The sequence below is a fragment of the Capricornis sumatraensis genome, chromosome 5 (genome assembly GCF_032405125.1).
Source record: "Capricornis sumatraensis isolate serow.1 chromosome 5, serow.2, whole genome shotgun sequence".
Taxonomy (NCBI): Eukaryota; Metazoa; Chordata; class Mammalia; order Artiodactyla; family Bovidae; genus Capricornis; species Capricornis sumatraensis.
Genome location: NC_091073.1, coordinates 88,555,309 through 88,627,397, shown reverse-complemented (window position 1 = coordinate 88,627,397; position 72,089 = coordinate 88,555,309).

Below are 72,089 nucleotides of genomic sequence, written 5' to 3'. Positions count from 1 at the left end.
CTCAACATTTCTAATAGTTATTAAATGAAACTCATTTGTGAGCAGGTGTGGATCAAGATATTTAATGTTTTTTATGTGTTTTATGCATAACTTTTTAGGAAGTGAAGTGAAGTGAAAGTCTCTCAGTCGTATCTGACTCTGTGATCCCATGAACTACCAGACTCCGCTCTCCATGGGATTATCCAGGCAAAAGCACTGGAGCAGTTAGCCATTTCCTTCTCCAGGGGATACTCCAGACCCAGGTATCAAACCTGGGTTTCCTGCATTGCAGGCAGATTCTTTACCATCTGAGCCACACAGGAAGCCAATCTTTTTATGACTAAATACATATATTTATATGTATGAAGGGATTCATTCTTGCTTTTGAGAAGTTGTCATTTTAATGTAGCTTTATTTCATTGGGTGGGATTTGGAATTAAAAGTACCAGGCATAATTAGATATCATTGTACACATCTTTTGGGCTTCCCTGGTAGATCGGTCAGTAAAGAATCTGCCTGCAATGCAGGAGATACCAGTTCAATTCCTGTGTTGGGAAGATCTGCTGGAGAAGGAATAGGCTACCCACTCCAGTATTCTTGGGCTTCACTGGTGGCTCAGACAGTAAAGAATCCACCTGCAATTAAAGAGACCTAATTTTGATCCCTGGGGTAGGGAGAGCTTCTGAAGGAGGACATGCAACCCACTCCAGTATTCTTGCTTGGAAAATTCCCATGAATAAGAGGAGCCTGGTGGGTAACAGTCAATGGGTTGCAAAGAGTCAGATATGACTGAGCGACTAAGCACAACACAGCACAGCACATGCGCATCTTTTATTGAAAATTCCAAGGAATTTATCTAAGGTAACAAAGTTGTTAAGAAAGAAAAACTATCTCAATTTTATCAGCTTGATAAATGAACAAAAAGGGCTTAGAATCACACACACTAAGGGTCTGAATCAGAGTTTTATGCTTTCTTCAACACTAGACTCTAAGTTAAATGTCTAAATTAATATATTTAATTAACAACATAATTTCTAAAACATTAATAATTACAAATGCTTGACATTGCTTTTAAAATTATTAAATCAGTGCAGTTCAGTTCAGTTCAGTCGCTCCGTTGTGTCTGAATCTTTGCAGCCCCATGAATTGCAGCATTCCAAGCCTCCTTGTCCATCACCAACTCCCAGAGTTCACTCAGATTCATGTCCATTGAGTCAGTGATGCCATCCAGCCATCTCATCCTGTCGTCCCCTTCTTCTCTTGCCCCCAATCCCTCCCAGCATCAAAGTCTTTTCCAATGAGTTAACTCTTTGTATGAGGTGTCCAAAGTACTGGACTTTCAGCTTTAGCATCATTCCTTCCAAAGAAATCCCAAGACTGATCTCCTTCAGAATGGATTGGTTGGATCTCCTTGCAGTCCAAGGGACTCTCAAGAGTCTTTGCCAACACCACAGTCCAAAAGCATCAATTATTCGGCACTCAGCTTTCTTCACAGTCCAACTCTCACATCCATACATGACCACAGGAAAAACCATAGCCTTGACTAGATGGACCTTAGTTGGCAAAGTAATGTCTCTGCTTTTGAATATGTTATCTAGGTTGGTCATAACTTTCCTTCCAAGAAGTAAGCATCTTTTAATTTCATGGCTGCAGTCACCATCTGCAGTGATTTTGGAGGCCCCCCAAATAAAGTCTGACACTGTTTCCACTGTTTCCCCATCTATTTCCCATGAAGAGATGGGACAGGATGCCTGGTGGTGTCATCTGCATTTCTGAGGTTATTGATATTTCTCCCAGCAGTCTTGATTCCAGTTTGTGTTTCTTCCAGTCCAGCATTTCTCATGATGTACTCTGCATATAAGTTAAATAAGCAGAGTGACAATATACAGCCTTGATGTACTTCTTTTCCTATTTGGAACCAGTCTATTGTTCCATGTCCAGTTCTAACTGTTGCTTCCTGACCTGCATACAGATTTCCCAAGAGGCAGGTCAGGTGGTCTGGTATTCCCATCTCTCTCTCAGATTTTTCCACAGTTTCTTGTGATCCACACAGTCAAAGGCTTTGGCATAGTCAATAAAGCAGAAATAGACGTTTTTCTGGAACTCCCTTGCATTTTCCATGATCCAGCGGATGTTGGCAATTTGATCTCTGGTTCTTCTGGCTTTTCTAAAACCAGCTTGAACATCAGGGAGTTCACGATTCACGTATTGCTGAAGCCTGGCTTGGAGAATTTTGAGCATTACTTTACTAGCATGTGAGATGAGTGCAATTGTGTGGTAGTTTGAGCATTCTTTGGCATTGCCTTTCTTTGGGATTGGAATGAAAACTGACTTTTCCCAGTCCTGTGGCCACTGCTGAGTTTTCCAAATTTGCTGGCATATTGAGTGCATCACTTTTGCAGCATCATCTTTCAGGATTTGAAATAGCTCAACTGGAATTCCATCACCTCCACTAGCTTTGTTCATAGTGATATTTCCCTAAGGCCCACTTGACTTCACATTATAAGATGTCTGGCTCTAGATGAGTGTTCACATCATCGTGATTATCTGGGTCACGAAGATCTTTTTTGTATAGTTCTTCTGTGTATTCTTCCCACCTCTTCTTAATCTTCTGCTTCTGTTAGGTCCATACCATTTCTGTCCTTTATCGAGCCCATCTTTGCATGAAATGTTCCCTTGGTATCTCTAATTTTCTTGAAGAGATCTCTAGTCTTTCTCATTCTGTTCTTTTCCTCTATTTCTTTGCACTGATTGCTGAAGAAGGCTTTCTTATCTCTTCTTGCTATTCTTTGCAACTCTGCATTCAGATGCTTATATCTTTCCTTTTCTCCTTTGCTTTTCGCTTCTCTTCTTTAATGCCCAAATTCTACTTAGAGATGAAAAATACAAATGATTCCATGCATCCAAAATACAATTTAGGACTGTATGCTTGCTAAGCTTTGAATATCATCTTGGAAATTATTTATGAATATGCACTTAGATACTTTGATCAATAAGCTACTAAAAGGTGCTGTGTATTAAAAAAAATCTTGTCTAATATGTAGGTCTAAATCAAATCTGTGTCATTAAGGTTTATATTTAATTTGGGGGTTTAGGTTTAACTTATAGTCCTAAACAGACTCCTTCATTTTTCAGTAAATGTATCTTTAGTTCTTGGTATCTGCCAAAGATATACTAGATAAATTGGAGGGGAATGGGAGGAGGAGGAGACAAACTGAAGAAAGTAGAGAGTAGAGGTTTGGTAAATGTAGAAGGGATCAGAGGAGAGAAAGAAGGAAAATAACATAGAGAAAATAATTAACAGAGATTTAAGATGGCCAGGTAAAACACTACATCATAGAAATGAGAAGAAGAAAAGAGAATGGACTGGCTGGAAAGTCTGTTAGGACTCTAAGGAAACTTTTATTTTTGGTACTTGTCAAACTTTAGCAAATTTTGTTTCTTCTGGCATCATTAACTGTAGCTTTATTTGTTTTTGTTGTTGTTGAATACGTGTTCAATCATGTCTGACTCTTTGTGGCCCCATGGATGGTAGCCTGCCAGGCTACACTGTCCATGGGATTTTTGAGGCAAGAATACTGTAGAGGGTTGCCATTTACTCCTTCAGGGTGTCTTCTGACCCAGTGATCAAACTTGTGTCATTTCTTGTGTCTCCTGCATTGCAGGCAAATTGTTTAGTTGCTAAACCATCTTGGAAGCTATTAAGGAGATAATGGTTTAAATAATATATCACAGAAAGTATAGTAGTAAATGGAAGAAACACCCTGGAGTTGTGTTGAGGCTGTAGTTTTCAAATAATGGTAAACAAAAAAGAAAAGTACTGTGAATAACTGAGTTGTAAGAACTGTCCTTACAGTAAATAGGTAAAGTCAGAATTTTAAATATATAAATTTCTTACTTCAGTGGTGTATTAATTTCAGTGTCAATAAAAAAAAATAAGTCAAAATGTGAGGTCTTGGGACTTAGTTCAGTTCAGTTCAGTTCAGTCACTCAGTCGTGTCTGACTCTTTGCGACCCCATGAATCGCAGCACGCCAGGCCTCTCTGTCCATCACCATCTCCCGGAGTTCACTCAGATTCACGTCCATTGAGTCCATGATACCATCCAGCCATCTCATCCTCTGTCGTCCCCTTCTCCTCCTACCCCCAATCCCTCCCAGCATCAGAGTCTTTTCCAATGAGTCAACTCTTTGCATGAGGTGGCCAAAGTACTGGAGCTTCAGCTTTAGCATCATTCCTTCCAAAGAAATCCCAGGGTTGATCGCCTTCAGAATGGACTGGTTGGATCTCCTTGCAGTCCAAGGTAAGAGGGCAATAATTTGACTTCAGAGCTTAGGTTATTGAAATGAATCACTTATAAGGATTCTGAATACATGCAAGTTAATTACAGTAAAGTATTTAGAAGAGAATAGGAAGACTATAAGCCAGTGGCAAAGACATCAATAAATGAAAACGAATTGATAGGAGTGGCCTGAAGAATAAACATTAGCATAACAGAATAAATAGGACTTACATTTCAGACGTTGGTGTCAATTTAAAAATGGAAGAATTACCAGCTTCCATGTCAGATAGAAAGCAAGACTGCATCCAAGACTAACTTGGTGAATGTACTGAAAGATACAAAAATGTCGTTAACCTAAGAATAGACTTCTAAAGAGGACATAATAGATGAATGAAAATGAAGAAATCATGATATTCTTTAAAAAAATGTAGATAGCAACAAAATATTAATTCTAGTAAGAAAGAAGCAGAGCCATCAAGAATGTAAGATACTGACATTAGTGAAAGCTAGGAGGAAATTTCTGACTTCAAAGATTTTCTGAATTTTAGAGAAGTTCTAATGTGCTAGAAATATGAATGCCGAGACAAATGCATATTTGTTGGTGACAAAATGATAGTTTGTTAACTTTTTGAATCTGACTATGGATAGAGGGAAGTTTATTATACTATACTAGAAACTACTGCAAAAAGAGAGAAAACAGAATAAATTCTTTCAATGTCTATATGAAACATATATTATACTAATACATACTAAAATTTTATTTACTTTGATTTCTAGTAATGATGTAGTCATTTATTTGTACTAATTTACTGACATAAAAACCATTGAACAATGTGGACAAATATTAAACTGAAACTACTCAAAAGCACTATAGCATCACCCAAAGCAGAGAGAAAGGAAATATGCATCTACTCTTAAATAGAACTGAAACACTTTGTACCTGTTGGCCCCTCCCAATTTGCACAGGACTCTCAGGACTGAAACCTTCATCCTTCAAAGAAAAATATTCAAAATTAACCAGAGTTGTAAAGTAAATTTTAAATTATAAATTTTGGAAAGACCTAAAGAATATCAACACAACCAAGGAGAAATTAAGTATTTCTGTGGTAGGGTACATTAAAAATCTTCACAAACAAAGGCAAATTAGATTTGATTATATTTTGAAAGATCTGCCTATAAAAGACACCATGAAAAAGTTAGTAGGATAGTAACTTACTGGGAAAGAGCATACTCCAAAATATATATTTTAAGGAGAAATTATATCTTCTAAAATTCAATATAAATAGATATAAAAACTAATTAAAATTGAGAAAACTACTTCATACTTGAAAATACACTTTAGAAGGGAAGATATACCAATGATCAATAAGCACATGAAAATCATGATATCAGGGAGTAAAAAGTGTATTCACAATGTAGTATCATTACATAGATACTGAAATGGCTAAAATAAAAATATGAAAACACTAACAACACTTGTTCCAAGTGAGGATCCACCAATGGCAAAATATAAAATGTCTATTATCAGAATCATGGATAAATAAGTAGCAATAAATTCACATAATAGAATATATCACAATTTTATAGCTAGATATCAATAAAAGAGAATGAGCTATTCACACATAACATGGATATATCTCATAGACATCTTACTTAAAAAAAGGAAAACACAGTAGAATATATACTTTTGATTCAATTTATGTGATGCTCTATAACACCAAAAGTAATGCATTACAACTAAAACAATGAATTTTCAGGGTATGTTGGTGGTTGAATAAAAAGTGACAGATGATAAATTTGGGGTTGAACTAAATATTTCATACCAAGATAGGGGTATGTGTTTCATAATTATATAAATTTGTCAAAATTTATAGATAAGAGTCAGGTATTTAGGGATGTATACAGATAAATTCAAAGTAATAATATGTGGTGTGGAGGTACAGAATACAAAGAATGGAAGAATGGTGATAATTGTTAAATCTGTACTTATCCATACAGACAATATTATTATAATATCCTCTAAATGGTAAAAGTTAAACTTTTCAGAAACAAAAGTAAAAAATATATAATCATTGATATAGTGAGTAGATTTATATTGCATTTCAAATTGTTAGGAAGAGAGTGAGTTAAGCAATATGTTATTACAGATTTTGTTTACCTTGGACAAAATAATTTTGAAAAATTGCTAGTATTTTAAGTCATCAATGACTTTAAAGACTCATCTCCATGAGTATAACATTGATTCATTATTATTATTTTTAATCCCCCAAAATTCTTTAGTTCAGTTCAGTCACTTAGTCACATCCAACTCTTTGCAACCTCATGAACTGCAGCATGCCAGGCTTCCCTGTCCATCAGCAACCCCCGGAGCTTACTCAAACTCATGTTCATCAAGTCAGTTATGCCACCCAACCATCTCATCCTCTGTCATCCCTTTCTCCTTCTGCCTTCAATCTTTCTGAGCATCAGGATCTTTTCCAATTAGTCAGTTCTTCATATTAGGTGGCAAAGTATTGGAGTTTCAGCGTTAGCATCAGTCCTTCCAATGAATATTCAAGACTGATTTCCTTTAGGATGGACTGGTTGGATCTCCTTGCAGTCCAACAGACTTTCAAGAGTCTTCTACAATGCCACAGTTTAAAAGCAACGTTTGAGTGTCTTCTGCAAAGGTATGGGTCAGCAGTGGCCTGCTGCAGGGGCAGGCGCTCTGGATGCAACAGACCTGGGTATGGTATGGCATAAGCTCTCTTGGAGGAGGTCACCATTAACCCCACCAAAACTTACACATGACTGGGGAAACAAGCTTTTGGAGGGCACAAACAAAACCTTGTGTGCACCAGGATCCAGGAAAAAGGAGCAGTGACTCTACAAGAGACTGACCCAGACTTGCCTGTGAGTGTCCAGGAGTCTCTGATGGAGGCGTGGGTCAATGGTGGCCTGCTGCAGGGCCGGGGGCACTGAGTGGGGCAGTATGTGCATGGCACCTTTTGAAGGAGGTCGCCATTATCTTCATTACCTCCACCAGAATTTGGCCTCAGGTCAAACAACAGGGAGGGAACAGAGGCCCTGCCCATCAACAGAAAAGTGGATTAAAGATTTACTGAGCATGGTCCCCCCACCTCTTATCCTTTTCCATCAGAGGGCAGACAGAATGAAAACCAAAATCACAGAAAACTAACAAAACTGATCACATGGACCACAGTCTTGTCTAACTCAATGAACCTATGACCTGTGCCAGGTAGGGCCACCCAAGATGGACGGGTCATAGTGAAGAGTCCTGACAAAACATGGTCCACTGGAGAAGAGGATGCAAACCATTTCAGTATTTTTGCCTTGAGAACCCCATGAACAGCTTGAAAAATTCTTAGCAAATCAAAAGAGAAGGATTGATATTTCTGTTGACTGTGCTTTCCATGAATGAAACAAATACTCTTAGAAGATAATTAAATAAAGAACAAGTAGAAAATAAACAAAAATCTACCCTTCAAAAAACAATTCTAATTTTTCTTATTGTATTATGAAAATTGACCATTATTTTAAAAGCATGTACAATCTAATCAGAAAAATTGACCATTATTTGAAAATTTGGGGATTGGATCACAACAAAAAGAACATCTATCACATACCCAATTGGTGATATGTATTCATCTGGATTTTTTTTAAATTATATGAACCATATTTATTTATTTTTAAATGCATAAGAAAATGATGGTAATTATTCTTATAAGAACTACATACTCATATGATCAATTGATTTTTGACAGAGACACTGACAATTTTAAGTCAGGAAAAGATAATCTTTTTAATAAATTGTGTTAGAACCACTGAGTACATTATGAAAAAATAATAAACCTCAGTGTTTACATCGCTATCACACTTTGCATAAAACTGACTTGAAGTGGATCACAGATCTAAGTATAAAATCCTATAATATTTCTAGAAGCAAGTATAGGAAAAAAATTGAAGCAATTGGTAATTGAAATTTTTTTCTTAGGTTAAAAAACTATAACCAAAAAACAAACAAAATGTTTAATAAAACTAACTACATAAATTAGAGTTTATTCAGTTATAGACACTGTTTAGAATATGAACATGTAGGCCATCTGCTTGGAGAAATTATTCACAAGTGTATATAGCTTATGTGAAAACACAATTGAAAATTAGAAACTTAAAAACCATTAAAAATATGCAGAATGCTTGAAAAGACACTAAGAAATGTAAATATACAAATAGTCAATAAGTCTATGAAAATATCTTCCAATATAGTTCCAAATTCAGCTTTCAAATGTAAAGTGCTTACAGGCTGTCACTCCCATCCTTACAATAAATCTGGAGAGACAGCTGAATTCAGAAAGTCATAGTTGAGATCTGCTCACCTGAAGCAAAAGCCAGTAAAGCAATAAACTAAATGGTAAATTTGATGAATTACCAGAGGCAGAGCGTCAATTGTTTGAGGGTGAGAAACTCATAGGGGGCTTCTTTAGGGAAGCACAATGTCAGGAACCACAGGAGGATCTCACATTGAAAAACAAAACAAACCAAAAAAACTTTTGTTTCTGTCATAGGGAGAGGAAAATGAACCCCATTTAAATAAGCTCAGAGTGTTCTCCATAATAGGGGTTCCTCAGCAGTGAAAAAGACTTTGCCAGGGCCTTAACATAAAATAAAACAGAATTTATTCATACTGGAAATGAAGACACAAAATTGTTTCACTCTATAGATTGTATGACCCTCTATGTAAAACATATGAAAGATTACATACATAAAACTCTCTTGCCACTAATAACTGGTTACAGCAAAATCTCAGGATACATGATTGATATATTAAAGAAATCAATTACTATCCTAAATACTAGCAGTAAAAAATTAGAATTAGAACTTAGAAACAAAATATTCCTTAGAATAACACCAAAAATTACTTAAGTATTACTTTACTAACATATATGCAGGATCTGTTTATAGAAAAGTAGAAATGCTGCTCTAAGAAATTTTTAAAGGACAGATTAATTGGAAATATATTTCCTACTCATTGAATAGAAGGTTCAATATTGATAAAGTAAAGGTCACTCAGTCGTGTCCGACTCTTTGTGACCCCATGGACCATGGAATTCTCCAGGCCAGAATACAGGAGTGAGTAGTCTATCCCTTCTCCAGGAGATCTTCCCAATCCAGGAACTGAACTAGGATCTTCTGAAGGCAGATTCTTTACCAACTGAGCTATCAGGGAACCCTTAGTCCAAGTACTAAGCAGACCCAACCCTGCTTAGCTTCTGAGATCAGGTGAAATTGGGCATCTTCAGGGTGGTATAACCACAGAGAGGCCATATTATATATTGATAAGCTGGTCAATTATTCTTAATTTTACCTATAGATTCAACACAACCCTGATGAAAATCCTAGCAAGCTACCTTTTGGGTGTTGAAGAACTGATTCTAAATCTGTATGGAAAGGCAGAAGACTCAGAATAGCCAACATAATACTGAGGAAGAGGAAAAAAATTGGAAAGCAGACTTTCCAGCTTCAAGATTTACTTTAAATCTACAATAATGAAGGCCACATGTCATTAGCAAAAATATAGACATATACCTGTATGTTTCCCCAGGTGGTGCTAGAGGTAAAGAACATGTGTGCCAATACAGAAGAAATGAGACATGGGTTTCATCCCAGGGTGGGGAAGATCGCCTAGAGGAGGAAATGGCAACCCACTCTAGTATTCTTGCTGTCCAGAATCTCATGGACAGAGGTGACTGGTGGGCTACAGCTCATGGGGGCGCAGAGTCAGACACAACTGAAGTGACACAGCACAGCAGATATCTCAGTGCAACAGAATGCTGAGCCCAGAAATAGACCCATACAAATATAGTCAAATCATCTTTGGCAAAAGAGCAAGGGCTATTTAATGAAGAAAGGGTATTTTTTTTAATAAGCAAAGATAGAATAATTGGACATTTAAATGCAAAAATAAATCTAAATACAGATCTTCCTCGCTGTTGTTGTTCAGGCGCTCAGTCGTGCCTGACTCTTTGCGACCCCATGGAATGCAGCACACCAGGCCTCCCTGTCCTCAGGGTTCTGTTTGGAAAGGCAAAAGATCCTCCTTACATCTTTCATAAAAAGTAACTGAAAATGAATCATCTAAAAATAATGTTAGCGTGATTAAACAACTAGCAAAGAGCAAAAAAAAAAAAAAATCTATGTGACTTTGGGTTTGGTGATAAGGTTTTAGATACAATAGCAAAAACATGACCCATGGAAAAAAGAATTGATAAATTAGGCTTCTAAAATTTTAGCAATCTACTGTGTGGAAGAAACATTTAAGAAAATTAAAAGACAAGCTGCAGAGTAGGAGAAACTATTTGTAAAATATATAACTGATAAAGGAATTATATACAAAATGTAGAAATAATGCTTAAAACTCAACAATGAGAAAACAACTCAATTAAAATGGGAAAAAGATCTGAACAGGCATCTCATAAAAGAAGATTAGTGAAAGTGAAACTGAAGTCGCTTAGTCATGTTGGACTCTTTGGGACCCCATGGACTATAGCCTACCAGGCTCCTCCATCCATGGAATTTTCCAAGCGAGAATAATGGAGTGGGTTACCATTTCCTTCTCCAGAAGATTAAAAAACAACAAATAATCATATGAGATACATCTATATTTATATATCTATAAATGGGTTGATATATCACATATATTCTTTCCTTTAGCAGAAAGGGCCTAACAGACATGACACTCCAGTGGCAATGAGCACATCTCGTGTCCAGATCTGGATTTCTAATGTTATTTTCTAACAAAAAGGCTCTTTGCAGATATGGCTTATTTTAAGTATAGGAAAGGGATGGTATAAGATGAGCCTGGTGCATTTGTAATGTTAAAACGTGGGCTCTAACAAACAAAAGCTTCTTTGAAATTTATAATGGCCCTAAACTTGGAAGGATGGGCATGGCTATTAATTAGGATAAATTGTGTTATATTCATAAAAAGGAACCCTACTCAGAAACCCTACAAAAGAAACAAAGTATTGGTATAAGTAACCAGATAAAAGAATGCTACAAACTTTTGCAGATTGAAATAACAAAACAGGATTGGAATGTATGTTCTCAGTTCAGTTCAGTTCAGTCGCTCAGTCGTGTCCGACTCTTTGCGACCCCATGAATCGCGGCACGCCAGGCCTCCCTGTCCATCACCACTCCCAGAATTCACTCAGACTCATGTCCATCGAGTCGGTGATGCCATCCAGCCATCTCATCCTCTGTCATCCCCTTCTCCTCCTGCCTCCAATCCCTCCCAGCATCAGAGTCTTTTCCAGTGAGTCAACTCTTTGCATGTATGTTCCATGTGCCTCTATTTACTTGAAAGTTTAGAAATGGCAAAACGATTCTGTAATAATAGAAATAAGGTCTTTGGTTGCCTGAGGTTGGTTTTGGATAGGTATAGAGTAGTGACTTAACAGATCAAAGGAACTTTTTTGAGGAAGTAAAAATATCCTTATATTGATTGAGGTGGTAATTATATGCATGTGTACATTTGTCTAAGTCATTGACTTATCCACTTAAAAATGTGTGAGTTTTAAGAAAATCATTTCTCAATAAAGCTCATTTTAAAAATTCAAGGAGTGGACTGGTTCCAAATAGGAAAATATCAAGACTGTATATTGTCACCCTGCTTATTAACTTATATGCAGAGTACATCATGAGAAATGCTGGACTGGAGGAAGCACCAGCTGGAATCAAGACTGATGGGAGAAATATCAATAACCTCAGATATGCAGATGACACCACCCTATGGCAGAAAGTGAAGAGGAACTAAAAAGCCTCTTGATGAAAGTGAAAGAGGAGAGTGAAAAAGTTGGCTTAAAGCTCAACATTCAGAAAACTAAGATCATGGCATCTGATCTCATCACTGCATGGGAAATAGATGGAGAAACAGAGGAAACAGTGTCAGACTTTATTTTTGCTCCAAAATCACTGCAGATGGTGATTGCAGCTATGAAGTTAAAAGACGCTTACTCCTTGGAAGGAAAGTTATGACCAACCTAGATAGCATATTCAAAAGCACAGACATTGCTTTGCCAACAAAGGTCCATCTAGTCAAGGCTATGGTTTTTCCAGTTAGTCATGTATGGATGTGAGAGTCGGACTATAAAGAAAGCTGAGAGCTGAAGAATTGATGTTTTTGAAGTGTGGTGTTAGAGAAGACCCTTGAGAGTCCCTTGGACTGCAAGGAGATTCAACCAGTCCATTCTAAAGGAGATCAGTCCTGGGTGTTCTTTGGAAGGACTGATGTTAAAGCTGAAACTCCAATGCTTTGGCCACCTCATGGGAAGAGTTGACTCATTGGAAAAGATTCTGATGCTGGGAGGGATTGGGGGCAGGAGGAGAAGGGGATGACAGAAGATGAGATGGCTGGATGGCATCACCGACTCGATGGACATGAGTTTGGATGAACTCTGGGAGTTGGTGATGGACAGGGAGGCCTGGCGTGCTGCAATTCATGGAGTCACAAAAAGTCGAAAACGACTGAGTGCCTGAACTGAACTGAACTGAACTGGTGTGTAAAAAACGAATCACTTGAATTTCGTGAATTTTGACATCTTTATTACTTTCATCCTACAACTTTAATAGAACAGTTGCTTTTTTCAGACTACAATGATATACTGATATTCTTTCAAGTTTATCCAAGTAGTCATTTATCATCTTTTGCATATCAAATATTTTATAGCATATATATATACTTATTCATATATATACATATATTTATATTTATATATTTAAGTGTCACATAGAAGAATGAAAAGAGATACTAAAGTCTCCATTTGATGTATTATACACATGAAAGTACCACAGGATGAGAGATTATATAAATAATCATTAAATTTTTTTCTTGATAAAAGCAATGCATCTGGTTCTAAAAACAGCTGCAAAAATAGACTTGCATTAAATTTCTTTCTAGGTTCCAAAATGACTGCAGATGGTGATTGCAGCCATGAAATTAAAAGATGCTTACTCCTTGGAAAGAAAGTTATGACCAACCTAGACAGCATATTCAAAAGCAGACACATTACTTTGCCAACAAAGGTCTGTCCAGTCAAGGCTATGGTTTTTCCAGTGGTCATGTATGGATGTGAGAGTTGGACTATAATGAAAGCTGAGCACCAAAGAATTGATGCCTTTGAACTATGGTGTTGGAGAAGACTCTTGAGAGTCCCTTGGACTGCAAGGAGATCCAACCAGTCCATCCTAAAGGAGATCAGTCATGGTTGTTCATTGGAAGGACTGATGTTGAAGCTGAAATTCCAATTCTTTGGCCACCCAGTGCAAAGAGCTGACTCATTGGAAAAGACTCTGATGCTGGGAAAGATTGAGGGAAGGGGGAGAAGGGGAGGATAGAGGATGAGATGGTTGGATGGCATCACCGACTCAGTGGACATGAGTTTGGGTGAACTCCGGGACTTGCTGATGGACAGGGAGGCCTGGCGTGCTGCGGTTCATGGGGTCGCAAAGAGTCGGACACAACTGAGTGACTGAACTGAACTGAAATTTCTTTCTAATTGTCCCTCTGCAACCCTGACTTGAGCTTAGTCTCTTAATAAAATAAATGTCTACTGAAAATCTATAATTGATTATCCTAATCTGTTTCTCCTGAAATCAAAACCCTGTTTTAAGAGCCTAGAACATTGGAGTTTCAAGATTATATATATGATTTCCTTACCATTTAGGTCACCACAGCAGAAACTAACTATACTCCAATAAAAAATAATTTTTAAAATGATATCTGTAAAAACATTAGAGCTATGAGCATCAACTTTCAAGTTTATTTTATTCTTTAAAAAAAATTTAAAATTCACCAAACTGATATATTTTAATAGCAAATCTTCTTATATTACCTAGTATTTATTATATGACAAAAATATATGTAACAAACGTGTGGCAGAAGTGAGAATTAAAGATGGCACCTAAGATTTTATTTTTGAATTTCCATTGAATAGTTGGGAACTCAGTAAGATAAGCTTTAAGAAGCAGGAAAGGTTTAGGAAAGAAGGTTGGAGCTTTTGTATACACCAAATTGATATTATTTGATTTTGTGGAAATTGTGTGGTCCTGGAAGGTTGAGAATATTCTTGAGGTCACTTAATTATTCACTGAAAATTGGTGGTGGGGGGTTAAAATTATTTGTTTGCTGCCTTTTTTGCTCTGTTCTCAAAAGAACACATGCACTCACAATCAGAACTACAAATAATCGCCAGAAATCCTGATTCATAACTTTTAGAGTGAAGTTCAAACATGTAATTTTCAAAGAGAATAGAAAAATTGTAGGCAATTTTAGTGTGTTAATCAGGTTTAGAATGACCACATGCTGCTGCTGCTGCTAAGTCACTTTAGTCGTGTCTGACTCTGTGTGACCCCATAGATGGCAGCTCACCAGGCTCCCCCGTCCCTGGGATTCTCCAGGCAAGAACACTGGAGTGGGTTGCCATTTCCTTCTCCAGTGCATGAAAGTGAAAAGTGAATAGTACTATGCAAAATTATCCGACATACAGGTTTCTAAATATCTCTTAAAATAAATGTATTTAATACTCAACTTTATTTTCATTCTGTATGAAAACTTGGATTTTGGCTCCTTTTTTCCATTTAAATAACATCCTCAAATGATTTAAAGGCTACTGTAAAATCAGAAATATGATTCTCCCATGTTATCAAACCACATTCAATTTTCTCAGTCTCACTAGTATACAAATAGAAAAATATGCCTTTCTTAAAGGAGAATGAAATGCAAAATCTGGTTTATAATACTCCTTTCATAGTGCTCTGAAAATGAAAGGGAAAGAATATTAGCAAAAAGCAGAAACCATCTTGCAGAAATAATAGAGAAATATAACATTTGACTTTGAAAATGAAAAATTCTGGTGATAAAAAGAAATCCATTGAGAATCTGATTTTTTTAATCAAAAATCTTCTGGTTGCAAGAAAACAACTTCAATTAAATTGGCTCATATAGAAAGAGAAAGATGAGATAATCTAGGTTTTAGGAATGAATATAGCCAAGTCTTGCATTATCCAAACAGAAGTAGAAACTAATGTAAATTTCCTGTCTCACAAAGGTCCAAGGCTGGGTAATTAAGCTCAATCTTTCTCCTGCTTCTTTCCAAATCCATCTGCTATCCATTTCTTTCTTGCCTGTTCGTACTAGCTTTTTCAATTTCCTCATCTTGTGAATAGTTCACTGTGAATGTCCAGCTCCCATTTAACATTACAGGTTTAGTTCTACCATGCACTGCCACATATGGCCCCACAACTTAAATTAAAATTTTGGGAAAAACAGTGGAAGGAGGAGAGTTTTAGAGGGAGAGAGAGAGAGAGAGAGTGAGTGTGTGTGTGTGTGTGTGTGTGTGTGTGTGACACACACAGAGACAGAAATAAAATGGAAAAGGAGAGAAAGAAGGGGAGGGGAAAGGGAAAGGAGAGGAGGAGGGGAGGGGGAAGTAGGGGAATGGTAGGAAGTGAATGTGGAAGAGTCAGAGTAACAAGAGTGTCAGAAAGATTGATTCCTGCCCAGATAGTGGTATTTAGTTTTGTTGATGATGGCAGAGTCAATCATATTCTCCAAAGGGAAAATAGGAATATACTAACTAAAATTGCCTCTTCCAGAAGCTGAGAGCAGAAAGAGAGCTAACCATAAAGGCTGGTGTGGCATATAACTGACTTAAAATAATTAGAACACTGTGCACTGCTTTTAAGTATTCAAGTATTTCATCTATTCTTGCTTTTATATCTCTCTAGATCTCTACCTTTGCCTTTATGGTATTTTTAGACTGATTTATTATAGGTGTTCTTGACTTTCTCTTCTTTCAAGCGTTCATTGTCATATTTCTGCAACACATAAATTTTACTCATAATCCTAGAACTAAACAACTATCTAGAAACATGAGATTGGAGCACCAACCCCATGTTTGAGAATATGGAGAGTTTGCCTACTTGCATTTCTAGATGGGAGAACATCACATCCACAAACATCAGAGTTTCCACTTTGATATCTTTTTCATCAAATAATTTAAGTGTGAACAACTGTGTCAATTCCTTTTAAAACTTTGGACTTATAAAAATAGATAAGTTAGACTTATACAGATGTGCCAGGGAAGACCAGACAGAGTATCAAAATGGAGAGATCATTTGATATCAAACAAAATCAAATATCAAGGAAAGCAAATTCTTTTGGAAATAGAGTCTTCAACAGAAATAAAAAAGGAAATAGATTGTTGTTGTTGTTCAGAAGTTCAATCGTGTCTGACTTTTTGTGACCCCATGGACTGCAGCACACCAGTCTTCCCTGTCCTTCACTATTTCCTGAAATTTGCTCAAACTCAAGTCCATTGAGTTAGTGATGCCATCCAACCATCTCATCGTCTGTCATCTTCTTCTCCTCCTGCCCTCAATCTTTCCCACCATCAGGATCTTTTCCAATGAGTTGGCTTTTTGCATCAGGTGGCTGAAATATTGGAACTTCAGCTTCACTAACAGTCCTTCTAATGAATATTCAAGATTGATTTCTTTAGGGTTGACTGGTTTGATCTCCTTGCTGTCCAAGGGACTCTCAAGAGTCTTTTCCACCACTACAATTGTAAAGTTCAATTCTTCATCACTCAGACTTCCTTATGGTTCAATTTTCATCCATACATGATGATTGGAAAAATCATGGCTTTGACTTGATGGACATTTGCCAGCCAAGTGATGTCTCTTCTTTTTAATATACTGTCTAGGTTTGCCATAGCTTTTCTTCCAAGGAGTAAGCATCTTTTAATTTCATAGCTGCAGTACTGTCCACCTTGATTTTGGAACACAAGAAAATAAAGTCTGCCACTGTTTCCATTGATTCCCCATCTATTTGCCATGAAGTGATGGTTACAGATACCATGATCTCAGTTTTTTTTTTGAATTCTGAGTTTTAAGTCAGCTTTTTCACTCTCCTCTTTCACTTCCACCAAGAGGCTGTTTAGTTTCTCTTTTCTTTCTGCTGCTAGGATAATATCATCTGCATATCTGAGGTTGTTGATATTTCTCCCAGCAATTTTGATTCCAGCTTGACCTTCATCCAGCCAAGTATTTTGTATGATGTACTCTGCATATAAGTTAAATAAACAAGATGACAAATGTACAGCCTTGACATACTCCTTTCCCAATTTGGAGTCAGCCCATTGTCCCATGTCCAGTTCTAACTGTTACTTCTTGACCTGCATACAGATTTCTCAGGAGGCAGGTCAAGTGGTCTCATATTCCCATCTCTTTATGAATTTTCCACAGTATTTTGCAATCCACACAGTCAAAGAATTTGCCATAATCAATAAAGCAGACGTAGATGTTTTTCTGGAACTCTCTTCCTTTTTTGATGATCCGGTGGATGTTGGCAATTCTGGTTCCTCTGCCTTTTCCAAATCCAGCTTGAAGATCTGGAAGTTCATGGTTCATGTACTATTGAAGCCTCTCTTGGAGAATTTTGAGTATTACTTTGTTAGTGTGTGAGGTAAGTGTAATTGTGCAGTAGTTTGAATATTCTTTGGTAATGCCCTGCTTTAGGATTGGAATGAAAATTGATCTTTTCCAGTCCTGTTGCCACTGCTGAGTTTTCCAAGTTGCTGGCATAATGAGTGCAGCATTTCAACAACATCATCTTTTAGGATTTGAAATAGCTCAGTTGGAATTCCATCATCTCCACTAGCTTTGGCCCTAGTAATGCTTCCTAAAACCCACTTGACTTCACACCCTAGGATGTCTGGCTCTAAGTGAGTGGTCATACACACCATTGTGGTAATCTGGGTCATTAAGAATATGTGTAGTTCTTTGTGTAGTTTTTGTGTAGTTCTTTGTGTATTCTTGCCACCTCTTCTTCATATCTTCTACTTCTATTAGGTCCACACCATTTCTCTCCTTTTTTTTTTTTTTTTTTTGTGCCCATATTTGCATGAAATATTCCCTTGGTATCTCTAATTTTCTTGAAGAGATCTCTAGTCTTTCTCATTCTATTATTTTCCTCTATTTCTTTGCATTGTTCACGTAAGAAGGCTTTTTTATCTCTCCTTGCTCTTCTCTGGAATGCTGCATTCAGTTGGGTATGTCCTCCTTTTCTCCTTTGCCTTTCACTTCCTTTCTCAGCTATTTGTAAGGCCTCCTCAGAGAACCATTTTGACCTCTTGTATTTCTTGGGGATGGTTTTGTTCATCATCTTCTGTGCAATGTTATGAACCTCTGTCCATAGTTCTTCAGGCACTTTGTCTATCAGATTTGAATTCTTGAATCTATTTGTCACTTTCACTGTATAAGTGTGAGTATTTTGACTTTGGTCATACCTGAATGGTCTAGTGGTTTTTCCTACTTTCTTCAATTTAAGTCTGAATTTTGCAATAAGGAGTTCATGATCTGATCCACAGTCAGCTCAAGGTCTTTTTTTCTGCTGACTTTATATAGCTTCTCCAACTTCTATTTGAAAGAAGGTAATCAATCTGATTTCAGTATTGACCATCTGGTAATGTGCATGTATAGAGTTGTCTCTTGTGTTTTGGCAGAGGGTGTTTGCTATGACCAGTGTGCTCTCTTGGCAAAACTCTGTTTCGCTTTGCCCTGCTTCACTTTGTACTCCAAGGCCAAACTTGCTGTTACTCCTGGTACCTCTTGACTTCCTAATTTCACTTTCCCACAGTCCCCTCTGATGAAAAGGACATGTATTTTTGGTGTTAGTTCTAGAAGGTCTTGTAGGTCATCTTAGAACCACTCATCTTAAGTTTCTTCAGCATTAGTGTTTGTCTCATAGACTTGCATTATTGTGATGCTGAATGGTTTCCCTTGGAAATGAATGGAGATCATTCTATCATTTTGAGTGGACTTTAGCATTTACCAGATCTGCCTAAAATATTTAGAGCAGATTTGTGGAGGATGTGTTAAGTTATTTAAGTAGCTAAATAAAAGCTCCAAATGGTCCATTTCATGGCCCATTTCTAGTTTTCTCTCTCCTTTTGCCTCCATGTTTATGTATATTATCATCTGAAGCCTACTAAAGTTTTCTGTGGTGATACCTAAAGAGTGGACCATTGTCTGTGAAAGAACAGAGATGAAGTTTATGATATTTACCTGCAAAAAGGACACAGATTTCTGTATTTATCAATGTGGGCTCTCATAACAAAATACTATAGACCAGGTGGCTTAAAGAAATGAAATATATTTTCTCACAGTTCTGGATGTTAGATTATGCATATTAAGGCTCAATCAAATCAGTTTTTGGTATCTCTTTCTCTGGTTTCCCCCAACCACTTTCTAGCTATGTCCTCACCTGACATTCCCTCTGTGTGTGTGGGTGGAGAGACAGAAAATGAGCCAGTGTCTCTTCATATTAGGACACTAATGTTTATGATTCCACTTAATGTTTATTAATTCCTAAGGGCCCTCATCTCAAAAAGAAATTTTGTGTTCCATATGATCTTGAAATGGAAATGTAAAGAGAATCTTAAGAGAAACATTCAACTTTGCTCTTTGAACTTCTCTGTGTTTTTGAATATGGTTAAATTTAGCTTACATATTTTAAATAAAATTAAAAGACAAATAGATTGCTGAGATTTTCTATAAGAACTTACTGTAGAACTTACTTTCAAATTCAAGTTTTAAAGGAAGATGCATTTTAACTTAATTTTACCTACTGTATAGCAAAATATCTAAGTCAAAAATGGGCAGGTGGGGTACAATTGAAAATATTAGAAATATGATATGAAATAAGAGATAAAACAGGTCATATAAAACACCTACATAATACTGTGAGACATATGCCACCCTATTACTAGCTATTCTGCCCTTCATTCTGTCTTTCATTCTTACTTTCCTTGGGCTCTCCTAGGTCTGATAACTAACCCTGAATCTATGGTTTTCCATTGATACACTTCTCAAAGACAAATGGCTAGGAGAATAGCAGGCACTGTGTTTTAGAATAGGTCAAAATAGGTTAGTTAAGGACAAATTACTATAAAATATTAACCAGCAGTCTTAACGATTATTTTTCCTACCTCCTCAATAATCCTTATACTATAAACCAACAATAATAAATATAACTGGGATTTAGCAGATTAGGAAATGGTGAAAATTTTATTTTTTTGAATGGCCAGTACTTTAAAACCTCTGGAGACCATTAGTGGCATAATTAAACACTATATTGTGCTCATGTTCAGTCTTGTCTGAGTCTTTGTGACCCTTTGGACTGTAGCCTACCATGCTGCTCTTTTCATGGGATTTTTCATGGAAGAATACTGGAATGGTTTGCCACTTTCTCCTCCAGGGAGTATTCTGGACCCAGGGATTGAACCCATGTCTTCTTCACTGCAGGTGGATTCTTTACAAAATGAGCTATCAGGAAAGCCCTCAAACACTAAATAAAGAAATAGAAATCACAGGCAAATTTTGACCAGGCCCAGAAAAACTTAGGAAATCTGATTACTACAATGATATGAAATATAATGGGATTAGAAGAATGAATAAGAAAGAATTTCATATATTTAAACCTATATGAAAAGCACTTAAGTGACTAAGTGCATTTTATATAAATATGACACATATAAAAGAACAATATAATGGTTATTATAGGATACATATCTTTTATGAATAAAGGGAACATTATGAAATTTCAAAGCAAAATTAATATCATTTTGTTAAAAAAAAAAACACACCTTTTTAAGGTGAGTGTGTTTAATTTATAAAATGCTGTTAAAATGCATAACAGAAGAATCACTTTGTCTGAGGATATCCTCCTGAGACAGTAACTTTTCAGAATAATGTGAGGGATTTATAGGAATTTGACAAACAAAGGGAGAGAGGCGAGAGATCTTAAATTCTGGAAGACACTTAACACTAAAACGTTCACAGAAACCCAATGTAACTGGGAAGTGTATGGAAAAGTGAGTTTGGATGATGAAGAAATAGATAATTAGAGGTCAAATTGGAACTTTAATTTTATTTTAAAACAGAGAATTGTTTAAAAGGTATATGTTTAAGATCTTCAATATCTGTCTGCTTAGGGAAGATGGCATTAGAATGGGGCAAGACTACAAATATGGAGACTAAATAGGAAGTTATAAAATTGATCTATACTTAACCATACTGCTTAGTACCAGCTTCTCCCTCACCAGCTCTTACTGATGTAACCTCTTAACTATCTCTTTAACATGTTCATTTATACCACATTAGAGCTTCACAGGTGGCTCAGTGGTAAAGAATCCACCTGCCAATGCAGGAGAAGAAGGAGATGCAGGTTCAGTCCCTGGGTGGGGAAGATCCCCTAGAGAAGGAAATGGCAACCTCTAGGATTTCTTGCTTGGAAAATTCCATGGACAAGGAGCCTAATGGGCTATAGTCCATGTAGTTGCAAAGAGTCAGCCACGACTGAGTGACAGTGCACGTGTATACCATGTTAATCCAAGGTACTTGGTATCTCATCTGAACTAACATTCCCTGACATGTTTCCCAACTTCCAATCTTGCCAATCACTAATGCATTCTTTGTACTTGCAGCTAAAGGGCTCTTTTTTGAACAAACATAGATGAATTCCTATTTTCATCTTTCATCCTTCCTGTCTTTAACGTAGCCTATTGGAACATGCGGAGGAGGCAATGGCACCCCATTCCAGTACTCTTGCCTGGAAAACCCCATGGACGGAGGAGCCTGGTAGGCTGCAGTCCATGGGGTCGCTAAGAGTTGGACACAACCGAACGACTTCACTTTCACTTTTCACTTTCATGCATTGGAGAAGGAAATGGCAACCCACTCCAGTACTCTTGCCTGGAAAATCCCAGGGACGGCGGAGCCTGATGGGCTGCTGTCTATGGGGTCGCACAGAGTCGGACACGACTGAAGTGACTTAGCAGCATTGGAACACGAAGGATCTGCCCCCACCCCCTTTTTTTAACTGCTTTCATCTCACACTGCTCTACACCTTCTTTTCTAGGTACATCCCATTTTTTTTTTTGCCATTTCTCAATAACATAATGCTATTTTTTAGCTCAGGGTCTTTCAACATATAATTTTTTTTTTTCTTTTTTGGCCTGTAATACTTCCATACCTCTCTTATCTTCTTGCTAGTTAATTCTTACTTTGTCTTCATACAGATTTGATAATTGTGAAATATTAATGATTGTTTCTGTGTTTGAGAATAAAATCCCCTGATTCAATATTCTACTAAAAATAATTATGTTTTTTCATTTGATTATAAAAAAATAACAAAAAGGAAGATATCATATATTTCTTCCTTTCTTCAATATTCCCCTAGAATACAGGTAAGTGTTCAATAAGCCTTTATTGAATTAATGTATTAAGGTGTGAATGAACAGATGAATGGATGGATTAACACATTTCTCCAGTAAAAATCAGTTGCTTGGAGCCAATGCACCACAAATGTGATTGCTTGGTTTCAGTTAGTGTTTTCCTTTTGCTAGTTCATCTAACAGATAATCATGCTGCTACTGCTAAGTCGCCTCAGTTGTGTCTGACTCTGTGTGACCCCACTGATGTCAGCCCACTAGGTTCCTCTGTCCCTGGGATTCTCTAAGCAAAAATACTGGAGTGGGTTGCCATTTCCTGTTCCAATGCATGAAAGTGAAAAGTGAAAGTGAAGTCACTCAGTCGTGTCTGACTCTTAGTGACCCCATGGACTGCAGCCTACCAGGCTCCTCCATCCATGGGATTTTCCAGGCAAGAGTACTGGAGTGGGGTGCCATTGCCTTCTCCGAGTCAATCATAAGGTAGTTCATATTAATATACCTACAAAGTCTAGGTCTGGACATGTAAGTAACAAATATATCACATAAATTGACATAATAGCTTTTTCATTCTAGTTGTATGTGCAGTTCTGTTAAGAACAACAAAGAATAACAATATTTTATTGAACACCACTATGTCAAGTGCTTAGTGCTTTATACTGCCCAATAAAAATCTCAACATATTTCAAATACACATGTCCTTAAAAATTTGGGTTATTAAAAATCTGTAAAGAGTAAAGCACTATTATCTTCCTTAGTTGCTTTTTGGGTTTAGTTGACTATTATAGTTTCTGTGCAAGTGTATCATTCCTATATGTAGGTGAATTATCTCTGCCAGACATAGGGTCAGGGCTTCCCTGGTGGCTTAGAGGTTAAATGTCTGCCTCCAATGCTGGAGACCCGGGTTCGATCCCTGGGTTGGGAAGATCCCTTGGAGAAGGAAATGGTAACCCACTCCAGTATTCTTGCCTGAAGAATCCCATGGACAGAGAAACCTGGTAGGCTACAGTCCATGGGGTCGCAAAGAGTCGGACACGACTGAGCGACTTCACACACTCGCACACACCCAATCATTATCAAGGCTCAGTTGTGATGGCTGAAAAATATTTTGTGAGTTTATCTGAAGGGAAGACAAAAATTGTTTTCTTTAAAAATGAATGGGACCTAACTTATTTCCTGAACCTAGAACTTTCCAAGTTATCCTGACTACCACAATAGTGACATAAATTTTGGGATGTGGGGAATGAGACATTGTCAGTAACGATCTGAAAACACTGTTTGGAGATATAGCATCAGGAGGAATTTAGTTGGCTGAAACTGGGCACATGAAACAAAAATTTTGGATCTGAAAGCATAGGTTGAATATTGCATTAAAATCAAACAATGAGGGGAAGTAAAGCCAGAAAATAGAGTGAACTGTAAATTAGATGAGCAGCAGTAAAATTACTGGTTAGTTTAGGTACAAGGAGGAACTAATTCTGATGCTGCAGTCCATCCATTTTCTCTGACATCTCTCTTTTGTATTGATCATTGTGAGCCAAGGAGCAAAGGAGAAATATCTATTAGGGTACAACATGTCTCTAAATGACATAGAATGCCTCTTCCAATTGAGAGAAATTGATAATTAGTTTTCAGGCTTATCATTGAACAGGAATTAGTTTCTACATTTTTAATCACCTCAAACTTTTTAAATTATTTAAATCGTTCTTATTAAAAGGTAGATATGATTTTATTATATATTATATGTCCTAGATATTTTTAGGTCTCATCAGAGCAGCTTCAGAGAACACTCATTAGACAAAAATTTAAGAGTAGGAAAAGAAAATTGAGGGTATAAATCATATTCAAGTTCATGAAGACAATTTAAAACAGGATCAAATGACATTGGCAATTAATCAGTTTAGCAAATTACTTTAGATAAATTGAAATAATATGATTTAGTAATGAGGCAGTTGTACACAAGCACAATAGCCTTTGTTCTTCCCTGTATATTGTGCCCTTTCCTTTTATGTTCACGTTTACAGCTATATTAAATGATTTTCTGGTGTGAATAATTCAATGTTGATTATCTGTTCTTGTATACAGCAGTATAGATTAGAGTGAAGTAGAATTAAATACGTTAAATAATTCAAGGTTTAAAAAGAGGAAAAAAGGAAGATTATCATTATCAGAGTTCTGAATTTTTTTCTTATTTGAATACTAAGACAAGAGAAAATGAGATCCAAAGAAAATATTCACTTTTAGTTATTTTTAAGGACTGCATATATATATTCAGTCATATATATGTATATATGCAGTCATATATATAATGACTGCCTTGTAAAAATTGTTAATGACCTAGAAATGTGGTTCTTTCTTTTAAGAAAATAATATGCATCTTCTATTTTGAGACAACATAGATTACTTTCTTATAAAATATGTAGAGATTTTCCATCTCCATGACCCATGTGCCAGTATACCTGTGCACTTCTAGAACATGGTACCTGTCTCACATTTACAGGTTGGCAGCTACCCTTCTATAGATTACTTTTTCCTGATACTCCCTATGATAGTTTTATGTCAAGTAGACTGGGCCATGGGATGCCCAGATATATGGTCAAATATTATTCTGGGTATGTCTGGAAAAATGGTACTGGATGAGATTAACATTTAAATTAGTAGACTGAGCAAAGCATACTCACTAATGCGGGTGGGTCTCATTCAATCAATTGAAGGCCTGAGTAGAAGTAAAAGACTAACCCTCCCATGAGTAGGTCAGAACTCCTGACTGGATGTTTACAGTTGGGATATTATGTTATTTTCTGTCTTCTGCCTCAAACTGAAACACCTCTTCTTCCTGAGTTCAGAGCTACCAGCCTTCAGACTGGAACTACAGCATCAGTTCTGCTCGATCTACAGTTTATCTGGTTTAGAATCTCATGACTTGACAGTGTCCGTACAGTACACTACAAGAACTATAGTTTATTTTTCCATTCATCTACTGAAGCACATCTTGGTTGCTTCCAATATGACAATTATGAATAAAGCTGCTATAAACATCTCTGCACAGATTTTTTTGTGTGGATATAAGTTTGTATAAATACCACATTTGTATAAATACCACAGCAGATAATTACTAGATCATATGATAAGAATCTATATAATTTTGGAAGAAACTGTCAAATATTTTTTCCACAGTGGCTGTATAATTTTGCATTCTCACCGTTAATAAATCAGAGTTCCTGTTCCTGCTTGCTAACATTTGGTGCTGGCAGTTTTTGGAATACTGCACTCCACTTGGAAGCCGTTATTTGTGAAGAAGTCCAATAGAAAGTGTGTGTCTGCATGTGTGTGTGTGTGTTTCTACTAACTGTTAGGCTTTAAGTCTTTTCACATTGAGTACTCCGTATATTTCATTTACAAGCATCCCTTTAATCATGAGAACTAGGGATATTACATGTCAATTTACAACATATGCTGTTTCATTGAATCTTTTCTGCTTATATGTAGTTACATACAGTTACTCTCTAGTATTATCATAATAGAATGCTAACATGTAGATTTTTGTGGTACTTACATTATAAAATCCCTTTTTTTCCTTTTTGCTGCAAATTGAAACAAATGCTAGAAAGCATGTTGTTATTGTTCAGTCACTAAATTGTGTCCGACTTTTTGAGATCTCATAGACTGCAACATGCCAGGCTCTCCTGTCCATCACTATCTCCCTGAATTTGCTCAGATTCATGTCCATTGGGTCAGTGATGCTTTCACTTTCTAATAATGGAACACCTCTGAATCTTACATCTTTGTTTCATGGATGTGCCATAGAAGATATTTATCTGCCATGGGAAGCACAGAACTTTTCTTCCTCATGGCAACACTCAAAATATCTAGCACAATTATTTAGAGATATAGGTATAGGTTTATAAATGGACAGTTTTAGAAGTTCCAATATAAAGTAGAAAAATGAATTTAATCATGGAAAAAGATGATGCAATATGTTTCATCTATAATTCTAAAAAACAAAATCAAAGTAACAAAAACAACAAAAATAACCATGCATATCTTGGAAAGGCTGGAGACTGTATGGTAAAGGTCAAAACTTCCAGACTTATTTTCCATGCTGAATTCAATCTAGCTCTGATGACTACCACTAATCAATGTCAATGCCCCCCAAATAACTATTGATTACTTTCTGAACCTAATGCCCAGCTGGTGCATTTGTAGTCTTACCAAGGTTAATAAATTTGCTCAGTGAAAAATGTATGATGTGTATTCCTTCATGCTATATTAATTTTTTAGTATTTTGTGTATTATTTTCACATTAAATAATTATTTTATATCATTGAAATTCATCCATATCACATCATTTTAAACATACATTGAGTATTTTTATAAATTATATAATATTGCTCAGACTCCCCTAATTATGCTTTTTGCCAGAGGTGAGGGCAGTACTGGCATGGAGTACTATCAACAAAATCAGCATTGTCTTTTCCCATGACTCCAGTTAACATTAGACAGTCCTCTCCCTACATGGCTACCACCTCTTTCTATAATCCCTCTGGTTCAAGGGAGAGAGTAATGTTTCACAGTTGCTAATCTCTGGGTTGTCTCATATCCAATTGCTTAGCCTGGTGGGCTACAGTCCACAGAGTTGCAAAGAGTCGAACATGACTGAGCAACTTCACTTTCACATTCACTTCAGTAATTTACTTACTCTCAGAGTTAAATTCTTTGTACTTTACAACATAACAGAGGTATTGTTTCCCAGACTATACCAGTAATATTTACTGAGAACTAATTACTATAGAGTATAGTAACTCAAGTTTATAGCAGCAACTCTCTTTGAAAAGGTATATTAATAAGGTGGTAGTTTTACGTTAACATTATGATAAGACTACTAGTTTAATTAACCTCAATCATCAGCAATAAAAGATGCTCTACCTCAATGATTCCCTAATCCATCTTTGAATTTGTGGTGTTTGGAGAAGGAAATGGCAACCCACTCCAGTATTCTTGCCTGGAGAATCCCATGGACAGAGGAGCCTTGTGGGCTACAGTCCATGGGGTCGCAAGAGTTGGACATGACTGAGTGACTTTGACTGACTAGGCATTTCTCTGACCTTGAACCTGTTTTCCCAAAAACTGTATCCTAACCTTTAATCAACAGCTCCAGGACTTCTCTGATGGCATAGTGGTAAAGAATCCACCTGCCATGCAGGAGACTCAGGAGACACTGGTTTGATCCTTCGGTCAGGAAGATCCCCTGGAACAGGAAATGGAAACCCATTCCAGTATTCTTGTCTGGAAAATTCCATGGACAGAGGAACCTGGTGGGCTACAGTCCACAGGGTTGCAAAGAACCAGACACAACTGAGGAATTGAGCACACACATGCACACACACACACACACACACACACACACACACATTCCTAAGTTTATTTCCTTTAAGAATATTGTCATAATTCTGGATTTGATTATAGTTCTGATGCCTGGTATTTAAATTCTGAAGACTTACATGTCCCACTCAGTTTGATGGTCAGAATATTATCATACCATTCTATTTTATTTAGGTAGTTGCATTTTAGTTATCATTTATTTCTGGTTTAATATCTGGATATAATATGTTTTCATTTACTCCTTCCTAGATTATTGTTACCCTGATTGTGCATCACTGGCTGTACGTCTTCCATAGATCAACCTGCACCAAAACCCAGACATCTACCTAGATATCCATTCTTGGTCTCAGGTCAGGATAATCTGGCTGTGCATATACATATATATATATGTGTATATATCTATACATATGTATATGTGTATATATATATATATACACACACAATAGAATACAATAGCATGATTTCACTAGACATATTTTCTTCAACTTGTTGATAAAACATAAAAGACTCAGATTCTGCCTTAAAAGTTTCTCCATGTTTTATTCAGAAAATTCTAGTGGATGAGGTCTTAATGAATTGAGTTTGATTCTTATGAAGAATGTTCTTAAAATTAATGCTGTCATTCAGATAAGTGATGAAGAAAACATTTTTGACAATCTAAAATATAAGTAGTTTCAGGTGGCATTGATAATTTGTTTTAATTTTAGTTTCCTATATGACTCAAAATTTATATTTGGTTGCTTTTCTATTGCAGAGCAAACAGTGTGCTTATTTATTAAACATTTATTAAGTATTTACATGTGACAAACACTATTCTGACAGAATGTAATATTATACCATTCTCATGTAATATGAAGATATATGTTTGTAACGTAATAGAGCAATATGATTGGAGCATATATAGGATATCACAGGAAAACTATATTTTTCTTAGTCAACTGGCCTAAATTCTGCTTTGACACTGACATAGGATAGTTTCAGTTTCTTTGTATAGCATTAAAGCGAGCACTATTTAATATTCTCATATCACTTCCTGTGAGTTTGTTTACAGTTCCTTTGCAATCAACAATTTGATTGTCCTCTATTCCCTGAATATGCCCTAACATTTACCATCTTTTTATAAACTATGTGTCTTCTTTTTGAGAAAAATCTTCATTTTGTATTCAAATTCTATCATATGAGATCTAATCCCTGTTTTGTTTTATGAAAATTCCCCAATTTACTCTTGTTTATGACTGAACTCAGAGTATTTATCCTCTCTCTCATTTTTTCTTATTTGTGTCTCTCCAACACTTTCTATATTAATCTACTACAATATATAAAATATCATGTTATGATCTTCTGTGATAAACTCTAGACTCTTCTGTACAGCTTCTATAATAACCTATAAACTACTGTAACTGTGAGGTGCTCCAGGACAAGAAGTATGTCAAGGCCTATTATAGTTCTAAGCACACAGTAGAAAATAAGTGCATGTTTTATTTAATAGAACTGTATTGTTCACTGGATACTATGTTTTATTGTAAATTCTTTAATGTTTATGTCTTACCTCTGTTATTTTAGAAGAATATAAATCCCAGAAGGAAGAAACTACATCAAATAGAAATTCCATAGTATAACATGTCAATCTAGAAGAGATTTCTTAATATTGTTATAATTTTCTCAATACAAATTTGGAAAAAGAAGTGTGAATCATGAGGAAATTTAAAATATTTATATTTGTAATACATAATTTTGATAAAAATAGAATATACTTTGCAGTAATTAGGGATTAATTCCTTCATTTGCTTTTGAACTAGTAAACCTTGCTTCAGAAATACATCTATTCATCAAACATTAATAAATGTTTATTATGCATCATACACAGTTGTGAACCAAATTTATAAAAATAGAGGAGCACTAAAAATGAAGCTATTCACTTCAGTTCAGTTCAGTTCAGTTCAGTTCAGTTCAGTTCAGTCGCTCAATCGTGTCCGACACTTTGCGACCCCATGAATCGCAGCACGCCAGGACTCCCTGTCCGTCACCAACTCCCGGAGTTCACTCAGACTCACGTCCATCGAGTCAGTGATGCCATCCAGCCATCTCATCCTCTGTCGTCCCCTTCTCCTTCTGCCCCCAGTCCCTCCCAGTATCAGAGTCTTTTCCAATGAATCAACTCTTCACATGAAGTGGCCAAAATACTGGAGTTTCAGCTTTAGCATCATTTCTTTCAAAGAAATCCCAGGGCTGATCTTCAGAATGGACTGGTTGGATGTCCTTGCAGTCCAAGGGACTCTCAAGAGTCTTCTCCAACACCGCAGTTCAAGCATATTAATTCTTCAGCGCTCAGCCTTCTTCACAGTCCAACTCTCACATCCATACATGACCACAAGGAAAACCATAGCCTTGACTAGACGGACCTTAGTTGGAGTAATGTCTCTGCTTTTGAATATGCTATCTAGGTTGGTCATAACTTTTCTTCCAAGTAGTAAGTGTCTTTTAATTTCTTGGCTGCAGTCACCATCTGCAATGATGTAGGGAATACCATTGTGTGAGAGACTACAGTAAAGATATCGTAACGTTGGAGAGGATTGGTTCAAAGATTTATTCCCTTGAGGTAGAGACCCTGAGATATATTGTAGAGAATGAGTAGTGACTCCCCATGCAGATGGAAACCATGTGGTGCTATAGAGAAAGCACCTTTGAAGAACTGAAAATTGACCAGAAATGTCAGATCATGGGCGTTAAATGGGAAAATAGTATAATATGTACCAGAGAAAAGAGCTGAAATATTCCATATATGGCTATAAGACTTAAGACATATTAATATCTTCATCTTTGTTCTATGTCTGAAGGTAAGCCACTTAATATTATTGAACAGGAAATACAAATGAATTTATGTACTTCTGATACTCACTGGGGAAAAAAAAATCCAGGGTTGCCAATATGTCTAGGGGAAAATCAACTGTTGGCCTCTCACTCTAGTTCAGATGAGAAATAACAATGGTTTGGATTAAGGTGGAAGAAGAGAGTATTTGACACATGTGAGAAATATTTAAAACTAAGACTTGACAAGGCTTACAGGAGAGGTTTGAAGCAGTCAGTTAAATTCTATGTTAATTACTATAATGCACTGTGAATATAAATGATAGGGTAGTGAAGTCAGAAAAGAGTCAGCTTCAGATTACTGGAGAAATTCCACATTCTATGGTTCAAGGATAAAGAAAATCACTTAGAGAAAAAGAGAAAGAGTATCCAGAAGATGCAAGACAGCAAAAGAGACACAGATGTATAGAACAGTCTTTTGGATTCTGTGGGAGAAGGTGAAGGTGGGATGATTTGAGAGTATAGCATTGAAACATGCATATTATATGTGAAACAGATTGCCAGTCCAGGTTCAATGCATGAGACAGGGTGCTCAGGGCTGGTGCACTGGGATGACCCTGAAGGATGGGATGGGGAGGGAGGTAGGAGAGGAGTTCAGGATGGGAAACACATGTATATCCATGGCTGATTCATGTCAATGTATGGCAAAAACTACTACAATATTATAAAGTAATTAGCCTCCATTTAAAATAAATTAATTAATATTTTTAAAAAACAAGAAAAATAACAAGAGAAAGAGCAATCACCTAAGTCAATGAGAGTATTTTAAAAACAAGAATGAAAGAAATAAAGAAGGAAGAAAATAAGAAAGAATTTAAGAAATTGTTCTTTGGGTACAGCAACATGAAAGTCATTGCTCATCTCACTGTTTTGAAGTGCAAACTGAAAAAATAGATCTATTAATAAAATATTTTCAGAAATTTGAATGTGTTTAAAAAGACAAAATGTAAATCCATAAAAGGGGGATATATAGTTTCAAAAAAAGCAATTTTAAAAGTTATATTTAAATAATAAATGTAATAAATTCAGTTAAACAGAACTAGTAAAATAGACAAGGCAAACATACAGTAACTTAAAAATAACCTCCCAGAGGAATGTGGGAAGATTTAAAGTATAACTGGGTTGATTGGCTTCAGGTAGGGAGATAATCACTTTCTCCACTGAAATATGATTTATAGAGGAGAGAATGGTTGGGTTATAGGTTTGGATAGTGAAAAGTTTATGTAATTTGCACATAATATCTACACTTGTTCTCTATGAGGTGAATGTGAAAGAAATGATAATGATTTGAAGTTGCAAAAATGATGGAAAAAGTTTGAAATAATATTTTAATTCATTAAAATAATAGTTGACAGGAGAAATAAAATAGAACTTTTAGATAACTACATCAAAAAGGAATAGATTCTTACAAATAATAGATGTTTAAGCATAAATATAGCAGTTGAGAGTAATATTCCATTTGAAGTATGACAGGGGGCTTCCCTGGTAGCCCAGACGGTGAAGCATCTGCCTGCAATGTGGGAGACCTGGGTTCGATCCCCGGGTCAGGGAGATCCCCTTGAGAAGGAAACAGCAATCCACTCCAGCACTCTTGCCTGGAAAATTCCATGGATGGAGGAGCCTGGTAGGCTACAGTCCACGGGATCATAAAGAGTCAGACACGACTGAGCTACTTCACTGGTTCACTAGTATGACAGGAAATGAAACTGTAGTACACATTAAGTTTTAAGTCAGTTGTTCAAATAGTATAGAAATGACTGTGTTATTGTCAGAATAATAGTTTGAGACACTAATAATGTAACCACACAGAGATGTGCAGACACCCACACACAGACACATGATTTCTAAAATGTTTTGCCTTTTCCTGATGTGGTCTACATTTTTTGACCAAAACAAAACAAAAACTCTAAACAAAACAATCACTATTCCATGAGAATTGTAAATACCCCTCTTCCTGTCCTTATGTGCCTTGATTAGCCAATTTTGTAGCTCCTCATTCTGTACTGTCAATGCTTCAGTTTAGTGGTTTCTTCAGATTGCCTTTGAAATTTATGAATCATGAACTTCTGCATGCCAGATTTGTGATTTCTTTTATAATACAGTTGCATTAGTAAGTGGCCCAATCAAGTATATGACAAGTAGTAAATAAAATTCCATCCGTAGGTACTCAATAATGTAAGTTGGTTAAAGATAACATTGAGTAGGAATTATTACTTATGAAAATCTGCCTTTCATTAACAGATAAGTTATTTTCTACAAGAAATGCTAAAGGGAGTCTTCAAGGCTGAAATAAAGTCACTAGACAATAACACAAAGGCATATGAAGAAATAAACATCTCTGGGAAGATAAATACAAGAGGAAATACAAAAGTAATTATTATTGCATTTTTGCTTTGTGATTCCACTTCATATTTCCTAATGGATTTAAAACAAAAAGCACAAAAATAATTATAAATATTGTGTGCAGGCTAAGTCACTTCAGTTGTGTCTGACTGTGACTTTATAGAGAATAGCCAGCCAAGCTCCTCTGTGCATATGATTCTTCAGGCAAGAATACTGGAGTGGGTTGCCAGCCTTCCACCAGGGGATCTTCCCAACACAGGGATCGAATCTTCCTCTCTTACAATTCCTGCATTAGCAGGCAGATTTTCTACTACTTGGAGAAGGAAATGGCAACCAATTCCAGTATTCTTTCCTGGAGAATCCCATGGACAGAGGATCTTTGTGGTCTACAGTCCATGGGATCACAGAGTCAGACATGACTGAGCTACTAACACACTATCTACAAACTGGCACCAGCTGGGGAGCCCAAATATATGTTATTGGGCACAAAATGTGATTTATTAATTTGTAATCATAAAATGAGCAGGAAATGGAGCTGTATAGGAGCTGTTTTTGTATGTTATTGAAGTTCAGTTGATATTAACTGAACTAGATTGTCATAAATTTAGGATTTTTCAATGCAGTCTCCATGTTAACCACAAAGAAAATGTATTAAAAATATACAGAGAAGGCAAGGAAAAGGTAACCCAAATAATTCACTACACAAAAAAAAAAACAACAACAACATGAAAGAAGTTGGTAACAGAGGAAGCAAGTGAAAGAAACAGTTGTATCTTACAAAAACAAAGAGAAAATAACAAAATGGCACAAGTAAGCCCTTCATTATTAGAAATTGCTTTAAATTTAGAGGATCAAATTCTCCAATCACAAAGTAAATACTGGGAAAAATTTTTTTAAAATTTTCAATAGCATAAAGTCTACAAGAGATTCAGATAGATTGAAGATGAAATAATGAAAAAATATATTCCATGCATCTTTTTGGAAAAGAGACCTGGGATGACTACAGTAATATCAGGCAAAATAGACTTTATATTAACACTTTTGCAAGAGACAAAAATATATATATTATACTGATAAAAAGGCAATTTAAACAAGAAGATGAGTGTATATATGCACCAAAAAGCAGAGTCTCAAGATACATGAAGAAAATACTGACAAAATTGAATGAAGAAAAGATGATGCAGGGAAAGTTTGAGAGCAGGAGAAGGTGCCAACAAAGAATGAGATGGTTGGGTGGTATCACCAACTCAATGGAAATGAGTTTGAGCAAACTCCAGGAAATATAGAAGGACAGGAGATCTTGCCATAATGCAGTGCATGGGTTCGCAAAGAGCCGGACATGACTTAGCCACTGAAACAATAATAGTAGATGGAGATATCAATACACCACTTTTAATAATGGATAAAGCATTTAGTCAGAAGATCAGAAAGTAGGTATAAGACTTGAACAACACTGTATACCAACTAGACTTCACAGGCATATACAACAACCCACTCCAAGATGGCAAGTACACATTCTTTTTAAGTGCATATAGAACATTCTCTAAGATATATTTAGGCCATACAACAAGCTCCAATAAATTTTCAAAGTTTGAAATCATATTAAGTATCTTTTATAACTACAATGGAATGAACCTAGGCATCATTAATAAGAGTAATGGAAAATCCACTAATATGTGGTGATCAATACAATACAGTATTGATTGACCAAGGGGCCACAGGATATCACAAGTTAAATTAAGAAATACTCAGAGATGAATGAAAAAAAAAAAACAGCACATCATAAATATAAGATTCATAAAAATTAAATCAATAATTTAACTTTATACCTTGAAGAACCAGAGTCAGTTAAACCCAAGCCTATTGGGTTTTATATATATATATATATATATATATATATATATATATATATATATATAGAGAGAGAGAGAGAGAGAGAGAGAGAGAGAGAGAGAAATGACAAAATTAGAGACATAAGAGAAATAAATGCTGAAACTTTGTTTCAAAAAAGATGATTTTCTTCATTGTATTTCCCAGTGTGATGATAAATAGGAGAAAACTTAGAAAACACCTCTGCCTTAATTTTCTAGTGGAATTATGCTTTGCTAACTCATTATAAGCATTGTGTGAATCTCATAGAGCTTTGTGACTGTGTAGAGTTTCTAGTCTTGAAAGTTTGAAATGTGTGTGTATGTTCTCAGTCTTGTCCAACTCTTTGTGACTCCACAGATTGTATAGCCTGCCAAGCTCTTCTGTCCATGGAATACTCCCGGCAAGAATACTAGAGTGGATTGCCATTTCCTTCTCCAGGGGATCTTTCTGACCCAGGGATTGAACCGGAGTCTCCTGTGGCCCCTGCACTTAGGGCATATTCTTTACCACTGAGCCACTAGGGAAACCCTAGGCTTGGAGGTTTGAAACAGAACTCAGATTATTGTGGCTCCTGTCATGCAATATGGAACAATAAAGTATTTTGCATTGCTATAAAATCATAATCATGACCAAATAAAGAGAAAAAAATTCTACTATAAGGAAGAAAAAGGATATTAATAGAGCATTCCAAAGGGGTTGATGATACTATTCCTGACACTCCAAGACAAGAAGCTCTGAAATTGTAGAGTGAGAACATGAACTGATTCATATTGTACTTATTATAGGTGAAATTAAAATATAGTCTAATAGCAAAGTCAAGACCAAATATAGGGAAGAAAAATCTTAGTAAGTTCCCTTTTTGACATTTCATTTTTTATGCACACCCTCTGCCTAAGACTGCTCGGTTTATTCCTGACTACTTAGGTAACAATTTCAAGTTCCTTGAGCTCCTTGCTTTTCACCTAGTATTACTGCTATAGTTGAAGGCTCAGTAACAGAAGAGTTGTGGTCTGAGTGGAGACGCTGTTTTTGTATCTGCTTTTTACCATGAAAGGAATGTGAGTCTGTATATATGATATCAGAGCTGGGAGGCTGGCTGGAGTGGGTGGGAGTGGAGATGGGGTAAATCTAATTTAAGAGGCTGATACAGATGAGATAGAAAGGGATAGCATAAACCATTCTCTGTATGAAGTACCATTACCAATAACATTCTTTGGATAAACCAAGATCCAACAAGAAAAGTGCCAAATAAACATAAATTAAATTAATAATCTCTCACAGAGGTTTTATTTTAATCATCCATGAATATGTATGTTGGTTTAAAGCAGGGACTTTGTACGTGTTTCTGGGAATTTTGAATTATACATATTACTAACAATGAAAGTGCCTAATTTTAACACAGCATCTTACTTTTGTAATTTATGACGTCAGTTAACTCATAATAATTTTTTTTTTTCATATTTAAAGTGAGGATAGCGATTTCTCAGTTCAGTTCAGTTCAGTCATCAGTCGTGCCTGAATCTGCAGCCCCATGGACTGCAGCAGACAAGGCTTCCCTGTCCATCACCAACTCCTGGAGCTTGCTCAAACTCACATCCATTGAGTCAGTGATGCCTGCCATCCAACCTTCTCATCCTCTGTCATTCCCTTCCTCCCTTTGCCTTAAATTTTTCTGAGTATCAGGGTCTTTTCCAATGATTTTTATCCACATCAGATAGCCAAAGTTTTGGAGCTTCAGCTTCAGCATCAGTCCTTCCAAAGAAGGACTTTCTAAACCCTCAATTAAAGGAATTTACTGGTTTGATCTTGCAGTCCAAGGGATTTGCAAGAATCATTTCCAACACCAGAGTTCAGAGGCATCAAATTTTTGGCACACAGCTTTCTTTATAGTCCAACTCTCATATCCATATTTGACTACTGGAAAAACCATAACTTTGACTAGATGGACCTTTGTCGACAAAGTAATGTCTCTGCTTTTTAATATGCTGTCTAGGTTGGTCATAGCTTTTCTTCCAAGGAGCAAGTGCACTTTAATTTCATGGCTGCATCACCATCTGCTGTGATTTTGGAGCCCAAGAAAATAAAGTCTGTCACTCTTTCCCATTGTTTCCCCATCCATTTGCCATGAAGTGATGGGCCCAGATGCCATGATCTTAGTTTTCTGAATGTTGAGTTTTAAGCCAAGTTTTTCACTCTCCTCTTTAACTTTCATCAAGAATCTCTTTAGTTACTCTTTGCTTTCTGCCATAAGTATGTTGTCATCTGCATATCTGAGGTTATTGATAGTTCTCCCTGCAATCTTGATTCCAGCTTGTGCTTCATTCAGCCGGACATTTTGAATGATGCATATAAGTTAAATAAGCAAGGTGACAATATACAGCCATGATTTACTCCTTTCCCAATTTGAAACCAATCAATTGTTCCATGTCCAGTTCTAACTGTTGCTTCTTGAACTGCATTCAGATTTCTCAGGAGGCAGGTAAGGTAGTCTGGAATTCTCATCTGTAAAGAATTTTCCACAGTTTCTTGTGATCTACAGAAAGGCTTTGGCATAATCAATAAAGCAAGTAGATGTTTTCTTCAAACTCTCTTGCTTTTTCTATGATCTAATGGATGTTTACAATTTGATCTCTGGTTCCTCTGCCTTTTCTAAAACCAGCTTGAACTTCTGGAAATTCTTGGTTCACTTACTGTTGAAGCCTGGCGTGGAGAATTTTGAGTATTGCTTTGTTACTGTGGGAGACAAGTGCAATTGTGGGGTAATTTCAGAATTCTTTGGCATTGCCTTTCTTTGGAATTTGAATGAAAACTGACTTTTTCTAGTCCTGTGACCACTGCTGAGTTTTCCAAATTTGTTGGCATATAAAGTGCTGCACTTAAACAGCATCATCTTTTAGGATTTGAAATAACTCAACTGGAATTCCCTCACCTCCACTAGCTTTGTTTGTAGTGATGCTTCCTAAGGTCCACTTGACTTCACATTTCAGGACGTCTTCTGGCTCTAGGTGAGTGATCACACCATCATGGTTATCTGCACCATGAATATCTTTTTTGTATAGTTCTTCTGTGTATTCTTGCCATCTCTTCTTAATATTAAAAGATGATGCTGTGAAAGTGCTGCACTCAATATGTCAGCAAATTTGGAAAACTCAGTAGCCACAGGACTGGAAAAGGTCAGTTTTGATTCCAATCCCAAAGAAAGGCAATGCAAAAGAATGCTCAAACTACTGCACAATTGCACTCATCTCACATGCTAGTAAAGTAATGCTCAAAATTCTCCAAGCCAGGCTTCAGCAATACATGAACTGTAAACTTCCAAATGTTCAAGCTGGTTTTAGAAAGGCAGAGGAACCAGAGGTCAAATTGCCAACATCTGCTGGATCATTGAAAAAAACAAGAGAGTTCATTGAACAAGATCATTGAAAAAAACAGAAAAACATCTATTTCTGCATTATTGACTATGCCAAAGCCTTTGACTGGGTGGATCACAATAAACTGTGGAAAATTCTGAAAGAGATGGGAATACCAGACCACTTAACCTGCCTCTTGAGAAACCTGTATGCCGGTCAGGAAGCAACAGTTAGAAATGGACATGGAACAATAGACTGACTCCAAATAAGAGAAGGAGTACGTCAAGGCTGTATATTGTCACCCTGCTTATTTAACTTCTATGCAGAGTACATCATGAGAAATGCTGGGCTGGAGAAAGCACAAGCTGGATTTAAGATTCCTGGGAGAAATATCAATAACCTCAGATATGCAGATGACACCACCCTTATGGCAGAAAGTGAAGAAGAACTAAAGAGCCTCTTGATAAAAGTGGAATAGGAAAGTGAAAAAGTTGGCTTGAAGCTCAATATTCAGAAAACTAAGACCATGGCATCTGGTCCCATCACTTCATGGCAAATAGATGGGGAAACAGTGGAAACAGTGAGAGCCTTTATTTTGGGGGGCTCCAAAATAACTGCAGATGGTGACTGCACCCATGAGAAGGAAAGTTTTGACCAACCTAGACAGCATATTGAAAAGCAGAGACATTACTTTGCCAACAAGGGTCCATCTAGTCAAGGCTATGGTTTTTCCAGTAGTCATGTATGGATGTGAGAGTTGGACTGTAAAGAAACCTGTGCGTGGAAGAATTAATGCTTTTGAACAGTGGTGTTGGAAAAGACTCTTGAGAGTCCCTTGGACTGGAAGGACTGATGTTGAAGCTTCAACTCCAATACTTTGGTCACCTAATGCAAAGATCTGACTCATTTGAAGAGACCCTGATGTTGGAAAAGATTGAAGGCAAGAGGAGAAGGGGACGACAGAGGATGAGATGGTTAGATGGCATCACTGACTCAATGGAGATGAGTTTGGATAAACTCCGGGATTTGGTGATGGACAGGGCAGCCTGGCATGGTGCAGTGCATGCGGTCACAAAGAGTCGGGCATGACTGATTGACTGAACTGAACTGAACTTAGTATGTTTTGCTTCTGTTAGGTCCATAATGTTTTTATCCTTTAATGTGCTCCTTCATTAAAAAAAAAAAAATTATTAACTTCTTTATTTTAATTGGAGGCTAATAACTTTAGAATATTGTGGTGGTTTTTTTTTGTCATACATCAACATAAATCAGCCACAGGTATACCTATGTCACCCCATCCTGAACCCCTCTCCCACTGCCCTCCTCACCCCATCCTTCTGGGGTGTCCCAGAGCACTGGCTTGAGTGCCCTGATTCATGCATCTAACTTGCACTGTTCATCTTTTCACATATAGTAATATAAATGTTTCAATATTATTCTCTCAAATAATCCCACCCAAGCCTTCTCCCAAAAGTCTGTTCTTTACCTCTGTGTCTCTTTTGCTGTCTTGCATATTGGGTCACCATTACCGTCTTTCTAAATTCCATATATATGCATTAATATACTGTATTGGTGTTTATCCCTTTGACTTACCTAATTTTGTATAATAGGCTCCAGTTTCATCCATCTCATTAGAACTAACTCAAATGCATTTCTTTTTTATAGGTGAATAATAGTTCATTTTGTATATGTGCTACAACTTCCTTATCCATTTGTCTGCCAATGGACCCCTAGATTGCTTCCATGTCCTAGCTATTGTAAACAATCCTGCAGTGAACACTGGGGTAAATCTGTCTCTTTCAGTTCTGGTTTCCTCAGTGTGTATGCCCAGCAGTGGGATTGCTGGGTCATATAGCAGTTCTATTTCCAGTTTTTTTTAAGGAATATCCACAGTGTTCGCCATAGTATATTGTGCCCATCTTTGCATGAAATGTTACCTTGCTATCTCTAATTTTCTTGAAGAGATCTCTAGTCTTTCCCGTTCTATTATTTTCTTCTATTTCTTTGCATTGATTGCTATTGAAAGTAGCAATTTCTACTTTCTCAGATTTTCTAAAGATTAAATGAAATACTTTTATGTGACATCATCTCACAGTGTGTAACATGCATGAAAGTATATAGTGTCTGCATAAAAAATCATAAAACTTCCTTGTTGTGAAACCAAGGCATATCTAAGTTGGTCTCTCCTGTCTTTGTAGAGATAACCTCTTCCCAGCCCATTTCTTTAGCTCAGTGTTTCTGAGTCTTGACAAATATTTCAGATTATATTTACACATAGGCATATGACTTTGATGATATTTTAAGTACTTCACTAGACAGTACATTTGAATTATGACACCATTATAAGCATAATATTTAATCCAGTCCAAATTAATGAAGTGATTCATTTTTATGCCATCATGTTTTTATGCTACCATAACAAATGACATACACCTGTTATTTGTAACATTATAGTTAACATAATATACCTTATAATCGATCTTTAAAAATAAGTTTTCCTGTAGGCTATATCATAGATATATAGTAGATTTTATCATCTTACCAGGCAGTTCCAAACAACTGGTAAGGACTGTCTTGATTTTAGTACGAATGAGGAATGGGAGGTGGCATATTAGCTTATTCAGAAATAGGATTCTAATTGACTACAAATATCCACCGTAGAACAAGAGGGATTGCTGGTAGTTTACACGCCAGGTTTTTTTTACCATTTCTAGATTATTTTGTTTAACTTTATAATATTTTATTGAAATAGGACATTTTATCATACTAATCAGTGTTTATAATCTGTAAAAATACTATCTACTTTTTAGTACATTGCCATATCCAATACATTTCAAAACCTAATGTGCAATAAAATTAATAAATTTTAACTTTTTAAACTAAAAGTAGTCTAAAATTTACTCTAAGAAGCCATATTTCAAACAGAGGAACCTAAGCAGTAAGCAAGCTTTTCATTAAAATGAGCATAAGAAAACCCTTGCCCCAATAAGACATGCAATAGGCATTAATTTGCAGTACTTGTAGCACATAAAGAACTTGATTAATGCATACATAAATGACATTGAGAGAACCTATATTATCTATACATGTGCATGAATAAAACAGTTTTAATTTGAATAAAAAACAATATTTATGATTGAGGCTATTTATCTTCTTAAGGGATAGAGTCAAGAAAATTAATTATGTCCTCACAATGATTAAATATAGAATTTCACCTAAATGACCTCCTTTGCTTACCTTGACAGAAGGATGATCATATATTTGAATAGTTTATTGTATCCATTCTTCACTACTTGTATATCACACAGTAAAGTCTATTATTTCCTAACAAATACATGATATGTAAAGAAATGAAACAAATACCTGCTTTGTTCAATAAAGCATAAAAAAATCAATGCTTTGTAGGTGTGTGGAACATTAAAGGAAGCATTATATAAGAGAATTCAATATTTAAATATAAATTTAAAATAGCTCTTTAAATAATTATTATTTAATTATGTATGCATGGGTATATTTCTTGGTTCTTCATACCATTTCATTGGCCTAAGCCAGTACTATACTATTTTAATTACAATATAGTTTTGTAGTATAATTTGAAATCAAGAAGCATGATGCCTCCAGCTTCATTCTTTCTCAAGATTGCTTTGGCTACTTGGAGTTTTTGTGCTTCCATACAGGGCTTCCCTGTTAGCTCAGGTTGTAAAGAATATCCTTGTAATGCAGGAGACCTGAGTTTGATCCCTGGGTCAGGAAGATTCCCTAGGGAAGGGAATGACTACCGACTCCAGTACTTTTGCATGAAGAATTCCATGGACAAGGCGTGCTTTCATACAAATTTAGAATTTTTTACTATTTCTGTAAAAAATAACATTGGAGTTTTGATAACAATTATTTTTATTCTATAGATGGCATTGAGTGGTACTGTCCACCATTTTAACAATAATAATTCTCCCTGTTATCATGGAGTACATTCCCATTTGTTTGTGTGTGTTCATTTTTTTTTCTTTTTCTTCAAGGTATTGCAGTTTTCACTGTACAAATTTTCGTTTCCTTGGTTATATTAATTTGTAAGTATTTTATTGTTTTTGATGCTATTGTGAATGCAGTGCCTTTTTTTTTCAGATGTCATTGGTAGAGCATAAAAATGCAACTGATTTCTTTATGTTGCTTTTAAATTCTGAAAATTTACTGAATTTGCTAGCTAGCTCCAAAATCATTTTGTTTAGTCTTAGAACTGTCTATACATAAGATCATATAATCTGCAAATAATTAAAGATTTACTCCTTAATTTCCAGTTTAGATCCCTTTTATTTCTTTATCCTGCTTGATAGCTCTTGCTAGAATTTTCAGTACTATATTGAATAAATTTGGTTGGAGTGAGCACTTTTGTCTTGCCCCTGAACTTAGAGGAAAGAAAGGCTTCCAGTCTTCCACTGTTGAGTATGCAGTTAGCTGTAAGCCTGTCATACATGTATGACCTTTATTATTTTGGGGTATTTTGTTGAGGGTTTTTTTCTTTTTTTTTTTTAATGAAAGGGTGCTGTATTTTGTCATATGCCTTTTCTATCTCTATTGAGATGATAATATGAAGTTTTTAATTGACATATAATATTGTATATTGCTGTATAATATTGTATATTTCAAGTGTATGATATAGTGATTAACACCTGAAAGTTTATGCTCCATTTATAGTTATTATAGAAGATTGGCTATATTTTAAAAGGTAATACTCGATTTATGCTACTGGTTTTCCCTGTATCTCAAACGGTAAACTGCCTGCAATACAGGAAACTCAAGTTCGATCCCTGGGTCAGGAAGATCCTCTGGAGAAGGGAATGGCAATTCATTCCAGTATTCTTGCCTGAAGAGTCCCAAGGATAGAGGATCCTACAGTCCATGGGAACTCAAAGAGTTGGACAAGACCTAGGGACTAACACTATACTCCATTTATAGTTATTATAAAATATTAGCGATTCCCAGTTAGCTCAGTGGTAAAGAATCTACCTGTCAATGCAGGAGCTGCAGGAGATACAGGTTCAATCCCTGAATCAGGATGGACCCTTGGAGGAGGAAATGGCAGCCCACTTCAGAATTCTTATTGGGCTAATACCATGAACAGAGAGGCTGGGCAGGCTAAAGTTCATGGGGTTGCAAAGAATCAGATACAACTGAGCATGCACACAAAATATTGGCTATGTTTCTCATGTTCTACAATATATTCTTATAGCTTGTTTTATATCTTGCATTTTATCTTTTACTCCCTTACCCTTATATTGCCCATCACTCCTTCCCTCTCCCTGTTGGTGACCACTAGATTCTTTTGAGTCTTCTGCTTTTTTGTATTCACTAGTTTGTTATATATTTTTCATATTCCACATATAAGTCAGACAGAGAAAGACCAATATGCATGATATCACTTTTATGTGGATCATATGATTTTTATCTTTCATTCTATTAATAGAGTGTATCATGTTTATGAATATATATATACAGATGACCATTACATCTACTACTGTGGGAAGAAATCCCTCAGAAGAAATGGAGTAGCCATCATGGTCAACAAAAGAGTCCGAAATGCAGTACTTGGATGCAATCTCAAAAACAGCAGAATGATCTCTGTTTGTCTCCAAGGCAAACCATTGAATATCACAGTTATCCAAGTCTATGCCCCAACCAGTAATGCTGAAGAAACTGAAGTTGAACGGTTTTATGAAGACCTACAAGATCTTTTAGAACTAACACCAAAAAAAGATGTCCTTTTCAGTATAGGGGACTGGAATGCAAAGGTAGGAAGTCAAGAAACACCTGGAGTAACAGGCAAATTTGGCCTTGGAATGCAGAATGAAGCAAGGCAAAGACTAATAGAGTTTTGCCAAGAAAATGAACCAGTCATAGCAAACACCCTCTTCCAACAACACAAGAGAAGACTCTACACATGGACATCACCAGAAGGTCAACACAGAAATCAGATTGATTTTATTCTTTGCAGCCAAAGATGGAGAAGCTGTATACAGTCACAAAAACAAGACCAGGAGCTGACTATGGCTCAGATCATGAACTCCTTATTGCCAAATTCAGACTTAAATTGAAGAAAGTAGGGAAAACCACTAGACCATTCAGGTATGACCTCAATCAAATCCCTTACGATTATACAGTGGAAGTGAGAAATAGATTTAAGGGCCTAGATCTGATAGATAGAGTGCCTGATGAACTATGGACGGAGGTTCATGACATTGTACAGGAGAAAGGAATCAAAAACATCCCCATGGAAAAGAAATGCAAAAAAGCAAAATGGCTGTCTGGGGAGGCCTTACAAATGGCTGTGAAAAGAAGAGGGGCAAAAAGCAAAGGACAAAAGGAAAGATGTAAGCATCTGAATGCAGAGTTCCAAAGAATAGCAAGAAGAGATAAGAAAGCCTTCTTCAGCAATCAATGCAAAGAAATCGAGGAAAACAACAGAATGGGAAAGACTAGAGATCTCTTCAAGAAAATTAGAGATACTAAGGGAACATTCCATGCAAAGATGGGCTCGAAAAAGGACAGAAATGGTCTGGGCCTAACAGAAGCAGAAGATATTAAGAAGAGGTAGCAAGAATACACGGAAGATCTGTACAAAAAAGATCTTCACGACCCAGATAATCATGATGATGTGATCACTAATCTAGAGCCAGACATCTTGGAATATGAAGTCAAGTGGGCCTTAGAAAGCATCACTACAAACAAAACTAGTGGAGGTGATGGAATTCCAGTTGAGCTGTTTCAAATCCTGAAAGATGATGCTGTGAAAGTACTGCACTCAATATGCCAGCAAATTTGGAAAACTCAGCAGTGGCCACAGGACTGGAAAAGGTCAGTTTTCATTCCAATTCCAAAGAAAGGCAATGCAAAAGAATGCTCAAACTACCGCACAATTGCACTCATCTCACATGCTAGTAAAGTAATACTCAAAATTCTCCAAGCCAGGCTTCAGCAATACATGAAAGGTGAACTCTCTGATGTTAAAACTGGTTTTAGAAAAGGCAGAGGTACCAGAGATCAAATTGCCAACATCTGCTGGATCATGGAAAAAGCAAGAGAGTTCCAGAAAAAACATTTATTTCTGCTTTATTGACTATGCCAAAGCCTTTGACTGTGTGGATCGCAATAAACTGTGGAAAATTCTGAGAAAGATGGGAATACCAGACCACCTAACCTGCCTCTTGAGAAATCTGTATGCAGGTCAGGAAGCAACAGTTAGAACTAGACATGGAACAACAGACTGGTTCCAAATAGGAAAAGGAGTACGTCAAGGCTGTATATTGTCACCCTGCTTATTTAACTTATATGCAGAGTACATCATGAGAAAAGCTGGACTGGAAGAAACACAAGCTGGAATCAAGATTGGTGGGAGAAATATCAATAACCTCAGATATACAGATGACACTACCCTTATGGCAGAAAGTGAAGAGGAGCTAAAAAGGCTCTTGATGAAAGTGAAAGAGGAGAGTGAAAAAGTTGGCTTACGGATGGCTAACAAACACATGAAAAGACGTTCAACATCACTCATTATTAGAGAAATGCAAATCAAAACCACAATGAGGTACCACTTCACACCAGTCAGAAAGTCTGCGATCCAAAAATCTGCAAGCAATTAATGCTGGAGAGGGTGTGGAGAAAAGGGAACCCTCCTACACTGTAGGTGGGAATGCAAACTAGTACAGCCACTATGGAGAACAGTGTGGAGATTCCTCAAAAAATTGCAAATGAAATTGCCTTATGACCCAGCAATCCCATTGCTGGGCATATACACCGAGGAAACCAGAATTGAAAGAGACACATGTACATCCATGTTCATCACAGCACTGTTTATAATAGCCAGGACATGGAAACAACCTAGATGTCCATCAGCAGATGAATGGATAAGAAAGCTGTGGTACATATATACAATGGAGTATTACTCAGCCATTAAAAAGAATACATTTGAATCAGTTCTGATGAGATGGATGAAACTGGAGCCGATTATACAGAGTGAAGTAAGCCAGAAAGAAAAGCACCAATACAGTATACTAACACATATATATGGAATTTAGAAAGATGGCAATGACGACCCTGTATGCAAGACAGCAAAAAAGACACAGATGTGTATAACGGACTTTTGGACTCTGAGGGAGAGGGAGAGGGTGGGATGATTTGGGAGAATGGCATTGAAACATGTATACTTTCATGTAAGAATCGAATCGAGAGTTTATGTCCGATGCAGGATACAGCATGCTTGGGGCTGGTGCACTGGGATGACCCAGAGAGATGTTATGGGGAGGGAAGTGGGAGGGGGGTTCATGTTTGGGAATGCCTGTACAGCAGTGGTGCATTCATGCCAATGTATGGCAAAACCAATACAGTATTGTAAAGTAAAATAAAGTAAAAATTAAAAAATAAAATTAAAAAATAAAATAAAAAAATAACTAAAAAAAAAGATATTTGTAAATAAAAAAAAATAAATAAGTCATGGGATGATGGGTAAAGTTAGTAATAATACTGAATTAAATATTTTAAAATTACTTAGAGTATAGATCTTATAAAAAAAAAAAGTTGGCTTAAAGCTCAACATTCAGAAAACGAATTCATGGCATCTGTTCCCATCACTTCATGGGAAATAGATGGGGAAACAGTAGAAACAGTGTCAGACTCTTTTTGGGGGGGGGCTCCAAAATCATTGCAGATGGTGACTGCAGCCATGAAATTAAAAGACGCTTACTCCTTGGAAGAAAAGTTATGACCAACCTAGATAGTATATTCAAAAGCAGAGACAATACTTTGCTGACTAAGGTCCGTCTAGTCAAGGCTATGGATTTTCCTGTGGTCATGTATGGATGTGAGAGTTGGACTGTGAAGAAAGCCGAGAGCTGAAGAATTGATGCTTTTAAACTGTGGTGTTGGAGAAGACTCTTGATAGTCCCTTGGACTGCAAGGAGATCCAACCAGTCCATTCTGAAGGAGATTGACCCTGGGATTTCTTTGGAAGGAATGATGCTAAAGCTGAAACTGCAGTACTTTGGCCAGCGCATGTGAAGAGTTGACTCATTGGAAAAGACTCTGATGCTGGGAGGGATTAGGGGCAGGAGGAGAAGGGGACGACCGAAGATGAGATGGCTGGATGTCATCACGGACTCGATGGACGTGAGTCTGAGTGAACTCCGGGAGATGGTGATGGACAGAGAGGCCTGGTGTGCTGCGATTCATGGGGTCATAAAGAGTCAGACACGACTGAGCAACTGAACTGAATTGAACTGAACTCATATATATATATAAAATTATCCTTGGTCTCATGGATAAGAATGTAATATTTAAGAGAAAATGACAGAAGCAAGACCACGGTGGGGTAGTATGGGATTTGCTTAGGAGATGAGAATAATTAATTTTCTAAGTAATTTAAAGCTCTTAAGAGCCATTACATACTTCTCTTACCAAATCTTGTTTAAGGGAGATCATCTTGGTAGCTTAAAATTGAAAATGACGGGAATATTTACATCACAGAAATCATCAAATATTACCAATCAGTGCTTTCCTCTCCACCCACCAAAATCAAGACTTGGTTTACCTTATACCACTGAATTAAACAGTTTGGTTTAGATTCTGTTTTCTACTACCCCTACCAACAGTGTGATCTTGGATGCTTCTTAAGCACTATGACTTTCAGTTGGTTTATAAAATGAGGATAATAGTAAAAATGTTTTTTTTTAGTTTTTTTTTAATGATTATTGTATGAGATTAGCAATGTAAAGCACTTAGAAATAATATTTATTGCTATTTTGCTTGAAGATTTTCAGAGACTGGCATGCTATTCTGTGAGATTAGACAGTTGGAGAACAGCATGCTTTAGGAAAGTTAATTTGGCCCAGATGTCTGGAAGATTCTACAGCTTTACAACCCAGGGTTGCAAAGTTCAGCAATCCATTTATAATACAGTCAATGACCTTTCTTAAGGGCATTCTGAGCAAGCCAAGGGCAGCCATGCTTTTGCAAAAATTTCATTCTTTATTCCTCAAAAGCCAAAATGGCTGATTTAGGGGAAACATATTTAATGGCACACTGATTTAATAGTGGACACAAAGAGTAAAGATCCAAAACCTTCATACACTGTGCTCAGTCATGTGTTACTCTGTGACTCGGGTTGTAACCCACCAGGCTCCTCTGACCATGAGATTTCCCAGGCAAGAATACTGGAGTGGGTTGCCATTTCATACTCCAGGGGATCTTCAAGAATAAGAAGACTTATTTCTGTACTGCTGTGTAGTTCAGATTACTCTGTCAATTCCATTACAAGCTGAGCTTTTTAAAAATAGAACTTGAAACGTAAAATAATTATTTTCAGGCATAATCAAAAATTAAAATCACAGCAAATTAGATTTGTATATGAGTTTGAATAATGAATCCAGTACCATAAATGCATTCTGGTATTCATCAAAAGTTTCAGGTGACTTAAATGTGAATACAACATGGTCTCTAATATGAATGATGTTCAGTGTGTTTATGTATGTGGATATACACACATAAATTCAAAAATAAATAAATATATTTCCTTAAGCCATGACAAAGAATTCTAAAGATTCAAAATCATAAATTTAGTTTGGGTAGTAAAGAGGTTTTCTTAGAATAGGTAAAATTTGATAAAAATTGGACAGGTAGAGAAGGGAAACATATATTGCTTAATGTGTTGGTCTTGGAATCATGAAAAGGTTGAAATTTAATAATGAAAAAGTTACAAAATATATAAGAAAAGTACTGAAAGCCATGTAAGCAGGGCTAAAAATATTTCTTAATCATAGTTATATGATTTATTATATAGCTTATTGTTCTGATAATGTAAAATTTAATAAGGAAAAATGTTTCCTTGAAATATTTCTTATAACTATGTTTATACTTGGCAATGTAGAAACATTTGACTATGGTTCTTTTTACCATTATTTTTATTACTAATAGATTAACTACACAGGCAGGCAGTAATAGTGCTTTTGCACAGACAGACACTTATGTGAGCAAATCTCAAGGTTGAAAGCTTATGTGTGTGTTGTCCTTATGAGCTGTTAACATTTTATGGAGCTTTTTAATAAAACTAGGATTTAATGGATATATATTAATATGTGTGAGTTCATATATATCATACATTTAATATATATGCTTAATATATATTCATGGATATATATTCAAGTGTAATGAAGATTTTAGGCCAAAAGTAGCAATAACTACAATTTTTTACAATCCTACTATTCTGTACTAACTGAGGAATATAAGGAAAAATTTTAATGGACAAAAATCCCTTGGTGATCATTTTGTTACTCTTTTATTTTATTTTATTTTATTTTTTTTTGTTACTCTTTTAATATATTATTATTTTGTGGAAACCTTAAATTCATTCTTAACAACTCATTCTTTTCTAAAAATATATTTCACCCTTAAAAACTTGATATGACAAAAACTTGATATTTGGTAAATAAGACAGTCCATTATTTTATTCATAATAAAGACCTGTGAAGATACTGCTACAGTTTTATGTAACCCCCCAATATATTCCAGAAGTTAAATATTTAACTGTTCTGATGTTACTGTTCTTATTTATCAAAGATATAAAATTGTGAGTCTACATCTTACTCAGTTTTCATAGATCATTTATACTAATTTTGTTTTAGTTTTGAGACTGATTCCTACAAGTATTTTTTTTCAAACTCTTAGTTGAAGTATAATTGTGAATTTTCACTAATTTAACACGATTATTAATACATACCAGCATCTGGATCAATAAATAGAACACTAATAGTAGCCCAGTATTTACGCTAGCTTCATTTCTTATGTCTCAATTCTTTAAATTCTTTAAATCTCATTGTTGGCTATGGTCTCTGTCTCTGTCTCTCTTTCTGGGTAAGATCATGGTATCCAAGAAATATTCTCATAATCTCAGTAGGGGAATTCATTCTCCACTATATTTTGTTTTTTAAGTATTTTAGGTGAAAATTCAGCAAGGAACTTTATATAAGCCAGGATATTGGAGTCCAAAACCAATTGTATCATGCAGATAAAGAACATTTATTTACCACATAGCCTGTTCTTTGACAACTTTAGTTGACCTGTTTTCAGAAGGCTAAGAAAGAGGATAATAATGAATAATGTATACAGTATTCTCTGCATTTAATATATTCACTCTTAATTAATGTAAAAAATTAATATGAAGAGACTATATTTAAACTTTCATAACACAATGCTTACATTAGCAATACCACCAGAAATTGTTGCTATAAAGTATTAGCATTTTTCCCAAGCCCCTCTCAGAAAGCAGGAGTCATTAACTCAGTTGCCAATGGATGTTTAACTGTTCACTGACATTTATTCCAAGTATTTAATATGTTTTGATTCTTTACTTCACAAAGAGTATTTTTCTAGGGTTGTAATGAACAAGTAAATTCATTTATTAATTTTTGAATTTTAACTATTCAACAACTATATTCAGTATTTTTTAGTCGTGTTCATATTTTTTATCTTTCCATTTGCTAAAATTTCCTTAGGAGGATGTCAAGAAATTACAGTTTGTTTCTAAATAACAGCAATGTAAAAAGTTAAAAAAAATCAGACAACTAGCTTGACTAAAAAATTTTACTGATTATTTTCTATACTAAATTGAGCAATAATCCAGTTAAAAAGTCATTTTAATTTTGTGTATGTACATACATATAGACTTTGTAGCTCTGTGAAAATGACTTTAAGATAAGCCTCTTTAGCAATCTTTAGTTGGTATAAAAAACTGGTTTGAACTACTCAGAATGTTCAGGAACCTCAAGAATTATATAAAAAATTGTTACTAGACTGAATCAGAACACTAATTTTAGTAACTTTTCATGAAAAAATTAAAAATTTATAATTTTTTAATGGTGTGTTTTTTTTCACCAGATGTGTTTGCTTAAAATTTCTTAACTATAAACACTTATTCATGCAATATTTAAATGTTCAATGTAAATGCTGTAACAAAATTCTATAAATATGAATTATGTGCTTTTTATATTCAGTCTTCCTTCTAAGAACTCTTCATGTCATGTATTATCTTTTTCTTGTTCAATAAATGTGGAATTGTTACTATTATTGGTAATAAAATGTGTGTGTGTATGAATGAATATGTATACCTGCATTCATGTCTATATATGCACATATATATATTATATATATAGACATTTTATACATATAGATAAAATACATTACATTCATAAAATAAATGGGCTATATTTGTTCTATATGATTGGTACATTTTATGAAAAATCCATTTACTTACAGTACATTCTGTTATATGGAATTAAAATCATTTTATATAATAAGCATTAAAAATACAAGTACATTCTCAGTAGTTTTCCCCTTGTCTGAGGACCAGATCATTTTGGGCCAAAGAGAGCAGAGAATTCTACAATTTAAGATTTTCAATAAAAATAAAATCATTTCCAGGTTTCTTCAGTTAGTTTCTCATATTTGTCACCGAGAACCTCAAATACTCTTTTTTTCTTTTAATTGTGTTGAAAACAATGTGAGATTTACCCTGTTAGCAAATATCTAAGTGTATAGTGCAGCGTTGTTAAATAAAGGATTAAAGTTGTATAGCAGCTTTGTGTGGCATCACAGATCCTAGGTTACTAAATAATTGAAAATGGAAAAAGTATATGATTTAAATCACACACTGCTGCTGCTGCTAAGTCGCTTCAGTCGTGTCCAACTCTGTGCAACACCATAGACGGCAGCCCACCAGGCTCCCCTGTCCCTGGGATTCTCCAGGCAAGAACACTGGAGTGGGTTGCCATTTCCTTCTCCAATGCATCAAAGTGAAAAGTGAAAGTGAAGTCACCAGTTGTATACGACTCTTAGCGACCTCATGGACTGCGGCCCACCAGGCTCCTCCAACCATGGGATTTTCCAGGCAAGAGTACTAGAGTGGGGTGCCATTGCCTTTCTCATAAATCACACACAAACATATTCATAATAGGCTAAGACTTAAAGAATATTATGACTATTAAAGAATATTATGTACAAATTTACATTTTAGATTTACTTCCATGTTTGACTGAAAGTGCTTGTTACCACTTTCCCCAAAATTTAGATTTATAATTCCTATTTTTAACTTTGCATTTTCTGGTCCTCATTAATTCAGACAGCTGTATTCAAAGTGATCAGTAATGTATCTCAATGTTTCAGATAATAAATTCAGATTTATGGAAAGTAATGAAGATTTAGAGGAGGTTTTAAAATTGATTAAAAAGTTTCATATTAAGAAAATAATCTTTGATGTAATTGCAAAGTTTGACAATATGCTCTTAAAGTACCACTTCAGAATAACTATTTTTCAGTCTTACACAAGTCCATTAAGTCTTAGATGCTTATGCCACCATTAAATTATTAACAGAATATGAGAAATCTTACTCATCAAAGTGAATATAAATTTTATTATATGGATGTAAAATATACATGATATGCATTATATTTTATATATATTACTAATATAGCAAATCTATTTTATGTCACATCTGTATTGATGTATTCTAAGTTACATTAAAATTGAGACAATGATCTTGATAATTCTCTAATGTTTATTGTCCTATTCATCTACATCACTATAAAACATTGGAATTTGACTGAAATTTTTGTAAAAACTTAAATTCCCACTTAAATTATACCTACCACTGTACAGTGAAAGCCATGTACCTTAGTAGAAATAATTTGATAAATATTTGCTTATAAATAGTCCTTATATATTTCATAACTAAGTCAGAGAAGACATGGTCTTAATGCAAAAAGAAGTTAGCATATGTGAGTATTGTGGACGTGGGTGTTTCTTTCTGTTTAATGAACCTCTAGGAACCTAAACATTTTTTATCTTTCCTCATCTAGATACCATTTTAGTTTTGGAAGGAGAAACGAGGGAGAGAAAAGAAAAGTAAGTGAAGCTAGGTGGTGGAAGGTAAAATATCTCCAGAGTTATTTGACTCATTCAGATTCAGGATGAGCTATAAAGCTGACATAAATATATAAGGTGTTAATTTATTTTTCCTTTCTTTAGTAAGGAACTAGTCAAATTAGAAATCAATAGTAGACAGTGGTTTGAGTCAACCCATTCTATCAATTCTTCAAGTTTTCAGCTTCAATTTTTGCACTGATTGTTATTGATACTATTTCTTCTTTCCTATTTCCACATCATTTTCCTGACCAACAAATATATGTTCTTCCCAAGAAATTATCCTAGACGCATTCTTCTTCATTGACTCCATAGATAAAATATAAATTTTATACTGATCCCTCCCAAAAGTATATTACCTTTAGCTCCTCCTGAACTCTCTTCCTATCTATCTATGTTAGACTCTGATTCTTCTCCTCCAAAGGTATTCCTTAATTTTAATCACCATTCAGAAAACTAAGATCATGGCATCTGGGCCCATCACTTCATGGCAAATAGATGGGGAAACAGTGGAAACAGTATTACACTTTATTTCTTGGGACTCCAAAATCACTGCAAATGGTGACTACAGCCATGAAATTAAAAGATGCTTGCTCCTTGGAAGAAAAGCTATGACCAACGTAGACAGCATATTAAAAAGCAGAGATATTACTTTGCCAACAAAGGTTCATCTAGTCAAAGCTATGGTTTTTCAACTAGTCATGTATGGACATGAAAGTTGGACTATAAAGAACGATGAGTGCTGAAGGATGGATGCTTTTGAAATGTGGTGGTGGTGGAGAAGACTCTTGAGAGTCCCTTGGACTGCAAGGAGATCCATCAGTCCATCCTAAAGGAAATCAGTCCTGAATATTCATTGGAAGGACTGATGTTGAAGTCACTCCAATAGTTTGGCCACCTGATGCAAAGAACTGACTCATTGGAAAAGATCCTGATGCTGGGAAAGATTGAAAGCAGGAGGAGAAGGGGACAACAGAGGATGAGATGGTTGGATGGCATCACTGACTCAATGGAGATGAGTTTGAGTAACCTCTGGTAGTTGGTGATGAACAGGGAGGCCTGTGTGCTGCAGTCCATGGGGTTACAAAGAGTCAGATACGATTGAGCGACTGAACTGAACTGAGTAAGTGGAAACCCATTTTTCCTATGACTGGACAGAAATACAGAAATCTATTGATTTATCTCATATTCTCATCCAAGTTGATTTTCAAATCTTGAATCAAATTTTAGCAACTGCCTAGAATTTGGCTACTTTCTTGCACTAACACTACGCTTATTCAAGTTGCTATCATTTCTCGCCTGCATTATTTTAATATATTTTAAACATGTATCTACAACATAAAATGGTTACTGTACAGTGTACTCTCCACAAGCAGCCAGATTGATGCTTTAAATCATAAACCAGACCAGGAAATTCTTCTGCTTACCATGACATCTCTATTCTTTATCTACTTTATATCCAAAATGTAGTCAAATTGCCAACCCACATAGTCATAACTAAATATATCTAGAAATGAACTGAAGTTTTCTTACTAGAGTGGATGTTCTTATGGCCTCATTATAATTGTACATTATATTATCTTATTTAGAATTTACTCATTTACATAGTTCACTAACTTCCTGCTATGTCATTTTTCTTTATATAATAATATTTGATTTAAAGGAAATCTGTATTCAGTAGTATCCAGGTGCTGTTAGTGGTTTTATTTCATGGATACTAGAAGAAACTCATTTTCTGTTTGATTTCACAAATTGTGAGATCAGTTATCAATAATAGGATACTAAGGAAACAACTATTTTCCACTTTTTTTTTTTATTTTTGCTATTTAAAAATTGCATATATAAAAAGTCTGATGTAAAGTCTTCTTGGAAGGTCCCCCCAAAAAATGATTTCATAGTAGAAAAGAATTAAATATTTGAAGTTAAATAACTACAAATATTAAAGGATACTTTATATCAACAATGAGCTCACAGAAGAAACACAAAAGGCTAAAAATAAATGAAAGATGCTTAGCTTCAATAGAAGCCAGTCAGTTCAGTTCAGTTGCTAAGTTGTGTCCGACTCTTTGCGACCTCATGAATCACAGCACGCCAGGCCTCTCTGTCCATCACCAACTCCCGGAGTTCACTCAGACTCACGTCCATTGAGTCGGTGATGCCATCCAGCCATCTCATCCTCTGTCGTCCCCTTCTCCTCCTGCCCCCAATCCCTCCCAGCTTCAGAGTCTTTTCCAATGAGTCAACTCTTCGCATAAGGTGGCCAGAGTATTGGAAGTTCAGCTTTAGCATCTGTCCTTCCAAAGAAATCCCAGGACTGATCTCCTTCAGAATGGATTGGTTGGATCTCCTTGCAGTCCAAGGGACTCTAAAGAGTCTTCTCCAACACCAAAGAGTCTTCTTTGGTGCTCAGCGTTCTTCACCGTCCAACTCTCACATCCATACATGACCACAGGAAAAACCATAGCCTTGACTAGACAGACCTTTGTTGGCAAAATAATGTCTCTGCTTTTGAATAAGCTATCTAGGTTGGTCATAACTTTCCTTTCACGGAGTAAGCGTCTTTTAATTTCATGGCTGCAGTCATCATCTGCAGTCATTTTGGAGCCCAGAAAAATAAAGTCTGATGCTATTTCCACTGTTTCCCCATCTATTTCCCATGAAGTGATGGGACTGGATGCCATGATCTTCGTTTTCTGAATGTTGCGCTTTAAGCCAACTTTTTCACTCTCCTCTTTCACTTTCATCAAGAGGCTTTTTAGTTCCTCTTCACTTTCTGCCATTAAGGGTGGTGTCATCTGCATATCTGCGGTTATTGATATTTCTCCCTGCAATCTTGATTCCAGCTTGTGTTTCTTCCAGTCCAGCGTTTCTCATGATGTACTCTGTGTATAAATTAAATAAGCAGGGTAGAGATTTGTTAAACTGAGAATGTGTTAAGCCTATATATCAACTTGGGGATAGTGGCTTCCCAGGTGGTTTAACTGTCTGCCAATGCAGAAGATGCAAGAAATGCTGGTTCAATCCCTGGGTAAGGGAGATCCTGTGGAGGAGGAAATGGCAACCCACTCCAGTATTCTCGCCTGGAAAATTCCATGGATAGGGGAGCCTGGTGGGCTACAGTCCGTGGGGTGCCAAAGAGTCGACATTACTGACCAACTGAGCACAGAACTTATCAATAGCAAATATTTCAATCCGTGAATATGGTATATTTTATTCTTTTGTAAGTGTTTCTAATTTCTCTTAGGAATGTTTCATAGTTTTCCTTGTTCTTGCATTATACATATATGTTTGGTTTTGATGTTAATGCAAAGGATTTTTAAGTATAATTTTTCAGTTTTTTAGTGTTAGCATATATAACTAAAACGTTTTTTAATATCAGTCTTTTATCCTGAATCTTGTTAAATCCACTTACTAGTCTAGTAGTAGTTTTGTGAACAATTAAGTACTTGTTCTTTGTCTAGACTTAGAAAGTTTTGTTCTTTCAATTTGACACTACTATTCAGCCACAGAATCAATAGAACCCTTATGTATACTTCTGTAATTCATTTCGCCCTCTTAAGTTACTGAGACTTCTTTTCTGAGAATCTAAGAATCCAATTCTCTATTCCTTGGACTCCAGACATCTTAATATGTTTCACTCTCATTACTGTTTCCTCAACTCAGTGAGACTATTGTGTTCAGTTCAGGATATAATTCCTTAAACTTTTGTCCATAAAATATTACCAGGCAAAAAAACTATGATTATGAATTATGCCTCATTTACTTACCTTCTTTCAGTGATAACAGGCCTGTACAGCCTTTAATTCAATATCCATAAACTGTTGTGGTACATAATTTTCAGTGTTTTACTTGTTTACAAGGAAAGTGGAAATCCAGTACTAATTAGTTCCTTACTGTCAGAAGCAGAGTATAATTTGTTTCTTTAATATTCCACTTTTCTAGAAAATAAATACTATGTCCTGTAAACTGCTGGTTTCCTACTTCTTGGCATATGCTATAGTTCTTTGCTGATACCTGAAAATTTAAATAATATGATGCAGTAATTATGTAATTTTAGCCTTTTATGAGTAAAATCTATATTTGTTTGTCCAGTCTTAAAAGGGAAGTTCAACCTTCAGGAAAAATAACAAAGTGATCAAATTATCAAGGATTTATATTATTTACATTATATATCTCAGCTAATATCCCTTTCCTAATTCCTTAATAAATATCCTATCCACCCCAAAAAATCCTTATTAATTTCAGCTGAATTAATGCTATGGACATAATAAAAATAATAAACATGACAATACTGACAATAGTGACTTTATGCCACAAAGCTTATGAACTTGTTTGCCCAAGTCAATCCTACCTTGCATTAACTGTCTTTAATTAATTGTTAATGTTATCCTCCTTGACATTGAAAAACATAATTTTTTTTTTTATTGTAAAGCAAACTAGGTTAAATAGTTCAACTACAGAGATACAGAGAAATACACATACCCTTGGTATCTGGTATGTGCTCATTTGTGCCGCATCATTTCACATCACCTTTTCTAAATGAATGCTTCACTAGATATCTTGAATCAACTTGCATTTTGTGAATGCTCTCAGATATAAACTTTTTCTCTGCCAAAAAGACCCACCCACCTGTATACTGGCCATTGTTTATTCACCTCTCAGACTCTGTTTCCTGTTACTGACCAATTGTTACCCAACCTAATTCATTAGGTTTCTTTTTAAATGGTCTTATAGGGAAAAAACAGAAATGAAAGAGAAAGAGACATGTGTACTCCAATTTTCATCGCAGCACTGTTTACGATAGCCAGGACATGGAAGCAACCTAGATGTCCATCAGCAGATGACTGGATAAGAAAGCTGTGGTACATATATACATATACACAATGGAATATTACTCAGCTATTAAAAAGAATGCATTTGAATCAGTTCTAGTGAGGTGAATGAAACTGGAGCCTGTTATTCAGAGAGAAGTAAGTCAGAAAGGAAAATACCAGTTAAGTATATTAACGCATATATATGGAATTTAGAAAGATGGTAACAATGAGCCTATATGCGAGATAGCAAAAGAGACACAGATGTAAAGAACAGACTTTGGACTCTGTGGGGTGTTGGGAGCCGTGTTAGGCATTACAGACAAAATGGAGGCACAGCCCCAACCCCCTCTCCCCAGGATGAAGGGGTTAGCCCTTGTGATTCTGACTTTTTTCTTCCTTTCTTCAGTTGAGTTGGCTGTAAAGAATGTTAAGGTGCTTATTGTTCTTGAGAGCAGCATGAGAAATCACAAAGCTTTCTGCAGTTGTGTCCAGAAAATAAACCATAAAGTTAACCACTGACATTTGTTCAAGGATCTTTACAAAGAATGTTCCAGGATGAGCACATAGGCTGCAGCTTGAGGCCATGGGAAGGATTGTTATCTGAGACCTGTTTGTGAGGGGAATGTTTATGGCAAAAGAAGTTTGCTGAGCTTAGGGTTTAGGAATAATTAAGAATAGCTAGAAGCCTTTTTAGGAGATAGTGATCTTAAGATGCTAGGGACAAACAAGATTCAGAAAGATAAGAAATAAACAGGAATGTAGCATGAGTTACAATGTAATCACAAGTTAAGTATAGGACACATAAGAGGAAGTAGATAATAGATAGTGTATCCGATTCTGAGAGAATCTGCTGAAGCAGGAACTCTGTAGGGCAACAGTGATTGCTGGAGATAATAAATCTGGGTGGGGGAAACTAAAAATTTAAAACCTCTGACCTAATGCTTTTGTGAAAGCATTAAAAAAAAAAAAAAACTGAAGTTTGAAATAAACATGTAGTCCCGTACTTTGAGTCAGAGGTTGCTGGAGCTGGACTCCGGCTGTGGGGGAAGGTGAGGGTGGGATGATTTGAGAGAATAGCATTGAAACAGGTATATTATCATATGTGAAATAGATTGCCAGTCCAGATTTGATGCATGAGACAGGGTGCCAGGGCTAGTGCACTGGGATGACCCTGAGGGATGGGATGCTGAGGGAGGTTCAGGATGGAGAACACATGTACACCCATGGCTGATTTGTGTGATGTATGGCAGAAATCACCACAATATTGTAAAGCAATTAGCCTCCAATTAAAAAAAAATGGTCTTATAATTCCTTCACTTCACTTTGTATATTTTCTTTTTAATCCTTAAACTCAGTAAGTCTGGCAATTCTGATTACTGCAGAGTCAAGCCTTTAGTGTATTTTATTCTTAATCTAGTAGCAATGGCTTAAGATATCAACAATAAGAGAGAAAAAAAAGTTTTTTTTTAATGCAGTAAGGCATGTATTTTTCTTCTCACATATGAGTATAAAATATCAAGTCTGATCTGTCTATCTATACTTTTCTATCCATACTTTTCCCTATCTATCCATCTGCTGATCAATCCATTTATCTAATCTGTTTGTGGAGCTACTTTACCATTTCTTTTATTCAAAAAACTAATTAGTAGTTTATCCAGTGTTCACTTTAGTCACTCAGTCGTGTCCGACTCATTGCAACCCCATGAATCGCAGCACGCCAGGCCTCCCTGTCCATCACCATCTCTTGGAGTTCCCTCAGACTCACGTCCATCGAGTCCGTGATGTCATCCAGCCATCTCATCTTCTGTCTTCCCCTTCTCCTCCTGCCCCCAAACCCTCCCGGCATCAGAGTCTTTTCCAATGAGTCAACTCTTCACATGAGGTGGCCAAAGTACTGGAGCTTCAGCTTCAGCATCATTTCTTCCAAAGAAATCCCAGGGTTGACCTCCTTCAGAATGGACTGGTTGGATCTCCTTGCAGTCCAAGGGACTCTCAAGAGTCTTCTCCAACACCACAGTTCAAAAGCATCAATTCTTCGGCGCTCAGCCTTCCTCACAGTCCAACTCTCACATCCATACATGACCACAGGAAAAATCATAGCCTTGACTAGACGGACCTTAGTTGGCAAAGTAATGTCTCTGTTTTTGAATATACTATCTAGGTTGATCATAACTTTTCTTCCACGGAGTAAGCGTCTTTTAATTTCATGGCTGCAGTCACCAACTGCAGTGATTTTGGAGCCCCCCCAAAATAAAGTCTGACACTGTTTCCACCGTTTCCCCACCTATTTCCCATGAAGCGATGGGATCGGATGCCATGATCTTCTTTATCTGAATGTTGAGCTTTAAGCCAACTTTTTCACTCTCCTCTTTCACTTACATCAAGAGGCTTTTTAGCTCCTCTTCACTTTCTGCCATAAGGGTGGTGTCATCTGCATATCTGAGGTTATTGATATTTCTCCCGGCAATCTTGATTCCAGCTTGTGTTTCTTCCAGTCCAGCATTTCTCATGATGTACTCTGCATAGAAGTTAAATAAGCAGGGTGACAATATACCGCCTTGACATACTCCTTTTCCTATTTGGAACCAGTCTGTTGTTCCATGTCCAGTTCTAACTGTTGCTTCCTGACCTGCATACAGATTTCTCAAGAGGCAGGTTAGGTGGTCTGGTATTCCGATCTCTCTCAGAATTTTCCACAGTTTATTGTGATCCACACAGTCAAAGGCTTTGTCATAGTCAATAAAGCAGAAATAGATGTTTTTCTGGAACTCTCTTGCTTTTTCCATGATCCAGCGGATATTGGCAATTTGATCTCTGGTTCCTCTGCCTTTTCTAAAACCAGCTTGAGCATCAGCAAGTTCACGGTTCACGTATTACTGAAGCCTGGCTTGGAGAATTTTGAGCGTTACTTTACTAGCATGTGAGATGAGTGCAATTGTGCAGTAGTTTGAGCATTCTTTGGCATTGCCTTTCTTTGGAATTGGAATGAAAACTGACCTTTTCCAGTCTTGTGGCCACTGCTGAGTCTTCCAAACTTGCTGGCATATTGAATGCAGCACTTTCACAGCATAATCTTTCAGGATTTGAAACAGCTCAACTGGAATTCCATCACCTCCACTAGCTTTGTTCATAGTGATGCTTTCTAAGGCCCACTTGACTTCATATTCCAAGATGTCTGGCTCTAGATTAGTGATCACATCATCATGATTATCTGGGTCACGAAGATCTCTTTTGTAAAGTTCTGTGTATTCTTGCCACCTCTTCTTAATATCTTCTGCTTCTGTTAGGTCCATACCATTTCTTTCCTTTATTGAGCCCATCTTTGCATGAAATTTTCCCTTGGAATCTTTAATTTTCTTGAAGAGATCTCTAGACTTTCCCATTCTGTTGTTTTCCTCGATTTCTTTGCATTGATTGCTGAAGAAGGCTTTCTTATCTCTTCTTGCTATTCTTTGGAACTCTGCATTCAGATGCTTATATCTTTCCTTTTCTCCTTTGCTTTTTGCCTCTCTTCTTTTCACAGCTATTTGTAAGGCCTCCCCAGACAGCCATTTTGCTTTTTTGCATTTTTTTTCCATGGGGATGGTCTTGATTCCTTTCTCCTGTACAATGTCACGAACCTCATTCCATAGTTCATCAGGCACTCTATCTATCAGATCTAGGCCCTTAAATCTATTTCTCACTTCCACTGTATAATCGTAAGGGATTTGATTTAGGTCATACCTGAATGTCTAGCAGTTTTCCCTACTTTCTTCAATTTGAGTCTGAATTTGGTAATAAGGAGTTCATGATCTGAGCCACAGTCAGCTCCTGGTCTTGTTTTTGTTGACTGTACAGAGCTTTTCCCACTGAGGTAGTGATTAACAGTACTCCATATATTTTAAAAAATATAAAATTAATTTTCACGTTTAAAAATATGAAGTTTTTATTTTCTTATAAAGCGTTTATATATGATGTTATTTGTCAACACACACCGGTAGACCTGAACTGAAATTCTGGAACTATATAGAGAACCCAATAATTATGGTAGCATTTAAAATTCTTACATTGGTCTTGAGGTATAAAATTTCTGGGAAGCATAAAACTATACCTTTTTAGACAAAAGCCACCCCTTTCCTTAAGTACCTGTTTTCCATAATCTTGGTTCAATTACAGTCATTTAATCAAAGAAGATCAGTTAAAAATTAATGAACCATGCTCTTAGACCTATTATGGAAAATATTACTTAAAATATCATAAGATATATTATTCATAAGTTATAGCCTATCACTACCAATAGAAATAGATTATTCACATTCAAAGTTAGAGTCTGATGAAATGGTTATTTATATTAATGTAAAGCAAAGATGTTCCAAGTTGTGGTGTGGGGATGCCAAAAACATTTCAGTCTTTTGAAGTTCATTTTCTCATGAATGCACAGTAGAGTTTTCCAGAAGTTACACAACAATGTGACGAGGTCACTGCAATGAAAACTATTGAAATACACACATGTATATTATTTTACTTTAAAATTTTTTTCAGTTGTTAAGTTGTGTCCTACTCTTTGTACCTCATGGACTGAAACATTTCAGGCTTTCCTCTCCTTCATTATCTCCCAGGTTTGATCAAACTCATGTCCATCAAGTCAATGATGCCATCCAACCATCTCATTGTCTTCTTGCTCCCTTTTCCTCCTGCATCAATCTTTCCAAGCATCAGGGTCTTTTCCAGTGAGTTAGTTCTTCACATCAGGCGGCCAAAGCATTGGAGCTTCAGTTTTTGTATCAGTCCAATAAATATTCAGAGTTGATGTCCTTAAGGACTGACTAATTTGATCTCCTTGTATTCCGAGGGGATCTCGAGAGTCTTCACCACCACCACAATTTGAAATCCAGTTTTCAGTCCTCAGCCTTCTTTATGGTTCAGCTCTCACATCCATACATGTCTACAGGAAAAACTATCGCTTTGACTATACAGATTTTTGTCAGCAAAGTAATGTCTCTGGTTTTTAATACACTGTCTAAGCTAGTCATAGCTTTTCTTCCAAGGAACGTCATTTAATTTTGTGATTACAGTCACCATTTGCAGTGACCTTGGAGTCCAAGAAAATAAATTCAATCACTCCCTCCACTCTTTTCCCATCTATTTGCCATGAAGTGATGGGAGCAGATGCCATGATCTTTAGTTTCTGAATTTGAGTTTGAAGTTGTCTTTTTCACTCTTCTCTTTCACCCTCATCAAGAGGCTCTTTAGTTCCTCTTCACTTCTGCTCTGCTGTTAGAGTGGTATCACTTGCATATACGAAGTTGTTGATATTTCTCCTGGAAATCTTGATTCCAGCTTGCAACTCATCCAGCTTGGCATTTTGCATGATGTCCTCTGCATATAAGTTAAATAAACAGATCAGATCAGATCAGTCGCTCATTCGTGTCCGACTCTCTGCGACCCCATGAATCGCAGCACGCCAGGCCTCAGGGTGATAGTATACAGCCTTGTCATACTCCTCTCTCAATTTTAAATCAGTCAGTTGCTCTATATAAGGTTCTAACTTTTGCTTCTTGACCTGAATGCTGGTTTCTCAGGAGACAGGTAAGATGGTCTGATATTCCCATCTCTTTAACAGTTTTCCACAATTTGTTATAATTCACAGAGTCAAAGGCTCTAACATAGTCAATGAAACAGAAGTAGATATTTTTCTGGAATTCCCTTGCTTTCTCTATGATTCAGCAAATGGTGAAAATTTTAACTCTGGTTCCTCTGCCTTTTCTAAACCCAGCTTGGACATCTGCAAGTTCTTGATTTCAAGTGCTATTAAAGCCTAGCTTGAAGGATTTTGAGCATAACCTTGCTAGCATGGGAAATGAGTGCAACTGTACACTACCTTAACATTCTTTATTACTTACTTTCTTTGGGAATGAATTGAAAATTGACCTCTTCCAGTCCTGTGGCAACTGCTGAGTTTTCCAAATTTGCTGGCATACTGAGTGCAGCACTAGGATTTGAAATAGCTCACCTGGATTTCATCACCTCCACTAGCTTTGTTCGTAGTGATGCTTCCTAAGGTCCACTTGATTTCACATTCCAAGATGTCTGGCTCTGGTGAGTGATCACACCATTGTGGTTATCTGAGTCATTAAGACCTTTTTTTTTTTAATTGCTTCTGTGTGTTCTTGCCACCTTTTGTTAATTTCCTCTACTTCTGTTAAGTCCTTGCTCCTTCTGTCCTTTATTCTGACAATCTTTGCATGATATGTTCCCTTGGTATCTCTAATTTCTTTGAAGAGAACTCTAGTCTTTCCCATTCTATTGTTTCCCTCTATTTCTTTACATTGTTCATGTAAAAATGCTTTTTTATCTCTCCCTGCTATTGTCTGGAACTCTGCAATCAGTTAGGTATACCTTTCCCTTTCTCCTTTGCCTTTCTTTTCTCTTCTTTCTCAGCTATTTTTTAGGTTTCTTCAGCCAACCATTTTGCCTTCTTGCATTTCTTTTTCATTAGAATGGTTTTGGTCACTGCCTCCTGTACAATGTAATGTCCATCCATAATTCTTCAGACACCCTATCTACCAGATTTAACCTTTTGAATCTATTTGTCACTTTCACTGTATAATCATAAGGATTTGATTTAAGTCATACCTGAATGGCCTAGAGCTTTTTCTCTACTTTTTTCAATTTAAGCCTGAATTTTGTAATAAAGAGCTCATGTTGTAAGCCACAGTCAGCTCCAGGTCTTGTTTTGGCTGATTGTATAGAACTTTTCTATCTTTGGCTTCAAAAAATATACTCAATCTGATTTCAGTATTGACCATTTTGTGATGTTTGTGTGTAGAGTCATCTCTTATGTTGTTGGAAAAGAGTACTTGCTATTACTATAGTGTTCTCTTGGTAAAAGTGTTAGCCTTGGTCTTGCTTCATTTTGTACTCTAAGGCCAACTTGCCTGTTACTCCAAGTATCTCTTGACTTTCTACTTTTGCATTCCAATCTCCAATGCTGAAAAGGATCTTTTTTTGGTGTTAGTTCTAGAAGATCTTGTAGATCTTCCTAGAGCCATTCAAATTCGTAGGCATTAATGGTTTGGGTAGACTTGGATTACTGTGATGTTGAATGGTTTGGGCATAAACTTGGGTTACTGTGATGTTGAATGGTTTGCCTTGGAAAGGAACCAAGATCATTGTGTTGTTTCTGAGATTGCACCCAAGTACTGTACTTTGGACTCTTTATTTGACTAGGAGGGTTACTCTATTTCTTCTAAGGGATTCTTGCCACAGAGTAGATATAATGGTCATCTATATTCACTCACTAAATTCATCCATTCCTGTCCACTTTAGTTCACTGATTCCTAAAATGCTGATGTTCACTCTTAGCATGTCCTTCTTGACCATGTCCAATTTACCTTGATTCATGGACCTAACATTCCATGCAATATTGTTCTTTACAGGATTGGAGCTTTTTCACCACAAGACACACCACAACTGAGTATTGTTTCCACTTTGGCCCAATTCTTTCTCAAACTATTTTCCTGCTTTTGAAAATTCATTCTTTTATTTTCAAATATGGTAAATATTTATAGATTTAAGACCCAGAAACTAAGCTCCATGTGGCCCACAATAACTTTTTTAGAAGGTAAAGTGATATGGAAACCAAAAAGCTCAAGAACCACTGACTTAGCTTAATAACCACTCAAATTTATATTAAATAAAGTAAAGTTAAATTAAATAAAGTAATCTTAGTGCTCTTTCTTTAACATTGACTTGCTTCTGAAATTACTTCACCTTTATTTGGAACCATAAAATATTTTGATCATATTTAATAATAGCAAGGGCTTACCTGGTAGCTTAGTTGGTAAAGAATCTGCTTGCAATGCAGGAGACCAATGCTCAGTCCCTGAGTCAGGAAGATCCCCTGTAGAAGGAAATGGCAACCTGCTCCAGTACTTTTACCTGGAAAATCCCATAGACAGAGGAGCCTGACAGGCTAAAGTCCATAGGGTGGCATGGAGTCAGACATGACTGAAGTGACTTAGCATGCAGGCATGCAATGATAGCAAAAGTTATTAAATGATCTTATTAGCATTTCTCATAAAAAATCATTAAAAAATAAAAAAATATATGTATTATTTAGAAAAATATATTTTCTTACATCAAATAGGTAAATTAAATATTAAATTTAGGAAGCATTTGTTTATTTGAGACAGTTGTGAAGTTAACCAAACATGAAGAAATATAGCAACATATAATAATTTTAATAATTACATGTTAAAAGTTCAGATGTAATCCTGTGTATCATTTATTAAAGCTACAGTATTTTTGAAAAGGCTATTTTAAATCAAAATGGAATACCCAGTGAATATAATTAGAAAACAACTCAAGTTTTATTCTAAACTGTAGTAATTGATCCTACAGTGAGATTTATTCTGTAATCATGGAAGTCAATTGCATTTACAACTAGACTAAATTAGGGCAAATGAAGAGGAAAATTGTATTCTGTGTAACATTTGGTTCATTATAGGCTTAAACAACTATGTCAATCCATGTTCATCAATAGAAATTATGGTGCTTGCAGACATAATTGAATCAAAACATTATCTCCAAGAAACAGCTCATGGTATACACACTTAAGAAATTATTGCTGTTTTTTTAAAAATGGATTGCTTCTCAAGTCCTTACTGAGAGGATCAAAAATTCAAATAATTTGCAAAACCATTGCATACTCTTTTTTTCTTTTTTTATATTTTAATATAAAGAGACAATTTGAAATTGTACTCTGAATCTCCAGGGAAATTTGTTCCTTTAGGATTGCTGCTGCTGCTGCTGCTGCTAAGTCACTTCAGTCGTGTCCAACTCTGTGCGACCCCATAGACGGCAGCCCACCAGGCTCTTCCGTTCCTGGGATTCTCCAGGAAAGAACACTGGAGTGGGTTGCCATTTCCTTCTCCAGCGCATGAAAATGAAAAGTGAAAGTGAAGTCTCTCAGTCGAGTCCGACTCTTAGCGATCCCATGGATTGGAGCCTACCAGGCTCCTCCGTCCATGGGAGTTTCCAGGCAAGTGGACTGGAATGGCTCGCCAGTGACTTCTCTGTTAGGATTGCTGGTAGAATGTATTTTGTGCTTATCTCTATTACTTTAATTAGAATCCTCATGATTAATTTGAGAAATTGGACATATAATTCTTGAGGAAACTACCAATGAGATTTATAGAGTCTAATTCTGAATGCTAGACTACAACTTACTAATAAGTATACATTGTGATTATAGAGACTAACAATATTAATTGTAGCAGTAGTCATAGTAGCATCAATAAGAGTTACAACTCTGATAAATCTCCCTTGAAGCAGAACCCCTTGTTCTGTGAGTGAATCTCTTCTTCAAGAAAAGGTAGGATGGGGTAATAAGCCAGCATCTAACTGTGCATTAGTCTATATATTGTCATTGATAGAAAAAAATATATCATATTTAATATGCATTCTCTATTAGGCAGGTATAGTATAACTTAAATAGGAAATTTCTTGGCTATTCAGCAACATTCACACTTCACTTTGAGCATATAGTCTTTCTATTTTTATTTTTATTATTATACAAGTACTAATAACTCCAGAAAGAAAGAAGTAGCTGGACCAAAACGGAAATGACACTCAGTTGTGGTTTTCTTGTGGTGAAAGTAAACTTTAATGTTGTAAAGAACAATATTGCATGGGAAACTGGAATATTAGGTCTATGAATCAAGGTAAATTGGACATGGACAAGCAGGATATGGCAAAAGTGAACACTCACATTTTAGGAATCAGTGAGCTAACAAGGACAGGAATGGGCAAATTTAATTCAGATGACCATTATGTCTACTACTGTGGGCAAAAATCCCTTAGAAGAAATGGAGTAGCCTTTCTAGTCAAAGAAAGAGTCTGAAATTCAATACTTGGGTGCAATCTCCAAAATAATAGAGTGATCTAGTTTGTTTCCAAGGCAAACCATTTGACATCACAGTATTCCAAATCTATGCCCCACCACTAATGCCAAAGATGCTGAAGTTGAACAGTTCTATGAAGACTTACAAGATCTTCTAGAATTAACATCAAAAAAGATGTCCTTTTCATCACAGGGGATTGGAATATAAAAGTCGGAAGTCAGGAGATATCTGGAGTAACAGGCAAGTTTGACCTTGGAGTACCAAATGAAGCAAGGCAAAGGTTAACAGAGTTTTGTGAAGGGAACACACTGGTCACAGCAAACATACTTTTCCAACAAGACAAGAGACAACTCTACACGTGGACATCACCAAATGGTCAATATGAAAATCAGATTAATTATATATTATATATATCAGTTCAGTTCAGTTCAGTCGCTCAGTCATGTCCGACTCTTTGCAACCCCATGAATCACAGCACACCAGGCCTCCCTGTCCATCACCATCTCCCGGAGTTAACTCAGACTCACGTGCATCGAGTCCGTGATGCCATCCAGCCATCTCATCCTCTGTCGTCCCCTTCTCCTCCTGCCCCCAAACCCTCCCAGCATCAGAGTCTTTTCCAATGAGTCAGCTCTTCATATGAGGTGGCCAAAGTACTGGAGCTTCAGCTTTAGCATCATTTCTTCCAAAGAAATCCCAGGGTTGATCTCCTTCAGAATGGACTGGTTGGATCTCCCTGCAGTCCAAGGGACTCTCAAGAATCTTCTCCAACACCACAGTTCAAAAGCATCAATTCTTCAGTGCTCAGCCTTCTTCACAGTCCAACTCTCACATCCATACATGACCATGGGAAAAACCATAGCCTTGACTAGACGGACTTTAGTTGGCAAAGTAATGTCTCTGTTTTTGAATATACTATCTAGGTTGATCATAACTTTCCTTCCAAGGAGTAAGCGTCTTTTAATTTCATGGCTGCAGTCACCATCTGCACTGATTTTGGAGCCCCCCCCCCAAAAGAGTCTGACACTGTTTCCACCGTTTCCCCACCTATTTCCCATGGAGCAATGGGATCGGATGCCATGATCTTCGTTTTCTGAATGTTGAGCTTTAAGCCAAATTTTTCACTCTCCTCTTTCACTTACATCAAGAGCCTTTTTAGCTCCTCTTCACTTTCTGCCATAAGGGTGGTGTCATCTGCATATCTGAGGTTATTGTTATTTCTCCCGCCAATCTTGATTCCAGCTTGTGTTTCTTCCAGTCCAGCGTTTCTCATGATGTACCCTGCATAGAAGTTAAATAAGCAGGATGACAATATATAGCCTTGAGGTACTCCTTTTCCTATTTGAAACCAGTCTGTTGTTCCATGTCCAGTTCTAACTGTTGCTTCCTGACCTGCATACAGATTTCTCAAGAGGCAGGTTAGGTGGTCTGGTATTCCCATCTCATTCAGAATTTTCCACAGTTGATTGTGATCCACCCAGTCAAAGGCTTTGGCATAGTCAATAAAGCAGAAATAGATGTTCTTCTGGAACTCTCTTGCTTTTTCCATGATCCAGCAGATGTTTGCAATTTGATCTCTGGTTCCACTGCCTTTTCTAAAACCAGCTTGAACATGAGGGAGTTCACGGTTCATGTATTACTGAAGCCTGGCTTGGAGAATTTTGAGCTTTACTTTACTAGCATGTGAGATGAATGCAATTGTGCAGTAGTTTGAGCATTCTTTGGCATTGCCTTTCTTTGGAATCGGAATGAAAATTGACCTTTTCCAGTCCTGTGGCCACTGCTGAGTCTTCCAAACTTGCTGGCATATTGAGTGCAGCATTCACAGCATCATCTTTCAGGATTTGAAACAGCTCAACTGGAATTCCATCACCTCCACTAGCTTTGTTCATAGTGATGCTTTCTAAGGCCCACTTGACTTCATATTCCAAGATGTCTGGCTCTAGATTAGTGATCACATCATCATGATTATCTGGGTCGTGAAGATCTTTTTTGTATTCTTGCCACCTCTTCTTAATATCTTCTGCTTCTGTTAGGTCCAGTCAATTTCTGTCCTTTATCGAGCACATCTTTGCATGGAATGTTCCCTTGGTATCTCTAGTTTTCTTGAAGAGATCTCTAGTCTCCCATTCTGTTGTTTTCCTCGATTTCTTTGCATTGATCACTGAAGAAGGCTTTCTTATCACTTCTTGCTATTCTTTGGAACTCTGCATTCAGATGCTTATATCTTTCCTTTTCTCCTTTGCTTTTTGCCTCTCTTCTTTTCACAGCTATTTGTAAGGCCTCCCCAGACAGCCATTTTGCTTTTTTGCATTTCTTTTCCATGGGGATGGTCTTGATCCTTGTCTCCTGTACAATGTCATCAACCTCCATCCATAGTTCATCAGGCACTCTATCTATCAGATCTAGGCCTTTAAATCTATTTCTCACTTCCACTGTATAATCGTAAGGGATTTGATTGAGGTCATACCTGAATGGTCTAGTGGTTTTCTCTACTTTCTTCAATTTGATTCTGAATTTGGCAATAAGGAGTTCATGATCTGAGCCACAGTCAGCTCCTGGTCTTGTTTTTGTTAACTCTACAGAGCTTATCCATCTTTGACTGCAAAAAATATAATCAATCTGATTTCAGCATTGACCATCTGGTGATGTCCATGTGTAGAGTCTTCTCTTGTGTTGTTGGAAGAGGGTGTTTGCTATGACCTGTGCATTTTCTTGGCAAAACTCTATTAGTCTTTGCCCTGCTTCATTCTGCATTCCAAGGCCAAATTTGCCTGTTGCTCCAAGTGTTTCTTGACGTCCTACTTTTGCATTCCAGTCCCCTATAATGAAAAGGACATCTTTTTTGGGTGTTAGTTCTAAAAGGTCTTGTAGGTCTTCACAAAACCGTTCAACTTCAATTTCGTCAGTGTTACTGGTTGGGGCATAGACTTAGATAACTGTGATTTTGAATGGTTTGCCTTGGAGATGAACAGAGATCATTCTGTCATTTTTGTTATGTGACTTTGCTTGGTCTTAGCTGTGGCATGTGGTATGTGGGACCCACCAAAGACTGAACCTGAGAACTCTGCATTGGGAGTGTGGAGACATAGCCTTTGGACCACCAGGAAGTTCCTGATTATATCCTTTGCAGCTGAAGATGAAGAAGCTCTATATAGTCAACAAAATTAAGACCTGTTGCAGAAGCTTCAGATATAACAAAGACTAAATAGAGGAGGATTCCCTGTCCTGGAGCTTAAAATTCTACTTAAGATAAACTGAACATGAAAATAGGATATATAAGCAAGTAATATTTTAATTAAATTCAAATAATAGTTAATTAAGTAAAATGTTAAATTTACAGAACAGAAAGATACTGTAGTGTGCTGTTGCAATTTTGAAAATGGTGATCAAGGAAATTAATGACATGAATAATAACATGAAGGAGAAGGAAGTCAGCTATACAGATATTTAGAAAAGTATTTCTTGTAGACAGAACTATTAATGCTAATGCTCCAAGGTAGGTGAGTGCTTTGTGCATTAAAAACAAATACGAATGAGAGCATACATATACACTTACCTAGACTAAATCAATTTCTTGAAGGGAGAAAAAAAGAAACAAAAACTGATATTTACAAGCAAAAAGGCAACCCTGTTCAACTCATTGAATCTGTTTGTACTTTTAGGAAAAATTCTTTTTACCCTCTAATACAGTGATAGAGAAGTTGCTATTCTGCCCTACAATACACTCATGATATCACTGCAGAAGTCTTGGCTTGATCAGTTCCTGAGTTCTTAGATATCGACATGTAAGGACAATTGGTTTTGTCACTCCACTCTATATATGTATATATACATATATACAAGTATACATATATACAAGTATATATGAAAACATCAAGCATTTCCAAATCAAAATTTTGTTTTAAAATTCATTAAGTTAATTTGGCAACACTCTAGTTTTAGAAAATAATATTCATGTTAATTAGCCATACTTAAATTACTCATTTAGGTTAAGTTTTTGTACAATCACACACATATATATATATGTACATATGTATGTATATATATACACATATTGCACTACTCAT